The 72089-nt window shown below is 32.7% G+C and overlaps 2 protein-coding genes across 5 annotated transcripts; both read right to left on the reverse strand.

Moving 5' to 3' along the window:
- Positions 1 to 11864: 11864 nt before the first annotated feature.
- LOC113872500 (ethylene-responsive transcription factor ERF104-like) lies at positions 11865 to 13198 on the reverse strand. The gene has a single exon (XM_027510097.1). It carries the CDS (start codon positions 13096 to 13098, stop codon positions 12238 to 12240), a length of 861 nt encoding a protein of 286 aa, XP_027365898.1. The 5' UTR covers positions 13099 to 13198; the 3' UTR covers positions 11865 to 12237.
- A 2168-nt stretch (positions 13199 to 15366) lies between these two features.
- Positions 15367 to 40380, reverse strand: LOC113870844 (polycomb group protein EMBRYONIC FLOWER 2). 4 transcript variants are annotated; one of them, XM_027507349.1, is made up of 23 exons: positions 40253 to 40380; positions 39301 to 39425; positions 39099 to 39222; positions 38827 to 38882; positions 38014 to 38119; positions 37711 to 37876; positions 37554 to 37631; positions 31037 to 31170; positions 30795 to 30857; positions 30537 to 30661; positions 28568 to 28600; positions 28292 to 28323; positions 27348 to 27400; positions 27206 to 27259; positions 27071 to 27130; positions 26394 to 26440; positions 26170 to 26294; positions 23715 to 23853; positions 20905 to 20953; positions 17599 to 17682; positions 16624 to 16703; positions 16337 to 16426; positions 15367 to 15737 (listed from the first exon to the last, which is right to left on the reverse strand). In XM_027507349.1, the coding sequence occupies exons 2-23, from the start codon at positions 39333 to 39335 to the stop codon at positions 15617 to 15619; spliced, it is 1854 nt and encodes a 617-aa protein (XP_027363150.1). In that variant the 5' UTR covers positions 39336 to 39425; positions 40253 to 40380; the 3' UTR covers positions 15367 to 15616. The 4 variants fall into 4 exon arrangements, 3 of the variants coding, with proteins under 3 accessions (XP_027363150.1, XP_027363152.1, XP_027363151.1); XM_027507351.1 differs by having other exon boundaries at positions 15369 to 15737; positions 20905 to 20950; positions 40191 to 40357; XM_027507350.1 differs by lacking the exon at positions 40253 to 40380 and adding an exon at positions 40104 to 40153 and having other exon boundaries at positions 15376 to 15737.
- Positions 40381 to 72089: the final 31709 nt, after the last annotated feature.

Below are 72089 nucleotides of genomic sequence, written 5' to 3' on the forward strand. Positions count from 1 at the left end.
TAGGGTGCCAGTCATTCTGCAACAGAATTCTTCAATGACTTTGTATAGATCTGCATCTAACTTCATGAATTGAGTATCTAACCAAGCTCCAAAATCAAGTAATCTTTTTCTCCAATATTTTGGAGAAACATCATCAAGAGTGAAATAAGGACCTCCATTAATTTTTGATCCTTTTTTCTCTTGTCTACTAGTTTCTTCTTCTTCATCAGGTGAATCATAAAAGGATCCTCTTTGATTACTGGATTGTGCTGTATTAACCATCAACATTTCAGTAATATTTGTGAATTCTTCATCAGAGGATTTGGTTTCTGGTAATTCTGATTCACTCTAGGGTTCTTCAGCTGTTGAAGATTCATAAGATTCTTCATGTGAATCCTTTCCAGTTGATAAGGATTCATGAAATTTTTCTTCAGTATCTGAATCATCAACTGATTCATCTTCTTCAAGTATTACACCTATAAAAGGTGTTTTTTCTTGACTTCCTTTTGATGACTTTTTGGGAGGAGATTTTTCTTTTTCAGAAGAGTCTAAGCTTTTGGTCTTGATAGTTTCTGAAGAGGAAATACTCATCTTTCCTTTGCCCTTAGAATCACGTGTGGAAGACCTAGGTTTTGGTCTATAAGCAGAGGGTAAGGAGTAAGATGGTGCTGTAAAAGTTCCTTGGTAAAAAGGAGATGGACTAAAAGGAGAATAGTAACTTGATGGTACAGGAGGTGGAACAAGAAAGGGATTAATTTCAGCTTCCCTATTCTGTTGTTTAGCATCCATTTCTTTTACTTGCTCTTTGAGTCTCCTGATTTCTCTATCTTTTTTGTGGTATTCTCCAGTAAAGACAGCTTTTTCTTCTGTCAATTTTGAGATATCTAACTCCAATTTAGCAATTTTCTTCTGAGATTCTTTATAACATCTTCAGAGTTTATCAGAAAGATATTGGAGCTTTTCTTCATTCTTTTGGACAGATTCAGCAATCTAGTCCACCTTTCCGTCCATTTTTTTCAAGAGTTTGTTTTGAGCCAAAAAATTTTCAGTCTGCCAATTGAGAACTTCTTCAGCTTGAGATGGAGCTTTAAGAGCTCCATCTGGTTGTACTTCTGCAGGTATTACTAAAAGCCTGGTGTTGACCTTAGTGACTGGATCTACCTTCTTTTCCAATGAAGAAAAATTTTCATCATACTTTGCAAACATCATACAAGGAATAGGAGCTGCAACTTTTTCTAAAGGTGTGCTGAAAGAATTGCACATTCCTGGAGGAGGAGGCCATGTGATCAGATCTGGATCACAAGGAGGTTTAGACAACAGGCCTTCTTTTCTTAAGATTCCAGGGTTCATCATAGATGGGCAAATGTTTTCTTTCATTCCTGATTCCCACCCATGGAGTAAATCCGGGGTCTCTTCTTCTGGGCTTAGGAGGTAGTTTGCAAGGTTTCTTTTTCTTCTTTCTCAGATTGTCTTCATCATCATCATTTGATTCTTCATCAGATGTATCACCAGTATGCATCCAGCAATCACAGTCAGGATCACACATGGAGGGATCAACATCCCATATGAAGTGTCCATCGAATTTGTCTGAGTAGATGGAAGATTCATCAGGTTTAAAGTTGTATACTGGGATTCTGTGTTCTTTTCCAACAGGAATTACCATAAGTGACTGGAAACAGTTGGAAGAAGGGCTTGGTTCATCTTCAGGCTTTTTGAATATGGTTCTGACACCACCATCAACAGATCTTCTGAAGGTAGCTTCAAAAGACTGAATTGGTTTGTTGTTTTGCCTGATCTTCTCATAGTTAGTTGTCCACTCAAGCGAAATCAACTTGAGAAGTTCTTCTTTGGAAATTTTCCTGGGAATTTAGATGATGGATGGAACAGCATCTTCACTTCTGTTGGCTATGACAAACAGATTATCGTTTACCATTCCTGGAAGAGGAAGGTCATGGGCATGGTTTTGTAACCTGTAGATCATTTGATGATGAAGTGTTACGGTGATGGCTTCTTCAATTTGTTCAGCTCCAGTGAGCTGGATCTGGACTTTCAATCTAGTTGGAAGAGTTTTATCTCTCAAAGAGACGTTGTAGTTTGGAAAAATAGTGAGGACCACGCTTCCAGCATGAAGAGTGGTTAGTAGTGTTGCTATAACAGCATGTTCATAATGAATGTAAGTGGAATCAAGAAGAGTGATTCTGGCAGTGACTGGAATATTTTTCCTACCATGTAAAGATAGGACTAATCTAATTGCTCCAAAGTGCAGAGTAGTGTATCCCTCAGTCTTCCAATGATCTATGAAAGTTTTAGAGATTTCAAGATTGCTGTATCTCTCTTCTTTTGTGATAGTTATCTCACACTGGTCCATTCTGGTGGATTGGACATATCCTTTTATGGGAGATTGTTTCCTGAAGATTAACAAGTTCACTTTGTTGGTCCAGGATTTTTTTTCTTTTGAAAACATTGTAGGGGCTCAACAGAGGAGCTATGGATTCCTGAATCTGAGCATCTTCAGGAACATAGGTGTATTCTATCAAGTTCTTTATTTTATCAAAAGTAGTTCTGATACAGTCTTTTGGTAATGAGATAGGAGAGTTTTGAAGAATAGGAGAGATTTCAGTAGAAGAGGTGTTTGTGGGTGTATTCATGATATTTGTGGAAACTCTTACTCACTTTATTTATAATGACTATCACACTTATCCCCTCCTTCAACAGAGACTTTAGGCTCTGAATAATACAGGAGTTCGTGGCATTGTTAAAGACAGGGGCGACTGTGGATACAGTCTCTCCAGTAGGTGCCTATCTGTTGTCCAACCGATAAATCCTAAGGATATGAGCATCAAATAATTTGAAGAAAAAAATCTTGGACCAACAAAGTGAACTTGTTGATCCTCAGGAAACAATCTCCCATAAAAGAATATGTCCAATCCACCAGAATGGACCAGTGTGAGATACCTGCTACAAAAGAAGAAAGATACATCAATCTTGAAATCCCTAAAACTTTCATAGATCATTGGGAGACTGATGGATACACTGCTCTGCACTTTGGAGCAATTAGATTAGTCCTATCTTTACATGGTAGGAAAAATCTTTCAGTCACTGCCAGAATCACTCTTCTTAACTTCACTTACATTCATTATGAACATGCTGTTATAGCAACACTACTAACCACTCTTCATGCTGGAAGCGTGGTCCTCACTATTTTTTCAAACTACGTCTCTTTGAGAGATAAAACTCTTCCAACCAGATTGAAAGTCCAGATCCAGCTCACTAGAGCTGAACAAATTGAAGAAGCCATCACCGCAACACTTCATCATCAAATGATCTACAGGTTACAAAACCATGCCCATGACCTTCCTCTTCCAGGAATGGTAAACGATAATCTGTTCGTCATAGCCAACAGAAGTGAAGATGATGTTCCATCCATCATCCAAATTCCCAGAGAAGAACTTCTCAAGTTGATTCCGCTTGAGTGGACAGCTAACTATGAGAAGATCAGGCAAAATAACAAACCAATCCAGTCTTTTGAAGCTACCTTCAGAAGATCTGTTGATGGTGGTGTCAGAACCATATTCAAAAAGCCTAAAGATGAACCAAGCCCTTCTTCCAACTGTTTCTAGTCACTTATGGTAATTCCTATTGGAAAACAACACATAATCCCAGTATACAGCTTTAAACCTGATGGATCTTCCATCTACTCAGACAAATTTAATGGACACTTCATGTGGGATGTTGATCCTTCCACGTGTGATCCTGACTGTGATTGCTGGATGCATACTGGTGATACATCTGATGAAGAATCGGATGATGATGATGAAGATAATCTGAGAAGGAAGAAAAAGAAGCCTTGCAAACCACCTCCTAAGCCCAGAAGAAGAGACCGTGGATTTACTCCATGGGTGGGAATCAAGAATGAAAGAAAACCTTTGCCCATCTATGATGAAGCCCTGGAGATCTTAAGAAAAGAAGGCCTGTTGTCCAAACCTCCTTGTGATCCAGATCTGATCACATGTCCTCCTCCTCCAGGACTGTGCAATTCTTTCAGCAGACCTTTAGAAAAAGTTGCAACTCCTATTTCCTGTATGATGTTTGCAAAGTATGATGAAGATTTTCCTTCATTGGAAAGGAAGGTAGATCCAGTCACTAAGGTCAACACCAGGCCTTTAGTGATACCTGCAGAAGTACAACCAGATGGAACTCTTAAAGCTTCATCTCAAGCTGAAGAAGTTCTCAATTGGAAGACTGAGAATTCTTTGGCTCAAAACAAACTCTTGAAAAAAATGGACAGAAAGGTGGACCAAATTGCTGAATCTGTCCAAAAGAATGAAGAAAAGCTCCAATATCTTTCTGATAAACTCCGAAGATGTTATAAAGAATCTCAGAAGAAAATTGCTAAATTGGAGTTAGATATCTCAAAATTGACAGAAGAAAAAGTTGTCTTTACTGGAGAATACCACAAAAAAGATAGAGAAATCAGGAGACTCAAAGAGCAAGTAAAAGAAATGGATGCTAAACAACAGAATAGGGAAGCTGAAATTAATCCCTTTCTTGTTCCACCTCCTGTACCATCAAGTTACTATTCTCCTTTTAGTCCATCTCCTTTTTACCAAGGAACTTTTACAGCACCATCTTGCTCCTTACCCTCTGCTTATAGACCAAAACCTAGGTCTTCCACACGTGATTCTAAGGGCAAAGGAAAGATGAGTATTTCCTCTTCAGAAACTATCAAGACCAAAAGCTTAGACTCTTCTGAAAAAGAAAAATCTCCTCCCAAAAAGTCATCAAAAGGAAGTCAAGAAAAAACACCTTTTATAGGTGTAATACTTGAAGAAGATGAACCAGTTGATGATTCAGATACTGAAGAAGAATCCCATGAATCCTTATCTACTGGAAAGGATTCACATGAAGAATCTTATGAATCTTCAACAGCTGAAGAACCCTAGAGTGAATCAGAATTACCAGAAACCAAATCCTCTGATGAAGAATTCATAAATATTACTGAAATGTTGATGGTTAATACAGCACAATCCAGTAATCAAAGAGGATCCTTTTATGATTCACCTGATGAAGAAGAAGAAACTAGCACTACTAGAAAAGCGCTTAATATAGACGGATTTTACAGACGGGGTAAAATCCGTCTGTATTACAGACGGATTTGTGAAATAATTTTTTTTTTATTTTCTGAAAAATCCGTCTGTAAAATCCGTCTGTATTTAGCCTGCCTTTTGGCGCCAAACGTTATAGACAGCAATTACAGACGGATTTTTCCGTCTGTAATTTGAAAATAGGACAAAATATTATAGCGGAAAATTACAGACAGATTTTCCCGTCTGTAAATGGGATTGACGCATTTACAGACGGAAAAATTCGTCTGTAATGGGTTTAATGAAACGGTACGTTTCAGGAGGCACATTAAAACCGCGTCTCCTCTTCCCCTCCCCCATTATCAGAACCCTCTCTCTCTCGCTCCCCCCCTCTCTCTCTCTCTAAGAGCTCAGTGTTTTGGCCATTGCGAGTTATTGGAGCAACCATTTGAAAGTTTTTTTGCATCATTGTATTCCTGGTACGATACTCTAACTTTTAATCGGTTTAGTTTTTTAATTTTTTATGTTTTTTAGAGACTTAAAATTTCTAAGATAGAGTTGTAGGATTGGAGATTGTATGACTGGGGGGAAGGGTGTAGATGTCCTTCTCCGAACCTGATTATTGTGTGCTGTGGGATTATTTGTGTTTGTGGAGTTTGTAGAATATGCATGTTGTGGAGTTACAAGGGGATGTGCTCTAGAACGGTTTAGGATTGTGATGTGTTTGTGTTTGATGTATCGAATAATTTATTGTTATATAATTTATTAGTTGATTTTAGGTGAAATTTTTATTTTTGTAAAAAAATAGTAAACAAATGTAAGGAAATTAACATGTATTAGGAGAGATTCTGCCAAAATTTATATTAAAATTTTCTGTAATGTATTTTAGAAGGTTGATACCACATTGTATATTTGTATTAGGTTTATATAGTTCTTGAGGAAGATGTTTCTCAAAAATCGTCAATGGATGTATGATAGGTTGCACTCAAGTCGGGGGGGAATAAAACCTGAATTCTTTGAGGGTGTGGAGGACATGGTTCGCACTCAGGTCCATGCCCTCAATGAAGAACTCCAGAAGCAGAATGAGGAGATGTGAAAGAGCAAAGAAAGTGCATGGAAGAAGAAGTGGGCAAAGAAAATGGAGAAGAAGATAGAGAAGAAGGTGGCGTCGAGAATGCAAAGGGAGGTCCAGCAGCAGATGATGCAGCAGAATATGCAAATGCAGCAGATGCATGCTTATTTTGAGCTCATGAGAGCAAGCAGCTTCACACCTCTTCCTCCTCCTCCTCCACCAGCTCCAGCACCACCGGTTTTCACCTCCATGCATCATTCCTCTACTGACTCCTCTTTTACTGATGATGATGCTCCTTCGGATTCTGACCATATAGATTATTCCTGATGAAGACTTGTATTTTATTTTTAAATGTATTTATTTAGATACTTTTTTTTCTTCCTTTGTAACAACATTTAAATTTTATATTTTATAAATCATTTTGGAATGTTTAGATGCCAAATCTATAGTTTCTATTTTGTTTATAAATTGTGATAATCAAGAACAGCAGGAAATAACTATCTATACAAATAAAAAAATATCAATTATAGTAAAATATATCACCGACGGATTACAGACGGATTTTTCCGTCTGTAATTTACAGACGGATTTTTCTGTCTATGATTTACAGACAGATTTTACCGTCTGTAACTTACAGACGGATTTTTCTGTCTGTAATTATTTACTGACGAGGATATTACAGACGGTTTATATCCGTCTGTAAATCCGTCTGTAATAGAAAAAACCGTCTGTAATGCTCTAAAAATCTGTCTGTATAAACAGACTTTTTAGTAGTGTAGTAGACAAGAGAAAAAAGGATCAAAAATTAATGGAGGTCCTTATTTCACTCTTGATGATGTTTCTCCAAAATATTGGAGAAAAAGATTACTTGATTTTGGAGCTTGGTTAGATACTCAATTCATGAAGTTAGATGCAGATCCATACAAAGTCATTGAAGAATTCTGTTGCAGAATGAATGGCACCCTAAAAGAATGGTATCACAACCTTGGCAGTGTCAAACAGGACCAGTTTCATCAACTGGAAAATACTCGCCAAGTTCTTGGAGCCATACACCAAGAATTTGTGGGTAACATGGATCTCTATGATAAGAAAATTAGACAAGACTATTTTGAGATAAGATGCTGTTCATTGAAGAAAAATGATTTAGAAAGACATCATAAAAGAATGGTAAAGATTTTCTACCTTCTTAATGGATACAATGATGTTAGTCTAAAAATTACTTATGTTGCTTCTCTTCCTCAAGAACTACAGCCAGAGATTCACAAACTCATTGCAGTCCAAGGACAAGATTTAACTAGTCTAAGCCTTGGCCAAATCCACCAAAAGACATTAGAATCTCTTGATAAACTGTGCAGGACACATTTATTCATCTCTGATGTGATGAATGAAATGTCAAAGTTTACTAAAGCCTGCAAGAAAAAATATCTTGAAATTAGATGCAAAGAAAAGAAGTGTGTTTTCTAATCCAAGAAAAAAGGAAAAATAAAAAAGTTTTCAAAGAAGAAAAAGAGGATGAAATATTTCAAGAAGAAGAACAAGAGAGGAAAAAACAAAAGAACCGGATGTTTTATCTGCGGGAAAAAAGAACACTTTGCTAAGAAATGTCCTAACAAAGATGCCAAAGCTCAAAATCTAGTAAATTCATTAGAACCTATTGAAGGGGATATTGAATCTGAATATTCTGAACAAGAAGAAGCAGACCAGGATACTGTCTTTGCTATTCAAGAATCGTCTGATGATTCTTCAGATTCATCAAGTAAAGAAGAAGAATACATTCCTCTTTATTTTACTCAAGAAGTAAATAGTGTCCTCCAGACTTCATCACAACCTTGTGTGGAGGTTCAAGTTCTCATCAATAAATATGCTACACCAATCAGAGTCATAGCCTATATGGATACTAGAGCACAAAGAACCATGATGAATCCAGATGTTCTTCCAAAAGAATGTTGGACTCAGTATACAACCAGTTTTGTAGCAGCTGATGGAAAGGTCTTCAATACGCACTTAATTTCCAGAATGCCCATTAAAATTAAGTTGTTCTCAGACTGCATAATTTGGATTAAGCCTATAGGAACTCATCTTCCTAACTAAGATATTCTGCTCGGAATGGATGCTTACTGCCTAACGGACAAACTCTAAATCCTGCCCAGAGAAATAAAATTCAAAAGAAATTTCAAACCCTACACAAATGTATTGAAACTTTATTCTCTTGAAGAAAGTCCAGCAGAATATTCTGAACTTAAGGAGAAGCTGAAAACCTTGTGTACAGATGGACATGAGAATTTCTCTCATCCCAATCCAATTTGGAATAATCCAGAATTCTTTATAAAGCTTCCCTTCAAGCTCAATGAAGACATCAACCCTACTAAAGCCACACATCCTGGAATGAGTCCAAGTGACCTTCAGATGGCTAGACAAGAATGCGCTGAGCTTCTTCGTCAAGGATTAATTGAACCAACCAAATCTAAATGGGCATGCCAGGCATTCTATGTTGAAAAAAGATCTGAAAGGATCAGAGGAAAGAAGAAGTTAGTAATTGATTACAAGCCTCTTAATCATTTTTTCAAAGATGATAAGTTTCCTATTCCAAAAACCTCCTCTCTTCATACACTTATTAAAGATGCCCTGATCTTTTCAAAGTTTGATCTAAAATCAGGTTTTTGGCAACTTGGTGTTGATCCCTTTGATCAATACAAAACTGCTTTCTGTATTCCAAATGCTCAATATCAATGAAAAGTTCTTCCATTCAGTCTAAAAGTAGCACCTTCTCTTTTCCAGAAAGCCATGACCTGAATCTTTGAACCCATTCTTGATAGTATACTCATCTATATAGATGATGTATTACTATTCTCAAAAGATACAGAATCTCATAAAGCCCTTTTAAACAAGTTTTTTAACCTTGCCAACACTTATGGGATTATGTTGTCAGAAAAAAAAGATTCAGTTAGCCCAAACCCAGATAGATTTTCTGGGAATGCATTTTTCTCAGGAGAATTATCAACCACAGCCTCACATTGTAGAAGAACTTCTGAATTTTCCTGATAAAAATTTTACAGTCAAACAAATCCAACAGTTTCTCGAAGTGCTGAATTATATTAAGGATTTTATTCCTAATGCAGCCAAATACACAAGTCCTCTGTCAAAGTTATTGAGAAAAAATCCTCGACCATGGAGCAATGAACAGACTGAAGCTGTTCATCATCTGAAAAAAAAAAAAAAAAAAAAAAAAGCCCAGAATCCTCCACCATTGAAGATTCCTGGTGATGGAAAAAGAATTTTGCAGACAGATACTAGTGATCATTATTGGGGAGTTGTTCTACTTGAAGAAATTAATGGAAAAAAGGCTTATTATGGACATGCCAGTGGACAATTCAAAGAATCAGAGAAGCATTATCACACAACCTATAAAGAAGCTCTAGCAGTCAAAAATGGTATCCAAAAATTTGACTTCTATCTCAGAGGTTATAATTTTGAGGTTCAAATGGACAACTCTGCTTTTCCTGCACTGCTTGATTTCAAGAACAAAATGCCACCTGATCCTCAGGTTCTCAGACTAAAAAATTGGTTCTCCAGGTATGATTTTACTGTAAAACATATCAAAAGAGAAAAAAATGTTGTTCCTGATCTTTTATCTAGATGAAAAAAGCCTGTTGCCATTGTTACTTCTCTGAACACATATCCATTAATCTTCCCACTCAATATTGCTGAAGCTAGTACTAGTACTAAACACAATCCTCTCTCAATGTTTCCTCCTGACATGAGAAATGATGGGGTAATTACAGTAGAATACATTAAAGATTTTGCCAGAAATCATATGTTCCATTATTTGGCTCTTTCCCTTCATAACCATGGTGCTAAACCAAAACCTACCTGGTTTCAACCTGATGCACCATACCTAAATATCTTTGCTTTATTAATAGATTTTCCCTTGATTGAAGAAGATGTATGGTATCTTTGGTGTGACACTCTTTTATTTCATTATCCCATAGTTTTTCCCACATTCAGTATGTTTGAGTTTCTCAGTGATCTTCGAAATCAGTCAACATTGATATGGAAGTTCCTATCTTGGTATCAACCTATTCATAACTGGAAAAAAGATATTCAGACTGAAATGGAAAGACTCAGTATATGGAAAGAAATTAATCTGCCTCCAACTGAGACTCCAAAGTATGTAACGATGGTAATCATTCATAGACCATATTTTGAACATCCCGTTACAAAATTACTTTATACTCAGAATCAAGTTAAGGTTTAGACTACTTATCCAAATCTTCATGAAATATCTCAACCAGACAGACCACCTTATAACCAGGCAGATTTAAATATTCACCTCCATGTTGAAAATGGAGCTCAAGAAGAAATGTTTAAAGTCAAATCTACATGTTCTAAGTTAAAAGCAATGGACATAATCTGCCTGTCTAATAATGATAATCTAACCATGTGGGGCAAAATTCAACAGGTAAATCTATCAGTAATTTGCTCCAATATTACTTTTAGAAATTGGGAAACAACTAGTCATGTCATAATCAGAGATGAAGGATCTTCGCATACCGATACATTCATGGACTCATAAGATCCAAATGATTCCTTCAGCTACAGCTCTAGTACTGATCCTAACATGTCACCAAGTCACAAGCCTATCTTCAAGGACTGAAGAATCTCAGATAAAGTACTTTTATATAATAAAGTGTCTGTATGTATTATGTTTTTTTGTATGACTCAGATGTACTTAAAGCTTTTCTTTTGTATGTTTGCGCAAAGTTACTTTGTAAAAGGATTGGAATCTTATCCAAACCTATCGAAAATAATTATTATGTCTACTGTTCATCCTTTATATAAGGAGGAGTCCTTGCTATTTGAAGGCAGATTGAACTGAAATAAAACTTGTGTGTTTCATATATCATGAGTTGTTTCTAAGTTTCTCGCTCTGAAAGCTTTGTTTATAATGACTATCCTCTAGTCCCTGACTAGAAAGAAGTATGCTCTGCACTTGTTATTTTAATGGATCCTGTGCATCAGAAAATTTCTAGGTAAAAGATCCTGTTGCTACGGTCCTCTTTATTATAATTTAGGAAGGATGATCAGCATAAGTATAAGAAAAATGTATATGAGTTTGCTCAAAATATTAAAAAGTGCTGATAGTTTCTTTCTGGGTTATGATATAAGAGGCTCCCAGCCAGTAATATGATTATTTATATTAAATTTTATATAATTTAAATATTTAAAATTATGTTAGTCAAAATTTAATATATCATTTGTTAAAATAAAGTAACTTAATAAAAATTGATTTTATTTTTTATAAAATTAATCTACTAACATAAACTGTCAAATTATTCTTATATTATATTTTATGAAAAGTTACTATAGAAGATTAACTTTTATATAATATAATATAATATAATATAATAAAGGGGTAACATAATAGTATACTGATGAATAATCTATTATTATACTTCCCAATAACTCTAATTCAATAGACAAAACGTGCCCACAGGATTGAATCTTACCCAGTTTATTTTTCCTAAATTTTAGCATGTTTCCTCTTCTTCTAATTTTTCAATACTATTTTCATTACTGAAAAGTATATCACTATAGATTTGATTATAATCTAGTTAGTACTCAAATAAATCTAAATTGTCAACGCTCTATTTAATTTCAATTTATCTGTAGGAAATTATTATAAACAGTAAAAATAAAAATACTATTGTTTTGAACATTTTCTGAATTTATCTTTAAAATTAAAAAAACAGAAAACATTTTATAAATTACACAAGCCTTAAATCCAACAAATAATGAACAACCCATCAATTTTCTCCAATAAACGAATAAATAAATTTTAATATTGATTCAAGTAGTACATTCTTTAACCAAATGAACACAAAAATAAGAGAAAACTTTTTATCTTCCCTATATTTACATTAAACAAACCCGCATCTATCATCATCACCCACAAAATAAAGTAATACTACTAGCATTTGATTGAGACAAACCAACCAACATGAGAGAGGATAATCACCAGCATCATCTCTCTCCTTAATCTTTTTCTCCATCTGCTATGGAGTTAAGACCTCAACATGATTGAAAGAGTTTTTGGCCATAATATCAAACAACCATTAGAGGAGACAAGGGTGACAAAGGAGGCACACTAAAGATGGTTCCCATAACATCAGTGTCCCAAAAGCCTTTCCAACATGAGGGAGTCAAAGGACACACCCCTTTGGGACTTGGGCAACACTCTTCTTTCTTCACATGCTTATTATTATGGTTATTGTTATTGTTATTATACTCCACATAGTTGCTTTTCCCTTCACTGTCTTCTTCTCTTCCTCTCTTTTCACCAACCTTGATGCAACTTGAAATTGGTTCTGAAGACTCTCCAACCTCCAAAGGGAAGTTCAAAATAGCTTTGCTACCTCTCATCTTGAAAGCAGCTTTGTCATAAGCCTTAGCAGCTTCTATGGCTGTGTCAAAGGTTCCAAGCCATACCCTTGAACCTTTTCTATTGGGATCACGTATCTCTGCGGCAAACTTTCCCCATGGTCTCCTTCTAACCCCTCTATAATGCTTCTCCTCTTTGTTGTTGTCATTATCTGAGGAAGAAGAAGAAGAACTTTGGTTGTTATTGTAGATGGTTGTTGTTTGCACCTGTTGTGACATGGCTGTTTTGAGACCGGAGGTTATGGAAGGGATTGTGATGTTTAAGGAGGGTTTGCGGTTGCTAAGATTTGATGACCTTGGAGGCTTGGAGAAAGAGGTGATTTGAGGCATTTGAAGGTGGGTATGGTTCATTGGTATGTTATTGTTGCCGATGGGAACTTGAACTTCTTGGGGTAGCAAGTAATCATTGACACTAATATCAGAGCTCATGTTTTGTGAAATTGAACTTAGCATTGGTTGTGATGACATTGAGGCTTTTAAGGTGTTTGAGGTGCAAAAACTGAAATTGGGTTCAAAGGTTTGCATAGTTTTCTAATTAAGGGGCTTTGGTGGAGAGAGAGAGTTGAGGGATTGAATAAACTTCTTAGAAGATTGCTAAAATTGGGATTTGGTTGAGTGGAAAATGGGGAGTGAGGTGCTTATAAATATGGGCTTCTATAGAAAATGAAGAATTAAATAAATGAAAAGTAAGAGATGTGGGCTTCTATAGAGATTCCAAGATGGAGAGAGGAAGCATCGTTTTGTTACTATCAATAATTGGTGTTGGAAGTAATGTCACGCCTCTTCTTTGTCGTTTTGGGGTGTTTTCAAATGTCACTTTGACTTGTGCTGCTGTGGGGAACCATTGGTCCTTGAAATGACCCTTCCAGGGTACTTCCTGCCTTAGGCTCCAACTTGATTCAATTTCAAAGTTGATTGTTAATTTAGTCATTCCTTTAATGGTTTATGACTCACTGGATCTGCATTAGATTCAAATTCATGATGGGTAGGTAGCTAGTTAAAGATTAGATAATGGTGGAAATAATTTTCTAACATTCAAGTTAAATGAACCAAAATTATATGGAATAAGGTTGTGTCTCTAATGATTTTATAAGAGTTTTATTTATGGGCATCTAAATGCAGATAAATCATGGTTAAATTATTTTATTCTAATTCAAGCAAATACATATTAATATCTAAATCACATGTATAATTATATAGTTTATACGAGAATGAAAGTTTTATGTTAAAAATTTGATAATATTTAAATCATACAATTTCACATGAATATAATAAATTAAAAAAATTTAAATCATAAGAATATATATATATATATATATATATATATATATATATAATGTATAATCAAATTAAATGAGCTGTAGTTATTATTAAAAAATAATTAATATATTTTTTATAAAATTATTAATGAAAATTGATATCCCAACAAAATATACAATTTTTAAATTCCGTTATTTCATTTGTTATGTAATTTATAAAAAAAATTAAATAATATTAAATAAATATTTATTATTTTATCAAATAAAGGATTTAACTTTCATGAATATATTTTTTTTTCAAGTGCTTTATGTTTTTCATACAAATGATTTCCTTCTATTATAAATTTTAATTTTGCTTGATTATTAATCTGCATTTTAATGAATATTATTATTATTATCATTATTACACCGTCATGCAATGCATTGACGTAGTGGGTTCTGAATATGTTTTGGACCCAAGTCAAGGTGGGCCATTTTGGGCCCTCTCTCTTACTGTCGTTATCCAGAACAAGTTTGCGGTGTAAATATGCAATCCAACATTAAATATATTATTTATCTGTGTGCGCCAAATTTCTCAGGCTTCCTGTTTGGAATGTATAGAAAAAAGTATATTTGAAGTATCTTATTAAATTTTTAATTTATTTTAAATTTATTAAATGATTTTTTTATAGAGTTTAATTTTGACACATTGTCAATCAATTGAAATATACATTAAATATGACTTTTAAATTAATGATAATAATAATCAAATTATATTAAGTTTCTGATCCACATTAAAAACTAATAAGATCTAATATTATTTAACCTAAATTTATATCCACATTTATACTCTTATTTATGAAATTATAAAGTCACTCATACTTGTGCAATTATTTATACATTTTCATTACTTTTTTTAAAATAATATTAACAAAAATAAAAATAAATAAAAGAGAAAATAAAAAACTAATGTAATTCAAGTTTGGTTGAGTTCATTAGATTTAAAATTATTATACGATACCTAATAATACCCAAATCAGTCTAAATTTTTAATTTATATTAAGTCGGGTTAGTCAGGTTTATTAATTGTAGTGAGGAAACTTAATTATTCACATGTAAGATGAACTTATTCACTAAGCAACTTTTTAGACCTAAATAAATTAAGGACAATTTGTTCATCTTTTATTTTATAATTATTAAATAAATTCCACTACAACACAACACTTTTATTTTACTTTATACAAGTTAAGCAACTCTCCTTTCTAATAGGGGCAACTTTAAAATGTTAAACAAATAAATCTCACTAATTATCCTGCATCAATGTGACTTTCATCTCATCATTTATTTTCATTTTAACCAAACAAGTCCTAAGATTGATCAAAAGGGCCTATTTTGATCACATAATATATACACAATTCTTGCAAGCATGAAACGATTTTGTTACTTGAGACACGGATCATAATTAAAATAAAATGAAAGAATAAAGTGAAACCCCGTTATAAACTTAATTTTGGCGTAAAAAATGAAATAGGGAAAGCAGAAGGCATGAAAAATCATGTAAATGCAATTCAATATAAAATTACTTAAAATTTTCCCCAGTTCTATGTCCGAGGGATGAAATTTTATCCCTTGACAAGTTTATGGTAACGAGCATCACAGTACCTCTGAGTAGAAGAACTCAATATTGAAACCCCAGAAGACATTGACTACAATTCGTACCTCTTAATGGGTAGAAAAAAGACCAAAAAAAGGCCCTTACTATTTGCCATCATTTTCTTCAATTTAGAGCCAAAAATGAGTTTCCTTTAGGTTTTGGGATCTGAATTCTGCCTATGGTATTTTTCAAGAATAATATTACATTCATTCATGGTCCGAGCATCTAGAAGACCATGATTGAATAATTTGAGCATAAATATTCTCCAACACCTGCCAAAATAATAAATGAATAATTATTCTCTTAGATCTATATACATAAATAATAAAATCTTAGTATCTTACTATTAACACAAAAGAAGCTCGGTATTCCTTTACAATGAACTTTAGATACAATACTATATTAACATTAAAGGTAAACTAATTTTACAGAAAATAATAAATGTTCTCCTTCACTGCAACAATCTTGAATTGCTGGTGATATACGCCAAAACAAACTTTAATAATTTAAGCATTAACCACCATAATGAGTAAAAATTTACAAAGAGAACAACAAAGACACTCCTTTTTTCACCAAGTCCATGAAAAACTTGTAGACTAGGATGGGAAATTTCAAACATCATTATAATTATCAAAAACTAGCCTTTCCTCCAGATAGTCCAGAATTTTGAACATTTCCACTACTATGTATTGTCGGTATATGTGGTTCATCATGGCAACATATTGTCGTGTTTTGTTTGCTATAGAAGACTGATGAATATCAGGTAAATTAAAAACTTATATTGATTAATTAGAAAACATCAACACAAGATGAGGGAAAAAACAAGCTGTAAACTTCAAACGTGAATTGAAACACGAGAGATGCTAGTTACCCAGCCAGTGAGCAGGATTGAACAAACTCAGCAGCATGCAATTTGGAGAAAGCCTCACATGCCCAAGGAATGTGACCATCTGCAATTACACTGCCACAAGCAGAAAAAAAATTGAAAAAGTAGAAATACGTCTGTCAGCACATCACATTAAGCTCAACTGAAAATATGTGACCATCTGTCAGCACATCGCCTTAAGCTCAAAGGTAAATTCAGCATAAAATATAAAATTTATTAGAAATCAACAAAGATACAACAAATAGAGTGACAAGCAGAAACAAAGAGCTTACCGATGCTTCCGAACAAATGAATTCCACATATGCATGAATTTCTTCTCTCTTTTGCTCACGTCAACAAAATTCTCTAGCATCTGCAATGTATCAGCGTCAATGAATGATTGCTCACAACATAATAAAAATTGCAACAGAAATTTCATAATCTGACATCATGCCTCAACCTAAACCTATGCAGAAAATTGAAATCCAATGCAAATGAATCAAGGTTACTTTTCAGGTTAGAAAAATGTAAAAACTTGGTTGAAACATCCACATGTCCAATTAAACTGCACTTGAAGTAAATGATTCCATATGGCAACTTTTATTAAGTGTGGTGCAATGTAATTAGGATACTCTTATGGACTAGTATTGTTGAATTACAATGCATCCAAAGTAAGGGTATTTGTGTCTATGTAAACTTTGTATTACATACAAACACAACAAGGTTTATTATTATCCCTTTACCTCTTTTCAAAACTATATTGTATTAAATGGTATCAAAGCAGTGTCATCCACCACCTTGAACCGTAACTTTAGAACAAATTCAAAAGTTAAGTAAAATAACAACCGAGTGACCTCCGAGGAAGTCAATCACCTTATTGCCCTTTAATTTCCATATAAGATTTAATCATTTTAACAAGTGAGTTTCAGAAAAGTCCAGGTTTTAAATTGTCATCTGGTTTTTGGCTCAACTCAAGTGCTCATTGTATGCATGCAGTGATGCTCATTATTTGATTGTGTACACTATGTATTGTTTAATTTTCTGCTTAAAAGTAAAAATCAAGTATTTCAATAATTTGGAATTACAATCTAAAACCCCAAATTGACTCCAATTATTAATCCATGCAGATAAGCTATTGAAAATTAATCCTAGAAATCACTCTTAAGCTCCTTGCCAGATAATAATCCATAGCTGTACCAGCAACAGTTACAGTAAGGATTCTGAAATTTTAGAATATGAAAACAAAAATCCAATATAGCTAAATGTACCCTTCGATCTTCAAAATCAGCAACATCATCATCAACTTCATCCTCGCTATCTTTGTCTGATAGAACATGTTCAATTGACATTGGCTTTAAGAAAAAGGAAAAGAAAAATGAATAACAAATATATTGGCCATATAATGGCAATAAAAACAAAAAATATTAATTATAATGAATTGAATAATGCTGGAAACGAAACTATGTTAAGAAACATGACAATCTTCAATAGCAGAAAATGTTGTTCAGTCTTCCAGAACTAATTAGTAATTACAACCAAACATAAAATAAAATAACAATCTAACAATAGTTATTTAATACTCAAAGCAAATAACTTCACAAACAGAATAGAGTTCACAATTTCACACTAATATGCCCCACTGTTATGTTGTAATAATATCAGAACAATGATCACTTTCATCAAACCAAAAACTAGCACGCAATTTGTGGTAGCTTTCTACATTTCACAAATTCAACTGCTACTGAAATTTAAGCTGCTCCATTCACCAAAAATAACAACCCTCAGTTTATAATTTAATAGATAATATCAAGTTGTGCTTTAGAAAATTAAACCAAGCTAACTGACTGTTAAGAAATTCAAATCTGACATCACATCTACTGCCAAGCTAATGTTAACTGTAAAAATTAACAAACACAATATGGGATAAGATTTTCTTTATGGCCTCTCCTTGTTTCCCTGCTCATGGTTGTTTCATGAGAACTTATTTCACTTTTATTCAAAAAAATTTGAAAGCTTCACTACATATTTAAGCCAACTTGATTATGATAAGCAGTCTTCTATTTTATTACGATCTGACAGAGGTGTAAAATGGGTAGTTGGGATGAATTTTGATTTGAATTATAATGGATGTGTTAAAAATATGTAATTATAATAATACTGTAAATAAGGAACGTTATATCTTTGAAATTGTGGTAATTAGATAACTGTACATTCTTATATTTAATCTGTGTATTAATGATTCATATTATAAATATATGCTCTATTGTGTAATTTAAACACATGGATTCATCTTCGTCTCTTGTTCCTCTTCCTTTTCAAAATGGCATCTAGAGCTTAGTGAGAGGCAACCCTAATCCATGATCACCCTGTGAGCCCACTGCTTGCTGGAGCTGCCCCGTATTAGTTATATAAGTGACATGCTTGGTGCCTATAATTTATATGCTCCAATTTGAGAGAGTATTAAACATATGTATTTATATCAACAGATTGAACTTACATATGGATGGATTGGTTGGATTATGGACACATGGATTATTTTGCCACTCGTACCATCTGATCTTGAAAGTAATAAATGTAAATTCCCCAACAAAAGTGAGCCCATGGAGAGTAGGGACAGCAATTGGACTTGGGACTCAATGGGTACCCATAAAATGATCCATGATGGGAAGAGGAGTTGCCCTCTAGGTCTAAGTATAGATATTTACCCACAAAAAAATACAAGAATGGTTGCGGGAGCAGGTATGGGTGCTTTAGTACCCATCCCACCCCTTGCCCACAAATTATTAAAAATATTAAATTTAAAATAGAAAACTCTAACAACACTTATCATTTTCATAATGTACACACACAACTCACGAATTGAATCTTTATGGTTAATTCTCTCATCTCAAAATTGAAAATCCTAAATGGGCCATGTTGTTGTGCAAGTAATGGGACTGTGTCCGAGTTCCTAGGTACTCTCCTAGGATACATGGATGGAACTAAAGTTGCTACTTGAACAAGTACAAGTCCTAGGATAGATATTTTTTATAACTCAAGTTTAGGTAGAGTAATAAAAACTAAAATTTCATAATATAAGAGTAAACTCTTTTCATCCTCTAAAGGTACAATCATCTATTGAATTTAGAGGGGGAGATTTACAATGGATTCTGAATGGAATAGATTATTATGCAGTATACGATAGATATAAGCAGGACCTATTTCCTAGGCTAAGGAGTGAATGCACTTTTACCATGTGATACATGATCCGCACCATATTCTAACTGAGTCATCACTTTAGTCCTTGAAAAAATTGTCATTATATTGTCTTTCAATTATACAAAAATGTCATCAAATTTGGGACCAATTTGATGATATCTTCATGGTTAAGGATCTAGGTGAGGATGCTTGTATCTTTGGAGAACGAAAATAGGGATTTAATATGAATGTAATGAAATCATACAATGTGGCAAATCTAATCACCAGAGAAACAAGTATTAATTAGAGATTAGTCACACTCCAACAAACAGATTAGGATCATGATTGAAAGAACTGATTGGATAGAACAATTAAACTGTAAACCAGACCACTGGATGGTCTACTCAACCTTTTAAACATGTAAACAGAATCAGTCATGGAACCACTAAACCAATTAAAAACTATCCAAGCCACCAAGAAGACAAACAGTTCAATGGTGACCCCAATGCTTTTTTATACGAAAAGAAAAATAAAATCAAAGGTACTTTTGCAGTTTCTGCTGGACAAGAGTTCTCCATCATTGATCCATTAGTCATGTTTCCATATACCATCTTATCATAACTATATTTAATACTCCCTATGGTCCTTTTTATAAAAATCAAATAACTAATTCCTCACAACCAAAGTAGTTCCATGTTATAAATTTATACTGTATTCCAGAAATGCTCATAGTATTAAATGGTTAAATGGGTACCTTATATATTAAACGAATGAATATAACCACTTATGTGTAATGGATGAGTGTCTCATTAATACAAATCTCACAATAAATAAGGATATAAAAATAATTTATCAATTAATTCATTTAAAAATGGATCTTTGTTTCTTATTAGAGCCACAAAAAAACCGGTAGTCATTTCTTATAAAAGAACCAGAGGAAATATTTATACTAAATATATTTAATACTTATAAAAAAGTATAAAATATGTCAAATTTAACTATAAAAGGTATTTCAAAACTATAATTGATAATTTTGTTTAACTTGATATAATCATCTAAACATTTAATTTTTTATTAATAAATTTATGAAGAGTTGAGGTAATATTTTACTATTTTTTATTTAAATATAAAATAATGATCATGATATAATAAATAACATGACATGCACAAATATTGATGTGAATCCTATAGGTATGAGCTGCCTGCACTTGAACAAATTCATTAAAAGAGACAACCAATTTCAAAACATTGAGGCACCGAACTGAAGAGAAGAGTAAGATTGTAAACTCCATCTTCTAAACGAAATCCAATGTTTTGCAGCAATTAACAGCAAAAGAAATTATCAAAGAAAAATAAAAATACAAAAACAAAATATAAAAATGGTGGCTATGCATTACCTGGGCTTTGTGAGAATGAAAAAATTGTCGCTTCCTCAAGAGAGCACTGCTGAAAGGTTTTAAAAATAACTTTGTCAGAGCAGAATCCATTAAGATTATATATAGAAAGAATGATAATCACAACTAGGAAAAGTTATTTGATAATTTACTTCATCACTACTCATGCAAGGAAAGTCTATAAACTCCAATCACACTCACCACTAAACCAGTAAGGGAATCAAATGTGAAGAACAATTTGACACAACACTAACATGATGACTTAATAGACCTTGCTAATTAACAAAAATACATAACAAGTATATCTAAATAAACAAATCAATAGCCAAATATAATAAGAATCCCAAATTTAACATTATTAGAGATAGCTTAACATAGTAGCTGTTGAGGCTGTTAGTTGATAATTGTTTAAGTTCTGTTGATAGCTGTACCAACAGCCAACCATGCACAGAAAGCTTTTCCTCTTATAAATACTGATCATCATTGTAAAGTCATCAAGAAATTCATTTTTAATAGGAAATCCAGTCTCAAATCTGATCATGTTGAAGCGATCCTTGGAGGACTTCCAAATGAATATAATGCTTTCATTACTATTCTTACTAGCTGCTTGGAGCCTCTTGCAGAGACTAAAATTGAGTCTCTTCTAGCACAAGAGGCAGGCACACATTGAAAAGTAAGCAAAATACTCTTCAAGAACAACATAGCTTTACACAATCACAATAGTACTCATCTCCAACTGATTCCTCTGGTCCTAATCAGTCAACAACAAATGCTAATGGTTTTCCCGTGGTTGATTCCAACATAGCACCTGAATTCCAATCATAGTGGTGGCAGCTTTGGTTCCAAAAGCTGAATACAGTGTCAAATTTGTCACCAAATCTGACCATGATGTGACTGTGTTTTCACTGAACCAGATGTTCAAACTGAGCCGACATTAAGTAGCATCCGTTTCCACATTCAATGCTTTATACTCGCTAATGAAAATAAATCATATTTTATAACCATTTAAAGAAAAAATGATTTTTAATAAAATGTTTTATGCTAATCATACAAAAATAAAAATAGAAGACTTTAAAAAAATTGTTATATTAAAAACTATAAAGAAGGTTAGCCAAAAAAAAAAAAAAACCTTAAAAGAGAACAATTTATATCCTTGACTTAACTACACAAGCTATATGAAAATATTTAGAAAACCCATAATAGTCAATAGCAGTTATAGAGCCCACTATCACAGAGGAGCAAAGTGGAGCGGATCCCTGTCATGATTCCAGGCTCATTGCATCGCAGTTTCATGTAACAGCTGTAGCGTCACAAATAGCAGCTGCTATATCACATAGCAAAAAGTCAATTTTGCCCCCCCTTTTGACCATTGGAATGCTTTCAAGGGGCACAATCTTGGGATTCCCTCCCTCCCTCCCCCCCCCCCCCAATTTATATTGCTGTTTTATGTGTTTCTCCTCCGCCTTTGACAAATCAAAATCAATCCTGTGTATTAACTCACTTTGTCCTCCATCTCTAACATCGGTTTTTGGTGCAAGTCATTCTAGCCAAGTTCCAATCTTCTTCATCTTCGGCGAAACCCTAGCTATTTCCAACGTGACAGAAACATTTTTTGGTCATCTTCATTCCGGTGAAACCCAAGCTATTTCTGACATGACCCAGATGTTTTCTAGCAAAACCATCGGCATTAGAGCTTTCTCCGGTGACTGACCACTCTATTTTCTATTTTCCTTCTTGGTTGTGATTTTCTTCTTTCTTCTATTCTATTTTTCTTCTCTGAACCCCTCTCTGTCTTTAATTTGGGTATTAATTTTGTATTTTCCAGCATATATATATATATAACATAATTTATATTAGGTGTATTTCAAAATTCAGAAAAGTAGTCATCCCACTATCCGCTATCTTGCTATAGCATTTTTGGAGTAAGATGCTCTGCCCCGCTATCCAGGATTGAGTACTATGAGAAAACCATTATCATGATAAAAGAATTGTCATTTAAAGGAGACTTTGATGATTAGAATCACACAACCAACTAGATTTTGTACTCGCACAATAGAATTTGTTAGTTAACTCTCACATAGATGAAAATGTGACTCATTAAATGCAATGTGACATGCTAATGAAGTGTTCTTTTAGTCACATTGTGTACTTAATGTGTCATGTTTCCATCCTTGGGAGAGTTTACTAATAAACTCTAGATGAGATACTAAAATGAATAATAGACCACACATTCAAGGATTATTTTTAATATTTTCTTCTTTTAGGAACTAAAATGAATGATAGACCACACATTCAAGGACTAATTTTAACATTTTCTTCTTCCAAAGACTACATATCTTTTAAAGACCAAATTGATGTTCTAGTCCTTAAAATACTAATCACCATTGTAAAGTCATCAACAAATTAGTTCTTTTTTCAATAAGCTCTCTCTCTCTCTCTCTCTCTCTCTCTCTCTCTCAAAAGCTTAGTTGTTCTCAGTTTCCCACTCTCCAAACAATATGGCAATTCTTAACAAATATTTGACAAGCTAAAACAACCCATAAATTTGATATATATTCGACCATTGAGGCATCACTGATCTATCAGGTTTACAGCTGTTCATCACACTAATATGTTAGTGAAACATTGCTTTGAAAATATCATTAAAATTTGCAATATTATATATTTTGGTTTGGAAGGCTTGCATTTCTTGAAGATTTTAGCACTCTAGTTATGAGAGATTTCTTCCTTGTAATAATGTATAAAAAAATTCCCTAAAATTTAAAACCTGTTTTTGTTTTCCAAGGATAGAGAAACAAGCCTGTAGGACATACTTTCGTGAGTCAGAACGCTCAATTGACAGCTTTCTTGTCTTTGCAAACTGAAGCATTGTTGAGGTCCCATGATCACAGTCAGATATTGATTGGACAGAGTCAGGGTCAGGGTGTGATCGAATAATTGAGGTAGAAATCCCTGCAATGTCATAGCAGCATGTAACATATTCCTAACACTCTGGCAGCAATAATGCAGCCATTTGAAGCAGGAAGTCCAGCTAAAAACAAATACAAACAATGACACCATGATCGTATATGGAAAAGCAATTAATAACCCTTTTGATGAAAATAGGAAAAACAGAACCTTATTGCAAAAGTTTGAGTCAAGATTAGCTACAGAAGATATTTTAGGCCATGCATTAAACAGTTAATTTTTAATTTAATGTATTCATTAAATTTGGAACTTATTAAATAAATATTTTAAATGAAAAAGTTTGAATTAAATTATTTATGTTTAAAAAAATTATAATGAAAAATATTCTAAAAACAATCTTTTAATAGAAAAGTTATTTAAATACAAAATAAATGAATACAAATATACTTCATTTTATCAAAATTTAAGAATTAAATAAATTATAATATTTTTTTGTATTTTTCATTTAAGTTTATAAACATAATTTAATACTTGCAAGTGAATTGTGTAAATAAAGTAACTAATAATAATAATGTCTTTTAAATTAATTTTAGCATATTGTGACAACACTTTTTATGATACAAAAATTTATATAATTTTTATTCCATGTCCTTTTTATGATTTTATTAATAATTTTAATTAATCTTAGTTATACTTTCATAACTTTTATTAACATTTAATAATATATAATTACAAGAAATTGCATTCATACACTAAATTGAATTATATCTCTTTCCTGTAATCATATTAATTAAGGAAAATTAAATAAAATTATTAATGATAACCAATTGTTTTACTATCAATAATACAAAAGCTAAATATAATCATATTACTTGTGCAATGTACAGATATTTTTAATTAAATAATTTTTAAAATAAAAACTAAATATATATTGCATGATTATTTTAAATTTTAAAAAATTTATAGAATAAATATTTTTATTATTGACATTAAATATTTATTATATAAAATAAAAGTAAATAAAAAATAAAATTTTAAAATTTATAGAAAAATTAAAATTCAAATTAATATTAAATTAAAAAATATATATGCTGAATGCAGAGGATCATACGGCATAATGAGAAAGAGAATAATTTCTAAAAATGTTTTCATTTAAAATAGCACAATTAAACGTTCTTGTTTCATGAGTGTCCACATATTATCAATGCAGATTTAACTAAAATTGTAATATTTAATTCAAATTTAAAATTTATGCTGTACTTTCATAAAAAAAAAATTTCTTAACTTGATTATAATTTTATTATATCTTTAAATATATAAATAAAAATAATTTTCAATTTTGTAATATGGTTAAGTAATTAATTCTAATACTAATATCTAAAAAATTAGAATCAAAATAAAATCATTTTTTATAGATAATTATAGAATGGTTTTTCTTTATAAAAAATCACACAGAATTTAATGTCAATATTATATGTTCATTGTAATTTTCAAAAGTTTATAACATATAATCTATAACATATATATACAGGACTATATTATGAGTTTTTTAGACATTATAAGAATATTATTAAATTAAAATAGTTTTTAAAATAAAAATATAAGAAGCATAGTGCATGACCTTTTGTAATTATATAACTTTATAAAATAGTAATTATTTTATTATTAGTAATAAATATTTTATTATATTAAATGATACTAAATTAAAGAAATAAGATTCATTTTTGAAAATAAACTATATCGATAACAGAACATGAAAGACTAATAAATGTAAATACTCTCACCTTGAAAAGTGAGAAATACTCTTAATGTAAGATATTTCACCCAAAAATAGTAATGTCACATTACGTGAGAGAGAATGAATTCACAAAGATTATATGAATTGAAAATTTTGTAATAATAATTGACACTTTTAAATTTTATCATTATATCTCTAATTATTAGTAATTTAAAATGACTATTTTAATGAACTTTTAGTACTATAGATCTATATAATGATATAAAGGCTTAAATAAGATTTTGGTCCTCCAAAGGTTTCAAATTCTCTCATTTAGTCCCTTAATTTTTTCCAATTCTAGTCTCCTAAAAATTGTGTTTCATTGCCATCTAGTTTCTCTATTAGTCATCTATTAACTTGCTTTCATTATTTGTTTCATTATATCATTGATATCTCAAATGAAATACATACATACATATATACAAAGTTGTGATTTTGGAGGGAAAGCACACTGCAGGTATTGTATACAGACTTAGAGAGAGAGAGAGAGAGAGAGAGAGAGAGATTTTCCCTTTCTACACGTTTTCAAGAGAATTAATGGATCACTGACTTAAATAGCTGATATAGTGGCAAAAGATACGTACCATCATCCTTCTCCAGCATATCAGTGTCTCCTGCAAGAAAGTCAGAGTCTAAGACCATTGGTTGTACATCCTTTGCATTTTTCAAAGATAGGTTCTTTTGTGTTCTACGTCTAAGGGGCTTAGCACTGCATATAGACATGATATGAGTATGACAACTGAACTTCATAAAATGTTAAAAAACTATTTAGAGCCAACAAAATTCAAGGAGAAATACAATAGCTTACCAAAAGAAAAATGTTTGTTCTCTTGGATCCACACCATCTGCAACAATCTGGAAGAAAAACTAAAGTTTATGATTGTAAAGTTCCTCTTAATCTGAAAGAAAAATTGAAGCTTACAGGCATAGCAATAAGACTGGCAATGCACTATGGTAGATGCATCAATGGAAATGCAAGATAAATTCAGCAATAAATGTATCTAGGAGAAAGTTGGTCTAGGCGTCTAGCAAATTCTCAAGGGATGACACAAACTCATCTAAATTGGTTTTGTCATTGAAGGAAAACCAAAAGTAATCCCAGTGCAGAATAATGAATCAAATGGATATAGACCAGTTAAAACAGGTAGAGGAAGACTGAACAAGACTAGCAGAAACCATTTAAAAAGACCTTATTCCAAAAGAATTAATTCTAATTTAGTATTTTTTATTGAGCCCAATGATGCTGTTGATCTAAGTTGCTAAACCCACCTAGTGGGACAAGACTAGGTTGTTATTGTATGAAAAATATGCACATGAATAAACAAAGTGAAGGAGATATAAAGGCCCAAAATCATATCATCTAACGAAGTCCAGGAACCAATTAGAAGCATCAATTTGTAAATAGACAAAGTATGAAAATTAGATATTAATTAAAAATAATAAAATAGATTTACAAAAGAAAAATCTGAGCAAAACTATCCTGACCTCAGATCTCCAGATATCATTTTTCACAGACACATTTACAGCCTGACATTCATCTGATACCTGCAAAATTATTTGTACTTAATTACTGATGGTTCAATACCGCTCAACCAATAGAGAGATTTGAAGGTTACTGACCCAAAATTCAAAGTTGAAGAGATCATGTGACGAGGATAAGTGATATCTTAGACCCTAAGAAAGGTGGTGTCAAAAGCATTAGAAACAGGTTTCAACATCATATTGAAAAACTATAGATTTATAAGGAGGAAGTAGTGTTAACCTTAAAACAAGCACATTTAACCAAACAGAACGGACAGGTGAAATCTTCAGTGACTGCAATCAAAACTTTCTGTTGTTAGATATGTTGCCAGGAAACATTATATTAACAATAAGGAAAGAAAGAGATAACAATATAAGATACAATAATCATAGATATTCAAGACTAGGCATGCATCAATAGGTAGGAACCACAATCAGTTGCATTCCACCAATAGACATAATATGATACAAAACCATAACCTTGAACTGCTATTTAAGATTCACTCAATCTGAAAGTTTGACCACTTTTTGCTACGACTAGAATGCCCATCCCACTTGAAATTAAATCAGGGGGTTTGATCCTCTCAAGCATGAAAACATGGACAAAACGGGTTACCCTACATTAAAAAATGGGGGTTGAAACAAGACAAAAATCTGCATGGGCAAACAGACACTGTACACCTTTTCAAATAACTAGTCAACTTAAAAGCCTATGCATTTAGGTGAGGAAAGCAAGTAATGGCTTTTAATCTTTTGCCTTCAATGGTGAAGCACTTAACTTTCACTCTAAACATACAACAAAAAATTAGTGTCCTAAAATTTTATGAAATTCAACTAGTGTCTCTACCATCTAGAGATACAATCAAAAGCTACTTTAATGAAGTTGAGAGGAGGGGTTGAAAACATGAATATGTATAGTAAACAGAAAATCTACCATCATGTTTTTGTCCAGTCCAATGGTACCAAACAGTATGTTCTTCACATACTTGAAAGTGACCCCTAAATTTTTTACAACAGAACTGTAATATATTTAAAAATTAAAACTCAAAAGAAACACAGACATATCTTTTACAGGATCTAGCCATCATTGTCAAATTTGTTTAAAAAGTACATAAATTACTCCATAAAGAAAAGGAAAGCAATCACATATATAAACAAGAGAGACAGAGAGCAAATTTACATTACCTTCTGTTCTCTGCAACTTATTATTGTAATACCTGTAACAATTTTTATAATACAAAGATTTATTAAGAGAGAAAAAGAATACAATGAAAGGTGCAATTTTCTAACAGCAAAGAAAACATGGGGTGCAGAACAAAAATAGAAATCATCAGAACTAAAGAGCTCTCAAATCCCTCTGCATATCTGACAAAGACAACCCCCTGTGGAAGTCCATGACCATAAACTCATATAAGTCAAAGAAGAGCATGACAAATTATACAAGAAGTTAAAATGTAATACCTGTAATTAAACATGACATTTCCTTCCCTCATCCTGGACCATGCAAGTAGCTTGTAGTTAAAACGTACCCCACAATTTATTTAATAGAAATTAAATAACTGTGCCATTACTTTTATTTTCTTTTCAGTTAAAAAGAATAACAAAAGAGAGATGTTTTGTAAATGACCGTAACATATGCTCCACAGATAACAATAAGGGCGAACAGAGATCAAATAATAATAATAATCTAAAAGAGCCATCCAACTCTCAGCATGTCTACCAATGTATGTGAAATATAATTTTGAAGGTGAAGAACAAAGACAGTCAATTTAAAGGATCTTATCTTAAAGCAAGTCACATATAACACAGAGAATTTCAATTTGATAAAGTCACCAAGGGACAGCAGAATTGATGCACTGCCATAAAGCATTAGCATCCTTACTCCTTCCAAAACTTATAAAACTAATCAAAACAATTGCTCCAAGATTGGGCCTCAGAATGCACACTCAAAATTCACTAAAAACCAAATAGCCTATTTCAAATATGTAGCTTGTTGCTTAAAAAAGCATAAACAAATATGCATCTGTTCCAAATTAGAGGGAAACATCATCAGCAAATTATTTATCATTAATTAGCATTTAACCCTACTTACAGAATGGATTTTTAACAAGGAATTCATTTCTATTCAGAGAATGGATAAGATACTGAGAGAAAAAAAATATCAAATCATAGGCTTTGCAAATATAATTGTTGAAGTCCAACATAAACTACAAATATGGATTTATAAGAACTTATAAAGACTAAAGCAATCCTCACATTACAAGCTAGTTTTTTATAGTTGAGTTAGGCTTCAACCCAAATTTAAGATAATATCGAAACTTCTCGTAAATCCAATATTGGACCACCCTCAATTATAAGAAAAACCTAGCCCCACAGATTTTTCAAGTAAAACTAACCTAGCCATGGTTTTCCAATGCAACCTACCCAATCCTGCATCTTTTCCAATGCTACCTACCTGGCCCCATGACTTTCTCAGTACAATGTTAAAAAAATAAAAAACAATCCTACAATTTCCACACTCCAGATCATAGTAGTCAATAACAGCCATAGAGACCGCTATTGAGGCATAGCCGAGCGGCTCCCTACCACTATTCCAAGTGCATAGCGTCACAGTTTATGGTAGCAGCTAGAGCGGGGGGAATTGCGGAAAATTGTGGCTGTCGCAGCCACTATTTGATGCATGACAGAAATGTCAAATTTACCCTTGTTTTTTTAATATTAGAAGGCTTTTAACGAGGGCAATTTTAGGATTTCGCTTCCCCTTTAGATTGTCAATTTCTACATGTCATTGTATCATTCAAACTCAGTATTCTTGAACCCTAAGTGCTCCCATTCACCATCTTCGGCAACTTCTGCTTCGTCCAACAAGCTTCACAGTAGCCGGTGTCCTTTTCCGGCCAAATTCCAGTTATCTTCTTTATCTCCGGCAAGACCTACTCATTTCTAACGTGACCCATTTGCGGTAAGGGCTACATTCCAATCAAAATATGACTTTGTTCACTGTATCCAGCCAAGTTATAGTCATCTTCATTTTCAACAAGACCCACTCTGTTTTGTTCTATTTTTTTTTTCTCTGTTCTGTTATGACTTCTGAGAACCCCTCCAAACAATTGAAATTTGAAATTTGCAACATATATATGTAGCATAATCTATACTTGGTGTATTTTAAATTTCCAGGATAGCGATCTTGGGGTCGGCTGCTCCGCGCCGCTATCTGAGATTGGCTACTATGCTCTGGATATTCAATCTTAAACATGAAGGGGTGTTGAGATCCCACATTAACTATAGATATGACCTAATAATAAGAGCTTACAAAGGCTAAAGCAATCTTTACCTTACAAGCTAGCTTTTGGAGTTTAGTTAAGCTTAAGTATAAATTTAAGAATATAATTGAATGGCCAATATATGCTCAAGATAAAATAAAATTTACCTAATGATATGAGATAATGATGAGGAAGGTACTTCACTGCGTGCATATGAAAGGTAGGGAAATTTTTCTTTGGCCCCAAACTCTTCTGCAGAAATTGTGATTTGTACTTGCTTTGATGTTGTTTTCTTTGGCCGCAAAAAACAGAAAAGAAACAAGCAGCAGTTAATACAAATCCACCATTCAATATCAATGTCTATTTTGGGGTTTAGGTGCAGGATTTTCTTGCCCAGTGGGAAATGACTTGAAGCCAGAACTAACCACATTATCTAAATTACAGGGAACTTGAATGGAGACTCTTGTATCCTCATTGTGAAAATCGGACTGCAACACAAAGCAAGTTGTGAAGAATAGATAATAGTGTGAAATTGATCCTTCCCCCAAAATTATAGTACCCCCACATAGAATATACTTTAAACAGGACAAAAGGAAGCAGGTAATGACTGTTTTCTACCCCTAAAAAAATAATTGTTGTAATCATTATTCCTATAAAGATATCATACCTTCAGAATACATGGAAGCAAATCCACAGTTGACATAATCTCAGCACGCTGTCCCAAACGAAAATTCGGGAAACAATCCCAAGCCATATAAAGTGATTCTAAAGATACTTTCCCGCAAAGGCAGTATTCTCTAGCTGTCAAGCACAGAATGAAAAAAATTGAAGGAATTGCAACATGCATTAAAAAAATCAAAATACTCAGGAAAAGTGAATACATGACTAGTGAAAATCTTCAAAATATTTCATATATCTTTATTGTGAATTTGAATATTTAAGAATATCTTATATGATTTGTGGAAAATATTATGGAATCTATCAGTTCACTAATTTAGGAAGCAATCCTAGGAGTTATTAATGTATCCTGATTTTTGTTTACTTATTTAGTCAGAGTGTTAATATTATTGTTGCGTTAGTGGGCTTCATCTTGTCATGGCAATACTACCCTAGTACTTGGCCTAATTATTAGTATAAATAAGAACATCAGTTTAGTATTCTGTATCACATTATCAACACACCATATCAATCTAATAATTTATTTTTCAGAGTCTTCCTTATCTCTTTCCCTCCTTCTCAGTTGACCACCTAAATCCAATAATTTCAACAAGATATCAGTGCAGTACCATCTTCCATGACATCATTGAGTTCACTGGAATAAGAAATTTCACTACAACAATGCCTTTATCTCCATAATTCTTGTCAAAATGTTCCATGTTCCACATAGGCTAGGAACAAGGCCAAAATAACCCTTATAAGACTTTGGTAGTCTTTCGCCATCAAGTTAATTTTGAAATTGGGTTAGGTCCACTTCATTTCAAATAGTTCTTTTCTTCCCATTGGTTATGCGCCAAATATAAAGCAATTCAAATTCAGGTTCTTCCTTCATCCTGCTATTGTTTCAATGAATTTCGCTCTAATCTCTCTTCTTCTTTTCTTAGTATGCTCTTGTTAAATCTTCGTGTTTGCTGAATATCTTCCCTTTTATGTTATTATTGTTCTTTTTCCAATGGATGGGGAGCCTTGTTACAATGGTAAGGTTGTTAACTTATGACTTGCAGATAAAGAATTCAAATCCCAGAAGCAGCCTCTCTGCTTGTGCGGCTTGGGGGAGGGGGATAGGTTGCATACACCTACTCTCCTTAGGATCCTGGCACGCTGAATTTCCTTTTTTATTATTCGTTTTCAATGCTGGCATAGCATTAAGAGGGAGAGTGAAAATAATGACCTTTACCCAATTTATGCTTCTTACCCCATAAATGAATCATAGCAATTGTGTTAGATTGAAGTTGCCCGACAGGTATATAAACTGATCTCAAGTAATTGAAACCAGACATGTGGGACTTTCTAACACCCCCTCCACAGATGTGTGCTAGACCAGACAATACACATTGGAAAACATTGAAAACAACAGAGATCTGCTCTACAAGCCACAAAAGCAACAGAAATGAGTATAGGCTCTAATACCATGTTAAATTCCATCTTAAGATCAGTTGGCATTAAGTGAATTTGCCCAACAGGCATAGTAACCAATCTCATATAGCAGCGCATAACTGCCAACACAAAAAATGCTACTGCAGGATAGTACATAGTAGGATAACCGCTAGTGTAGAAATTTTATGTACAAATTAAATAGTTAATACTATATATATAAATGCTAAAAAATAATTTTAAAAAAGTCAAAATTTATGACATGTTCGTAATTAAGATTATAAGGTCAAAGGTCTTAAGCAAAACATACATGTAAATAACGAAAAAACTCAAAAATCCAACAGAACAGTGCCTCTTTAAGTGCAAAACGAGTTTATTCCAATCAAGTTCACTGTCTCTATACGGTCATTGCCAACCTTTTTTCCATCAAGAAACAGGACATGAATACGCAAACTTACTTAGGTAACCTTGACAGCTTGATAGCTGAATTTAATGCTCTTATGCCATTTACTAGTGATGCTGAAAAACATGCCCAACTGCGAAGCGAATTCTTCATGGTGCTTGCTCTTCACGGCCTTCCTCCAGAACTTGACTCTGTTCGCAATCAGGTTCTTTTTAGCCCCACAGTGCTATCATTTGATTCTATCTCTAAGCAGCTACTACACATGTCCACTCCTCAATCATTTGCAGCAACCCCACTTCCCACATCTCCTCTTGATTCCACTGCACTCTTGCTGAACTCCTTTCCTCCTGGCGGTCATGGAAGGGGACGTAGTAACACCTATTCTCGTCCGTGTCCTCGTTGTGCCTACTGCAAACATTTTGGCCATCTTGAGGCTCAGTGTCTCACCAAGGCCAGAGGCCAGAATCCTAGTGTGAATCTTGCTCACATGTCATCTCCAGCCCCTACCATACCCTCTCATATTCCTATGCCTACATTGGAATACCACGACTATCTCTGATACAGAGCTGCCATATAGTCAGATCCACCTACCAATTTCATTCAGGTACCTCATTCCATTTTTGTTTCTTACCCAACCTCTTTACTCTCTTCTTCCTTGGGTTTTTGAGTGTACCTGCTTTGTCCATGACCTTTCTCCAAGACGTGACAAACTCACTGCCAAATCACTAAAATGCCTCTTCCTAAGATACTCTCGTCTTCAGAAAGGTTATAGATGCTATTCTCCCAACTTCCGCCATTACCTAGTCTCTGCCGATGTCAGTTTCTTCGAAAGTTATCCCTTCTTCTCCGCCTCCTCTAACACTACCTCTCACTTAGACATCGTTTCGTTAGGTACTACTTCTTTTCCTCTACCTGTTCCTGCCCCAATACTCTTTCCTCCCCTAATTCTAACCTACCATAGAAGGCCTCACCCGATTCCTGAACAATTGCAATCGAAGCACATTCCTCCTTATTCATCTACTACTTCAACCGCCTCTCCGCCTCTGACTCCTGCACAAGAACTCCCTATTGCTTTGCGCAAAGGTGTTAGGTCATCTCGTAATCCTAATCATATTTATTCTTGTCATTTGAATTATAATCGTATATCTCCTTCCTACTCTGCTTTTGTGTCCTCCTTGGATTCTGTGTCTATCCCACAGACTATAGTTGAGGCATTGTCTAATGCTGGCTGGTGAAATGCAATGAGAGATGAGATAGCTGCCTTACACTCCACTGGCACATGGGACCTTGTTCCTCTCCCTCCAGGCAAGACACCGTTGGCTGTCATTGAATTTATGCTGTTAAGGTTGGCTCTGATGGAACTATTGACCGCTTAAAGGCCAGATTAGTAGCCAAGGGCTACACCCAAATCTTTGGACTCGACTATGGCGATACCTTTTCACCAGTAGCCAAGATTGCCTCTGTCCATCTCTTCCTCGCTCTTGCTGCCATACATCAGTGGCCCCTACATCATCTCGACATCAAAAATGCCTTTCTCCATGGTGAATTACAGGAAGAAGTTTATATGGACTAGCCTCCTGGCTTTAATACCCTTGGTTTGTCGTCTTCAGCGCTCTTTGTAAAGCTTAAAGCAATTCCCGCGTGCTTGGTTCAGCTGCTTTAGTACTGTCTTACAACAGTTTGGCATCACTCGATGTGAGGCTGATCATTCTGTTTTCTTTCTCCACTCTTCCACACATACCTGTATCTATTTGGTGGTATATGTGGATGATATTGTTATCACTGGCATTGATCGCATGGGCATCTAGCGCCTCAAACATCACTTGTTCCTACATTCAGACCAAGGATATCGGTCCTCTCAAATATTTTCTCGGCATTGAAGTTGCCCAATCCAGCCATGGGATTTCTCTCAATCAGCGCAAATACGCCCTTGATATTCTTACTGAAACCGGCATGCTTGACTGTCGTCTAACTGATTCCCCTATGGAGCCCAATATCAAGCTTCTTCTGGGTCAGGGGGAGCCTTTGAAAGACCCATAAAGGTATCAACGCTTGGTTGGTAAACTCAACTATCTCACCATTACTAGACCAGACATTACCTTTGCTGTAAGTGTAGTCAGCCAGTACTTAAACACTCTCTGTACCAGCCATTGGGATGCTGTTGTTTGCATTCTCAGATACATCAAACATGCACCAGGCAAAGGGCTGCTTTATCAGAATAAGAGAAACTCTGCTATTGTTAGCTACTTTGATGCTAATTGGACTGGATCACCATCAGATAGACGGTCTACTTTGGGATACTGTATTTTTATTGGGAGGAACTTAATCTCATGGAAAAGCAAGAAGTAGCACATTTTTGCTAGATCCAGTGCAGAAGCAAAATATCGTGCTATAGTTGTGACCACGTGTGAACTTACCTGGCTAAAACAATTACTCCTACAACTTAAAGTAGGAGAGGTCGATAAGATGAAATTAATTTGTGACAATCAGGTTGCACTACACATAGCATCTAATTCGGTTTTTCATGAACGAATCAAGCACATAGAAATTGATTGCCATTTTATTATAGAAAAGATTCTCGGAGGAGAAATCGAGACAATCTTTGTTGGCTCCAACGATCAGTCGGCAAACTTTTTTACAAAATCCTTAAGAGGGCTTCAAGTGGAATATATTTGTAACAAGCTTGGTGCATATGATTTGTATGCCCCAGCTTGAGGGGAAGTGTTGATATGTAAATATAGTAATTAGCCATGATGTGTAATTATAGTAATTAGGCCAGTAAAATAGCGTAATTACAGTAGGATATCAGGATTACCTTTATTAAGGTAATAATATGTAAGAAATATAGATTCTCTTGTACATGTATAAATTCAGACCCTTGGGTCATATGCAAGAGACAAAAAACACATTCAAGTTTCATACTCTATACTAGTAATTGAGGCATGCAGTGTGGGACTTCCCAACAAATTGTGACTTCTCTTCCCACCAACAATCATTGCAATGGTAACTTATGTTGGCTATGACTCACACCAGCGCAAACTTAAATTCTAAGTTTTTGTGTTTCACTTGTTTCTTTGTGGTTTGAAGCAAGTGGAGTAGTTTTATTTCTTGTTCAATATAATCACTAGGCAAGAAATTTCCAACCAGCTCTTCACAATGATTATCATTTTATCTGTCTTTCTAAGTTATCTTTTCAACAATGCTCATCTCTTCAACATTTCCAGCATCACTAAGCAGTTTTTCCAGGCTGGTTTTATGGAGCCCACTCGATATGCTATTTTCTTTAAGTGTTTGTTTGTAACAATCATAAAGCTTAAGCTTGACGGGGAGTGTAATATCTATAAATCATCTCATAATATTTTTATTGTATGCTTGAATATTTTAGATTTTAGACTACCTTATATGATATTTTCAGTTTAGTTAACCTAAGCTCTTAAAGCTGATTATAAGCATCCAAGAGTAGTAAGTTGTTTTTGGAAAAGAAATCATTTAATACACTTTTGTATCTTCAATGTAATAAATGTTTTCTTTTCCAACAAAATCTTACTATTTTTAATTGCTTAAACATAGTCCGGGCGGAAGTTAACATTTTCCTTTACAATATACTGTGGAATGAATTATCCATCAAATTGAGGAACCAATCCTAGGATCTATTTCATATTCACTGTGTTTCCGAAGATATTTAGACAAGAAATCATTCCATTGGGTCACAAAAAATCAGGCTTGATTCTAATAAATATTGCTGAGAACCATCGCATCCTTGCTTAGGCAGTCTGGTGCAGGTCAGTAATAATTTGTGCCTCTAACAAGCCCATTATATCTTGCGCCAAAATTATAATTTAACTACGAATGAGGTGGCAAGGATCGGACTAGGTAGCTCAAATTGGCTACAATACAATGTGTGCATTTTTTGGAAGTGTACAATACAGAGACACCATAAAAAGGCTGTAGGTTAAAGCACACATTGCCTCCCCAACTTGCATTTACTAAAGGAAGTATCTAATTGTATAGATGTCAATCAATCACCTATAGTCAGTCCTCAATGAATCAAAACAGTCAAGAATTCTTCCATAACATTCTTTCCAAAATAGTTTACTGGTATTTTACATGTTTAGGAAACCATGGACTTACTCTGTTATGATTCACAATTCATGATTCAAAATTAGAATAAACAATCTTGATATGATTCCCAATTTGACAGCTGTGGATTGGGTAGCAGTAGCACTAGATACTAATATTCAAGCAAATTAAAGAGAATTTTGTTTCTCTTTTTTTGTTATGTATGGATAATATATGCCATGAACTCATTATGAGAGGAAGGATAAATATAGAAGAATCAACAATCCAACAACAACATGATGGCCAAGCAAAATTTTTATGTTTAAAAAAAGAGAAAAACATACAAAAAAAAGTAAACTAAGAGTGGCTTGAGAAACCATGAGGAGTGGCTCAGCACACAAAGCTCCACATAAGGACTTTACTAGGTTTGACACCCATTAGAAGTACCTTGTGAACAAAGTCAAGCCACACGCCCTAATGAGGATTATTCCACACCCTTCAGGTATGGAGTCCCCTCATGGTACATTAATTTTTAAAAAAAAATAAAAAAAAAAGTGGCTTAAATAACAAGGTTGTAATGTGGTCATACATGTTTTTTGTCTGACAAATTAGCAATTTAAACACATCTCACATTCAAAAGAAGAAAGATGACTCAGATCTGAAGGCATCGAGTTTGCGTTGACTCCAGATGATAAATTTGAGTTTTCCACTGCAAGCAAATAGTCATAAAATGATAAGAAGGAACTTACTCACAATAGAATCATGTAAGTAGCTAAGTATATGCATACCAGTGGCAGTGCTGACAAACAAGATATCAAGTGAACAAGATCTAGCTTCCTCAGCTAACTTATTGACTTCAGGGAGTGTAAAATTTGCTTGGACTTGAGTATTCAAATCAATTCCAGGGGAATTTCGAAAGATGAAAATCCGACCAATTCGATACACAGCAGAATGCTGTTTTTTAGTAAGTTAAAACAAAAGGTATTGTACAGGTAGGAAAAAAATATTAGATACAGGCTCTTTATACTAAGAAGTAAGGAACTGATTAGTATAAGGAATAACATTTGATTCAGCTTAAGAAGTATTCCTACCTCTGAAGCTCCAACATCAGCAACACGCCTTGCAAGACAGATATACATTGGAAACACATTCTGGCTTTCAGTAATTGTCCTTGTAAGAGAAACTGTCATTTGTATTCTAAATATGCAAATAACAGAAATCATTAGCATATTCAAATCAATATTTATATATACTAAATTATAAAGCAGACGGAACACATAGTCTCATGAAATTGCTAGAAATTTTAATAAATTCAAGCTTATCTGAAAGAATAAACAAACACCACCATATCAATAAAAACAACAAGAAAAGGAATTGCGAGGTTTACATAAAGAAACCTAATTTTCATTTCAAAATTAGAACAAGATTTTTTTTCCTTTTCTTCTTTAAAAAAAACAAAGTAAGAAATTTATCAAGCCAAAGGGAATGAAATTACTAGATACTTTGTTGGGGACCAATTTGATATGTCCACAAGAACTATTATATTTGACAATCCTAATCCTAATTCATTTTAGAACCACAAAAGGAAATACACACATTTAAACTTGTTCATTAAACTAAGTCAACACCTCTTCCTCATATCAAAGACCTAAGTTGCCGCTAATTTTATGACAATAGCAAATACACACATTTATTCTGTTTACCCATATGATATTGAATACATGCATCTATCTGAATCATAAAAAGTTCATTTCAACAGTCAAAGCACAGAGATATGACCAAAAAATTCTTTTTATTTAAACTTAATTTCGCATAATAAACTCATGGAGATATGGCACATAACTGATGTAAATCTGTTAAAGAAATCAATCTGGAGAAGGAAGCCATTATATTGTAACTTTTACCTCTTCTTGTGCTTTGCCTTTATCCTGTAGTGCAAACATCTCTGAAGGAATAATGGCTACATAACAGAGACATATTCAATTAGCAAGAGAACATGTCATAATAGTTTATAGAGGCCCAATATCTTCGATGACCAGAAAATTTATGAGAAAACTATAATGTCACCAAGAATATAGTCAGCCCGATGCCTTACACACAGTCTAAAACAAATGATAAATAATCACATAAAATATTATTTACAAGGCAGATAATTTTAGCAAATCAGATAGAGTACATTTCTTATAGCACGTCGTTGAAGAATGTTGTAGAGCTCTACAGGCTTGCAATAAATTGAAAGACTCTCTTCTGCTGCAAGCTCTTCTTCCGCAGATAAATGTTCGCAAGCATCAGGATGGCTTCTGCAGTGCAAAACAGACATAATCACTGGTTATGTTACAAAATGCTTTTGTCAAAAGCATTTTTATTTCTTAACATACGAGGTTGCACGAGCCGCAACAGGAATGCCTGGCATTCTTATTTCTTGTTACAGAAGTCTCAGCTATATATTATACTTCTGATATTCTGAATCTTTAAGAATGTGACATTTTCTCCAGCAACAAACCTACAATTGAAAATGGTGAAAAAAATCATCAAAACCTGAACGAAACAAATACTAAAGATGTGGTATTCATAAATGGATTGAACATCGATCTCTACATCAAAGCCTAAACATCAACGTGTGACCAACCTAAAACACTCATTTTTTTTCATCATGTTGGAAAACCACTGACCCTAGTTGTAAATGAAAGCATGCTCCAAAATTACAGACACTGCATGTGACATAATATAAAGGAAATAATTATGCAGGGTTCCCTTATGTCCTAATGGATGCTAATGTTTCTAGGCTCATTAAGACTCTGAAAGGTGCCCTTTGTCCTTACGAATGCTAACGAAAAATTTAATAAATTGTTTCACAAGAAGATATCAAAGTTCTCAAATTTTTTGTTCTTGACATATCACAAATGTAGAGAATGCCAATCACAAGCCAAGTCCTGGTTTCCTCCAACCGTAGGAAACAGAAGCTTCACTTGTTTCTCCACCTCATATGTATCTAGGTGCATGGAATAACAAAGTAGTTTTCTAAAATTTAAAAACTAAAAAGCTCAAAACAAATTAAGGGTTCAAAAAACCAAAACGCACAGAAAGAGAGAATACCCGTATATTATTTTCTGTAAAAAGAAAATAATATAGGCAGCGAAAAAGCAAATGAGTAGGAGAAAAAAGGCTAAAAGGTTCTGACTTGGGCATGAACAGAACACAAGTAGAAGGTGTCAAGTATGAAAGAGAGAGAATGAAGAAGTAAGGAAATGGCAGCAATTGAATAAAACTGAGCTTCAATTGAAGAGGGAAGTGTGAATGTGTGATCATTCATTCATGTCGTAATCGTACCTCAAAGAATTGAATCCAATGTAAACGAAGACACGCGAAATTGAAATTTTATTATCCTCCAAATGATTATAAGATGAGTGTTGCTGTTGCTCTCTCTCTCTCTCCCTCTCTAAACTCTTATTAACTATAAAAAAAACGCGCACACTCTTGTGTTGTTCTCAGTTTGGGGAAGTAAAACACACGCAAGAGTAACAAAGAAACACAAACACCCTGACAAACAAGAACAACTGAAAATAAAATATAGTTAATTTATACGGTTTTTTCCCTTATATTTTAACTTACATATATTAAATTTTTTATATTTTTTTATAAATTTGTATAGGTCAATTAAAAATAATATATTTGATTATTTTTCTGGTTATTAAATAAAAATTAGGATGAAAATTTAATTTGAATAATTAAAAAATTAAATATGAATGATTAAAACTAAAAAATAAAAATCTCACATAAATTAAATTTAAATTATTTTAAACAAAAATAATTGTAAATGTTAGTTTCTTTTTCATTTTTAAAATTAATTTACGTTTATAATTATAGTTTAATTTCCTTTATAATTTATCTTTTACATTTAAAAATTTTGTTTCTTTAATTTAATTATACTTAACCTAATAAGATATTAATTATTGATGATAAAAAAAATTATTTTAAATTTATCAATATTTAAATATAATAATAATTAGACCATAAATAAAAATTGTACTATTACTATTATTATTATTATTATTATTATTATTATTATTAAAATGATTTCTAATGTCAATAGCAAGGAAATATCAACCTAAACATTAACATATTAAGGGACAATATGCTTCAATTTTCATTTAAATCTAAACATAAAAATAGTCTATTTGTTGTTACGATATCTTGACAATTAAATATTATGTATAATTATTATGTATTTTAATTATATATAAAACTTCTCTATCAATTTTATATTCTCTTCAATTGTTATTTTTATAAATATAAATATTAGATATGGATAAATTTTGGATTGGTATATTACATAACACGCTACAGTGTGTTAATGAGGTGAATCAATTCATTTATTTTGTACAAATGCAGAAGTCTATTGAAGGAAGAATTATTTGTCCTTTTATTACTCGTAAGTTTAAATATTTCTTGTTTAGGGACTAAGTGTATAAACATTTACTTTAGAATGGATTTCCGTTTGGGTATGTTCATTGGGTGAAGTACGGAGAGAGTTATACATGGGACTTCCTTAAATCCAATTTTATAAGATACTTCACATGATCATCATTTGTAATGTCTTTGGGTTCAATAAATATTGTGGAAACTAACAAAGATGACTTTATAAGGCATCTTAAAGATGTAGAAGCATGAAAACAATTTGATTCAATGTACTCTAGTTTTGCTCGTAATCATGAAAACAATTTGATTCAATGTACTCTAGTTTTGCTCGTAATCAAGAAATGTTCGACTTGGTAAGCTACCAATGGGTTTAACCCTTTTAGATCTCTTAATACTAAGTAAAGTATTTGGCTAGTTGTTTTAACCCCATAAAACAAGTCTCCTTGGTAATGTACAAATATCATTTATTTTTACTATGATCATTCTAGGCAAGTGAATGTCATGCAATAACATAGGCACTTATTTGCAACCTCTAATAAAAGAATTGAGAGAATTATAGAATGAAGGTGTTGACACTTTGATGTCTCAAAGAAATGTTTTGTAATGTCCTGAATTTTGGTAATATTTAATTGTTGTTATTTATATAAATTTAAATGCATATATATATATATATATATATATACACACATATACGTGTGCTGATTTGCTTGATAATAATGTTTATGTGTATTAAGTATATGGATGTGTGTATTGTGTGTATGCATGACTGGATATGGCTGAAATGGGCTAAGTGCCTAAGTGCAGGGCGTGATACTGGGCTGTTCTCATTGTAGCAAGAGGATTTTCGCTGTAACAAGAGGATTTTCGCTGTAGCAAGAGGGCCTAGGAGGAAGGACTGAAACTGTCACCTTCTCACTGTAGCGAGAGACGTCTCGCTGTAGCAGGAGAGCGACAGTTTGGGTGCATTTCTGGGTGTAGTCTCGCTATAGTGAGAGGGTTTCGTTGTAGTGAGATTCTGCAGAAACCAGAGTGTAGTTTTATCTGGTTTTTTCGCTGTAGCGAGAGGGCGTGTCGCTGCAGCGAGAGTGTCGCGACTAGAAAAGGATTTAAAGGGGGTTAGGGTTCGGGGAGAGTTATTTTCTCCCTCTCCCTTCGATCCTCTCATACCCAAAGTCCTATTCCACCAATTAATTGCCTCCAAAGCCGTTCGGGAGCTTGATTGAAGGTTGAATCCGTATGGGGAACGCTTGGAGGTGAGTTTTAATGGTTAGGGTTCCGTTTCTCATCCTCTTTTCTCTGTTTTTGGGTTTCCTTTGGTTCTCATGGAATTCTTCCATGTGTTTTAGGACAAAATCCGTGAGGAGAAACACTTTTTGGTGGATTTAACGTGTGGGACGTCAATCCAAGGTAAGGGGGGACTCTATCATACTCTTTTGTGCATGAATTGTTGTTATTTTGCTGAATATTGTGTTATAGCTGAGTTAGTGGGTAGAAAATTGTTGAGGAATGTAATGTGGGCCATGTGTCGTGATATGTGGACATTGTGTGTATTGACTCGAAGTTGATGGATGTGAATTGTATGTAAATGTTGTATGATAGAATGAGGGCATGTATGCCGAGTGTTGTGAATGGGTATGGGCACTTGTGTCATATATTTGAATGAATATTTTGAAAATGTGGGCCCAAGGGCCGTGTAATATGAACGATAATTGTAGGTTGTGTGCCATGTGTAAGCATGATTACTGCATGCGTGAATGGAATATGAGAGAATGGGCATGTTAGCACCGTTGTAAAGTGCTATGAATGGTTCAGCGATACACTGGGGGTATGGGAGATGAGGACGATAGAAATACCTTGGGAAAGAAGGAGTGGTGGTGACACCGACTGTGGAACAGGCGCACCACAGGCCACACACTCTCTTCCTGACTAGATCGCTGACCATTACCTTTACTGAGCGACCCATGACTGCCCACGTAGTATCCGTGAGGCGAGGTAACCGGCGACCATTCATGGTGTAAATCTGTGATCACAGTACCACAGTGGGTGTGGCTGGTGTGCATATGCATGGGTTTATGAATTGTACTTATGAATGTGAAATGCTGCTTGTGATTGTGTTTATTTAATGTATTGAAAATGTTCTGGAGGTTAGACTCTATGTTGATTGTGTGTTTTTGGGTAGTGTAGAGTACTCACTCTTGCATTCATTTTTCAGGTAATCAAAACGATCAGCACCGGACTTAATGAAGGGATGGATGGATTGCTATAGGACTTAGCTTTTATTTTGAAAATTGTTGAAACTGAAATAGGTCTTGTAGCAGTCATTTGATATTAATTTGTAACCCTTCCCTTATTTTAAAGTATTTTGTGAAAATTGGTTATTTTAATTTGTGAAATTATTACTAAATGGAAATAAAGTTTAAGGTGTTACATGTTTAAGATGCATGCAACTCTTACATGAACAATTAGTGTTTTAGTTGGAAACTTGTCTCAATGGAATATCTATATTGGTTTAGGTTGTCCTTTCATGTAATTTTGATTTTTAATCACATCAACTAGATAAAAAAAATCATAAATTCATATTAAATCAAATTCATTTTCATGGTAAGAGATAAGAGATCTCATCCCCAGCATTGTCATGATAAAAAATTAGGGAACACATGTATGTTATTAATGTTACCTTAGGTAAAAAGCTTTGAAAAAATAGTAATAAAAAATGAATAACAATATTGGAGAAAGAAAAGTACATTTTTTAAACTTTCGTATTAGGAGTTTAATTTGTTACATTATAATCTTGATGTAATGCATATTAAAAAAAAATGTTTGTGATAATATTTTGTACACATTGTTGAATTAAGTTAGGAAATTCACAAATATTAAATGCTTAAAAAAACTTGCAAAAAATGGACATAAAAAATTATTTATGGATATATGATAGAGAGAAATATTGTTGTTATATATACAATGTCAAACCCTAAGAAAGATGCATTCACTAAGACTTTGAAGAATGTGACTATGCTAGATGGATATTCCAATAATATTTCTAAATGGATTGATCTTTTCAAATGTAAGATTTTTGAACTGAAAAGCCGTGATTTTCATGTTTTTATTGAATAATTATTACCTTTCGCAATAAGTAATTTACTTTCCAAATATATGGTGCTAATAGTTGAATTGTACTTATTTTTTAAAGAAAATTATGCCATATTATTAAATATGTTGAATTTAAATAAGCTTCAACAAATCATAAATGCATTATGTCATATGGAGATGTTTTTGTCTTCTTTTTTCACAATTATGATTCATTTAACTATTTATTTAGTTAATGAAGCCAAATATGATGGGTCAGTACATTATAGATAGATGTATCGTATTAAAAAGTAAATAATTTATTATATTTATGTAAATAATTTTACTAATATTTCATTATCTCTTTAAGTACTTAGGACATATGAAGTCTTATATACGCAATAAGACATAACTAGAGGGTTCTAAGTTACATAGCTAAAGAAATGTTAACTTTTTACTCGAGATATTTTTATGACTTTTAAGATAAAGTTTATTCATCCATAGTTTGTTGATGATATTTTGAATAATAATCTTATAACTCTTAGAGTTTCTAACATTTTTCGACAAGTAGGTAAAAATGAGACTTCCACCCTTATATCCTTAGAAAGATTACAATTACATTGATATTTTTTAGTAAATTATAAATTAGTTGACAAATATATTGAGCAAGTTAGATGATGTGGAGTATGTACGTATAATGTGACACACAGGCGCTAGGCGAGGGTAGAGAGTGATCGTCAGTGCAATGTGGCACAAACAAGAAGTAGCTACCTGACAGGCTTTCGGCAGTAAGGGACACATGAATTAATCGAACTTACATCAGAATAAGAGGGGGATCCAGAGACTGTGTATACAATTAAGGATAGCTTAAAGGAATTGATTAGGACTACCTATACCAGCAAAATGCATTTACTTTTTGGTGGCCTATCACTTAAGAACTCCAAAGTTAAACGTGCTTAACTTAGAGCAATTATGTGATTGGTGACCTTCTGTGAAGTTCCCGAGAAGTGTGCGAGTGAAGACAAAGCACATTAAAAAGTCTCGTGTTGATTTGTGGGGACAGTCGTTAGTCCCGAATAAGTTGTCGGGCTGTTACATATAACACTTAATTAAAAATGTTTTTACTTAACATAACTTTACATATTGATCTTTACATATAATTTGTAAATACAAATTTTAAAAAATAAATATTATATTATATAAAATAAAATAAAGAGATGAATTTAAAAATATTAAAAAATCACAATTTAATTTAATATTAAATTAAAAAATACTTAATGTTTAAAAAAATTACTTAATAATAAAAATCAAAACTAACTTATAAATTATATATAGAGATTAGTACGAAGATATTAAAAATTTAATTTAAATATTAAATTCAAAAAATAAATATTTAATCTACACAAAATATTACTTTGAATGATGAAAATCAAAATTAATTTCTAAAAATGCACTCATTAAGAAAATAGCCAAAAAAAATTTATTAAAGAATAAATACTTATAAATTATATATAGATGCAGATAAATTATAATAAATTAAAAAACAAAAATCTTAGCATGATAAGAATGAGAAGAACACATAAAAATACTTTTTCAGATAAGTCCTATAATTATTTTTATTTTAAAATTTATACTCAAATTATATGTAGAGGTTGATAAATATTTTATTGTATTGAATATAATTAAATAAATAAATTAATTAAAAATTATAAAAAAATAAAATTATATCAATTTAAAAATAAAAGTCCTATATATAAAAGAAAAAAAAACTACTTTGTATGATATAAAAGAGAATAAACTTTCATTCAATAAAAATTTTAAAAATATTATGATTTAAGAATTTATATTCACAAATTATATAAAGGTGAGGACAAATTTTATTTCTAAATTATTAGACATTACAACATACAAGTATATAAAATATAATGATAATAATAACAATAATACATGTTGAACAATGTTTTTCTATTGTAAAAATTAAGTTTAAATTCATAATATATATATATATATATATATATATATATATATATGTGACATGAAGTATATTGAACTTAAATAAATAGCAAATTATGTTCTTTATAATATTACAGAGTTATTTGAACAATTCTTAATTTTTACCTTAAATAACTAGAGTAGTGAGATAATAAATGAGATAAAAAAATTATCGTATAAAAAATGGTAGCGATTAAGATTTACTTAAAACATATGAAAAATAAAATTAAACAAATACATTTAAAAAAAAAGTGATATTACAATTATTTTTCAGTCAAGTTTTTGCAAATGATCGATAAAATTGATTGTACAAGTAAAATAGATCCATGTCAAAATTTTGCAATAATAATCTCATTCCTTTTTAAAAACATCTTCTTGTAGCACATATAGCTGTTCATGTATTTTAAAAAATATCTAGAAAGTTATAATTAAACATAAAATAGAATCTATTTTTGAAACATATTAATTATCATTGAAAAAATAATTATGAAAAAAAGTACAAATCAAGTTATTATAAAAGTAAACTTGAGACTCTTATTAGAATTACTTTGCTTAATATCCCGTTTTAAAAATTAAATTTTACCAATCTAACTGTTGAATAAAATTATATATTTATGTTAAACTTGCATATTAAGTTTTAGATATTGTAAATATGTTATAGTTCATTTATTTTTTTTATGAATATTAAATTTCATTAGTCTAATTCTTAAATAAGATTATTTGTTTATGCTAAACGTGCATATCAAGTTTTATCTAATGTTAATATGTAATTTTGTAATCGATATTTACTTATATTTTAAAAATATATAATAAACTATTAGTTAATTTTTTATTTGTATGATTTTTGCATACCTTAAATTTTTAAAAACATTTAATTTAATGATTAGATTGATAAAATTCAACATTTATAAAAAATTATTAAATAAAATAAGTTTGTTAGAGTAACTTAATTTCTCACCCTTAAAAAAATATTTGTTAAGATTTAACAAGTTAAATATTTAAAAAAACATATTTTTATTATTATATAAACAAACATAAATATTGATTTGTAGGATTTTAATAAATTTAATATAAAAATAAGATCAAATATAAAATTACTAAAAAATATTTAAAATATTATAGTATATATCATAATAAGTAATATAAGATGCAAACTATATGTATGGCAAAAAAAAAAAAGAACAAAATCTCTTTTCTATTTCTAGGCTTAAAATTATGCTTTGTGCTCCATATAAAAATGGGTGAGAAAAAAAATGAAGAAACCACATCTAAGAGGTTGAAAATAATTTTGAAATAATTGTTATTGATATATTGTTTGCACCATTGCCTTATATTCTACATTTTTTATTAGTAAGCTCAAATTGTGTTCTTATTTCTTCCCTTCTCATTAAATGAATACTTGTTGATGAGTGCTTTCTCTCTCTATTAAAGGCTCAAATGTGTGATTGAAATTATTTGTAGTTGAGCCAAGAAAAGTAAATGGTATGGATAAAGGTGGATAATTGTTAGGTGCATCTTGCATCTTATGGCGTACCATATTTTAATATAATATTATAAGCAAATTATTTGGAATTGTGAGTGATGGTTGTTGAGGTTGAGTTTCTTTTTCACTTGTGTCCTTTCTCTTTGTACCAAAGTTTTTGCCTTAATTTTAACCTTTGTTTTCCTTTATTGTAGGTACTTTCTCCTTAAGCAGTAGTATTAGTCTGTTGGGAAATATAACTCAATTGTGCTTTCATCTATCTTCTAAGACACATGTGTTTGAAAACATACCTTACCTATGTAGTGCATTGTCTTACAATTTCATCACTTAAAATTGTTTTTCTCTAAATTTCACAAGAAAAGAAAGGGGTCCTAAAAAGAGAAAAATTTGTTATTCTAGTTATATTTTAGAAAATTATAATCCTTAAAAATTTAAGAAAATAAATAATGAAAACTACAAAACAATGGAATAAAATTTGAGTTGTCCCATTTAAGACACATTTATCACTAAGTGTCATCATGTTGTTATAGATAAGTCAAGAAGGTTGTCACCATTCTCTTCCCAATAGACTCTTCATTAACATAATATTTTTGCACTTGTAACAATTCAAACTCCCTATACTTTAGCTTTCCAAGAAATAGCTTTAGCCTAAAGACAATATCGAAAGTCTTCCCTCTAGTTTCTAACAGAAGAGTTATTTTTCATACCATTGCTTATTCCATTCTTTATAAGTTATAGCATCTTTATTCTTGTCATGTTAGGGTGAAACATGCAAAATTACTTCTAACAAACAAGCATTTTTAAACACTTTATCATTAAATCATCTTTCAAAATATCATTAATCAAATCCCACTTAGTGGATCATTAACATAACACAAGTATTTCTTGTTTCACTATTTTGTATAATGGATCAATCTTGCATCACAAATCATTAACAAGAGTTCTACTAGAATTAGATAAATCAAATTCAACTTCATCGTCACTAATTATTAAAGAAAGCTTAGTATTTTTAACATCAATAATATCCCCTACAATGACCAAAATTGGTCTTCTAAGAATTAATTATAGGAACTTTAGAATCTTCCTTTGTTTCTAAGACCACAAAGTTAATAGGAATGAAAAACTTTCTTACTTTGATGGGAACATCTTCCCAAATATTTGTGGGATATTTGAAAAAATAGACCATTAATTGTAAGAAAATTATAGTGGAATGTACACCTATATTCAACTTATTGTGTACAAAGAAATACATTAAGTTGACACTAGCTCTAAGGTCAGATAAAGCATTGTCAAAGCATGTATACCAATTAAGCATGTAATAGAAAAATCAATTAGATCCTCAAAATTAAGGAGTTGTTTACTTTAAAGTAATGCACTACACTTCTTAATAAGTTCTATTGTATCACACCTTTTACATTTTCATTTGTTGAATAAGTTGTTCTTTAAGAACTTGGGATAGGTGAGCATTTATTTCAATACTTCAAGGAACAATAAATTGATGTGGAGCTTCTCAAGCATATATAAAACTTACCAAAACACATATCTTTGTTAGCCTAGTTCAACCTTTGAACAAATGACATTGAAGACTTGTATGCTTTTAGTAGAGTGTAATTAGGATTGGACACACGTACACTAGGAAACATGCCAAGTGGTTAGAAAGATGAGCTACCTTGGTTTGTTATTTAGGTCTCTAGCATTATATTATGTGTAAATAGAGAATTCATCTTAGATGTTAATTGATTAATGACTTCACTTAAAACATGTTTTAATTGCTCAAACTTCTTATTTTGCTTTATCTAAGAAGAAAGTCTAAAGACAAACGTTTTTAGCATAGTTTCTAATTTAAACTTTAGAGGTTGTTGGGATTGTAGAAGTAGTTTAAAATTTTCTACCCACCTTGGTTTTGCAAGCATTTATGAGAGACAATAGGTTGATTCACATAACCTAAATTGAAACCACTAAAAACTGCATTCAATCACTTCCCTAATTTTAATGTTGACATTGTTCCTTTACTTTTCCATTCTTCCTTCATTGTTGCATAAGTTGTGGATCTTAATAGCTATAAACAAAACATAAGGTGATGATGGAATCTTGTTATTAATTAGTATAGCCAAGCACAATGTACTTATAAGGAGATATTAGCACTTTAATCTTGTCCTAAAGTATATTATAAAAATAAATTATTATTATTATTTTGATCCTTATTTCTTCAATTTCCTTTAGTGTTCACTTATCTTTAATAAAATATTATTTTCTTATATAAGGATGTTACCAAGGACAAAGACTCCTTTTAAATAGAAAATTTCTAATTAGTTTTTTTATAGGAACACCTTAAATGGTTATGAAATACTTCAATCAAGAAAGCAACGATGTATTTAGTAAGTCAAATATTGAGAATGTGAGTATAATGGCTATTTAAGTGAGAATTGTAACACCCTCAATTTATTACTCTTAGATAGGAAAAATAGAAATTTGGATAAAGGATATTTCGCTCAAGCGAGATAGATCTCGCTCAAGCAACGTAGGATTTCCTAAAATAAAACGTTCTAGAACCCCTCGCTCAAGCAAGAATGAGATAAAGTTGGCCCAATTGTCCTCTCGCCCAAGCGAGAAAGGGATCTCGCTTAGGTTAGGAGCAGCTTGCCCAAGCGAGATAGACCTCATTCAGGCGAGGAGTCATAAGGAAGACAGGTGCTTTCTGAACTTAATCTCACTCAAGCGAGATGGATCTCGCTCAGGCGAGATTGTATCTCGCTCAGGCGAGATTGTATCTCGCTCAAACGAGAGTATTCTCAAGCTAGAATATAAAAAAAAAATTGGATAGTTTTATTATCTGGTTGTTTTGTTTAGGCGAGGAAGGGCCTAGGTGAGAATTGTATCGCTCAAGCGAGATCGCGCGAGTTTAGAAGGATATTTAAAGGATCTCAGCCTAAAAAACGTTCATTTCTCACTAAACAATCTTCTCTCTAAATTTTCTCTGTTTTCTCTCCTTCCTCTCTCTAAAGAAAACTCTCTCGGACTTCAAATCTCTTCCAGATTCGAGCTTAAACATTGATTTCACCTAGATCTAAGTAAGTTCTCGAAACTCAGATCTCTATTTATTCCTTTTTTTCAATTTTCTTCTCATATTAAGATATCCATCTTGAAACACTTAGGAAACCTCATCTTTTGAAAGGTACCTCTGTTGATATCGTGGAATCTCTCTGAGAACTAGTTTTGAGGAATTGTTACCATGTAAGAGGAGTATTTTCTAGCTTTAATTATATATATATATATATATATATATATGAAAAAATATATATAAATATATATAGATCTAGTGGTTCTACGAGAAATATGAGTAACACACTTAGTAAAGATCTGTAAATTTTGATAGTATCATATGATAAAAGTGTATTTTTTAGATAAAGAAAGGTTTTGTGTTTATTTGAAATTAATGAAACTGGATGCTTAAAGAAAACTATGGGTTAGAACAACATTATGAAATTTTAAGACTAAGTTACTTATAATGTATATATGTTAATTAATAAAAAACACAAAGTGTTGAACTTTAGGATAAAACATATTGAGATTGTACGATTGGGACTGAGTCTGAAGGTGTCTGACCTTCGACATATTATTTGATTGTATGCTGTGAGATTTGTGATAATTTATGTGTTAGATTGATATATTATACTGATTGTATAATGTGATATTATGTAATAGTTTCTGTGCTATGATTGATATACTATATTGATTACATGGTATGATATTAATGGTAGTTTCTATGTTAGATTGGCCTATTGTACTGATTGCATGGTGTGGTATTATTTGATAACTTTCTATGTTATACTGGTATGATGCAATAAGTGTAGACATGATATTGATGGCTGAAATGCATTTAAATGGAGTAAATTCACATGAATGATTGAAGTATTAATTGATATTGAAAGTATATGATGTATGATAGAGAAAGAATGAGCCACATAATTATGATGCGTGGGTCAAAATAACTTGAAAAGGGTAATTACGATACATATTGTAGTACATTGAAGAATGTGTTATAATATCTATTGTGATCCATGAATTTATATAAATTGTAACCCACGTATTATGACATGCTGATTGATAGAATGGATATGGAAATGAGAATGTTGAAAAAGAGAAAGAGAATCAGTATAGATAGTACAACGATACACTGGGGGTATAGAGTTCGGAGAAGATTTGGAAAATCTTGGGGAAATGAAGATGGTGAATGTTAACAATAAATGGGTGCATAATAATTTATTGAAAAATGGACATTCACAAGTCACACTTTCATTTTCTGATGAAACTCCTGACTATACCTTTGCTAAAAAGGGCTGGGGCGGCACACGTGTATTCGTGATGTTGCGGCCAACCAGTAATTATCTATGCTAGGAAGTCCTCAAGGGATTCCAGGGGCAATTGTTATGAAAATATTATAGATATGTAATGGTATATAATTTGTATGATTATAATATATATATCGTAACAGATCAATTTATGTTGTTATGATATGGGTGTTGTAATACATCGATGGGCGTGACTGGAAAACATGTATCATGATAGATGAATTGAGACGATATGATATATATATATATATATATATATATATATATATATATATATATATAATAACATACATGTCAACATAGAAATGTATGTATAATGAATGAAGTGTTGTATATGCTTTGATTGATGGTTGTATTATTGTATGTATTTGGATGGAATGAGTGCAATATTGATAGTAAATTAGAGTAGAGTATTAGACAATAACTTTAATTGCTTTTATGATAATTCATAATAAAAGAAATTTAATGGGGCGGGAAAATACTCACCCCTACTGAAATATTTCAGATAATGAAAGAGAAAAATTAGAGATGAATGATCTGTTCTAGGGTCATACTCGTCAAGGGTTGTGGGAACAGAACTGCTCAAATATAATTGATGTAATGTAATAGATGTATAAATTCATTCATGTATTTTTATTTATTAACAGTGAAATCTTTTATTGAGAGATTTTGTAAATTTGCCAAATTTCTATTAATTTGTTTTCACATATTGTATTCATCTATTCAAACCTGTACTATTTCTTATAAAATTTCTTATTTATATTTTTTTAATAATATAAATACTTAAAGAAAATTATTTAAAAAAAGAGAAGAATGTTACAAGAATTATCATAAGGAACATTTGAAATATAAAGGATGGAAGGATGAATTTATTCAATTGACCAAGCTTGCATGTTCTTATCTTTATATAAAAGTGTACATTTGAAGATAAACGGAGCAACATAAAATAAGATAACATAAGTTGAATAAAGTAACAACTAATAACAAACCATAACATGTAACAAAGAATAATGAATCAATTTGTTTAAGATATTATTAATAGAACTAGATAAAGATGAGTATGATAGTACTTCTACTCACCCTTGTAAGATGGATTTGACTCAAACAGTTCCAATCTTGGAATTAAAAAAATTGTGATGTGATGATAACTTGAAGGCACATGTAAAACCTTTAACTTGTTTTGAGATATAAGGTCTTGCACAAAATGATATTTAATGGCTAGATGTTTATTCAAGTGTGAAAAACTAGATTTGCACAAAGGTATGTTGCACTAATGTTGTATGAGTAAATTATAGGAGCAGAAGTAGGGATGCCAAGTTATTACAACCATTATAACCATGTAGTGATGAAGGCAGTAGTTTGGTACTTCGTCTCAATGGATGAACGTGTAACATTAGACTATTTCTTGCAGGACCAAAAGATAACATTCAGGCCTATGTATACAATAAAGGTGTCAATAGATTTGAAATCAACTAGGTCATCTCCCCAATCGGCATCACAAAATGCAATTAGCACCAATTCAGAGGATTTAGTGAAGTGCATGATAAATCCACATTTTACCATAATTTTTAGTATAATTTTGTTAATAAATAAGTAGTAAAGTACTAAGTAAACCTGGAAATATCATAAAAATTGCATCAATATTCATAATTATGTAAATAGTTTAGTATTTTAGATTTTTAGTCCAATTCTGAATAATTTGACTTAAAATGACTTAATCCTTATACAAAAGCTTGAGTTGAGAATTTGAGTTGAAGAAAGTAGAGGAATTGAGCTTAAAAGATGAAGAATCAAGTGTTATGTGTAGGGTGTAACCACTTTGAGTACATAAAGTTAACACTTTGAAGAAGAAAATCCAAGAAGACCAAGAGAAAAGCAACTTAAGCATTCAGAGTAGCTACGCCCAAAGCCAATTCACTTATGCACAGTAAGCGCGTAGCCACTTCAAGCGTTTAGAGTAGCTATGCAATAAGCGCGTAGCCACTCCAAGCACTAAGAGTAGCTACGCGTGAGGCGTTTCCCATATAGAAATGAGGTGGATGAGTTTGGTATAATGGATAAAAATGAGGTGGACATAAGTATAAAGCCTAACTTTGAGTCAACCATATTGACTTACTAAAAAATATCATGAATATAGTGTTATGTGAGAAATATACCCAAAGTAGTTCATTATAGAGTCATGCTTGCAAATAAAGAGAGAGACGTCAATTCTAGAATTGGTGCACCCTTGTTAAACTAGAAAAGCCTTAAGCACGTGATGCTCTTTTGAGACCATAAAGTGCTTTATGAAGCTTGCAAACTTAATTGGGAAGAGGTAGATGCGCAAAGCAAATAGGCTGAGACATATAGACTTCCTAAAAAATCATGTCGTGCAAAAAGACATTGTTGATGTCCATTTAGCATAGAGACCAACCAAGAGACATGGTTAGATAAAGGACTAGTTTGATCATCTAAGGTTTAATAATGGGTTAAAAGTGTTTGTGAAGTCCAATCTTCGATGTTGGTGAGAGCTTTTTGCAATGAGCCGACCTTATACTAAGTAATAAATCCATCTATGTTGTGTTTTAATCTGAACACCTACTTGTTGCACAATGGCTTATGATAACAAAGTGCAGGTGGTGGAGACAAAGGGGAGTGAAACACTTTCAGTGGGGTTAGGTAGACGAGAGTCAAGTTGACCAACATGTAAAGAGAACTTATATGAAGAGGGTAAAGGGAACAAGGGAGTGATTAAGGAAACTTTTGAATATTTATGAGAATGGATTATGGTTAGAGGACATGGATTTTGTAACACCTTAAATTTAATTTCAATTAAATAATAATTTTGTAACAGCATAGGAGATATTGAGTTTAAAATAATTGGGATGTTGATTAAAGAGAGTAAAAATGGGGAGTTCATGTTGATACTCTTAGTTGGAGGTCTATTTATGAGATAAACATTAGTTTGAATAGCATAAGTCTAAAATATTAGAGGTAATGACGTTTAGTGTAGGGGATATATAGCAAGTTCAAGTAAATGACAATGCTTACGCTTAGAAAAACTATTGTTTTTGAGAGTGTATCGTGGTGTTGTGAAATGACATATGTCATTATTTTAGAGAAATAGTTAGAAGAACAATTTTGCAATTGAATTGCTTTTCAACAAGATTTTAAAAGATTGAAAGTACGAGTCAAACATCATATTAGTATTTCATTAGATAAACCTAAATATTTTTAAAGAAATGATCAAAGAAAATAACATAATAATAGAAAATACTAATAGAACTAATCAGAGTAAGGCCTCAAACATTATATATAATTTGTAAAGGTTTAGAGCTAGCGAGAGATGATTTATTGAAAAGTATCCTATAATTTTGTTGGTGAGGCATTGAGAACATTTGTGGGAAGCATTAGAAAGATGATGTTAGAATTTTTTTTCTTTAAATTATTGTGGATTACAATCAATTGTGATTTTTTGTTTTAAGATCCATTTAAGGTTACTTAAGTCCTCTAATAATATGATTAATTGCTTATGGACTTTAGATACTTAATAATGAGCTATGTGAAAGTGTGAGCCTAACTTTTAGACTCATAATAGAAGGGACCTAAGGATAATAAATAGTTTATAAGGATAAAACCTGTTGCACTATGGCTTAATAACCAAAAGTTGCAATTGCGGAGAATTGAACCAAATACCTTAATTTTGTTGGACCAACCATTTAACAAATATGACATTACTAATATTTGTTATATGTCTTGCGACAAATTATATATATCACTTTGTTTTGCATGAGATTATATCTACATGATTATATAAGCTTTATTATGATAGCTTATGTTATTTATCGTTGTTATATGTTAATATTTAGAATAACAATTATTTCGTGATTACATATAATTGGTAAGATTGTAATTATTATTATTATTAATTTTAATTTTTATTGCTATAAATTTATTGTTGAAATTTAGTTATTATTGTTTAAGTGTAAAACATATTGAGAATGCAATTAATAGTTGAAGAGTAATGAGTAAGGATGCTTTTTTCAATGCATTTTTCCTAACTGAATCATGATTTTGATAAGAGAAAATTGATTCTTGTGCAAATTTTTTTTATAGATTACTACAAATTGTTAACATAAAAAATGAGATCATTAGTATTGGTTCATAAAAGTTTTATTTGTAATTTGAGGAATGTTCTTGATCTTTACATGTGATTGCTTGCCTAAAGAGGGTGATTGTGTGTATATGTTGATAGTTCAAAATGAATGGAGTTACTAGAGAATGCATTGAGTTAAGAAATTTGTCTACCCAAAAGAAACAATTTTTTAAGCATAGTGTGTGCTCATGGATTAACTCACGTGAGGTGTTGACCTTGATCTGTACATTTTGCCCAAAATGATGTTTTCTTCGTCAGTTTTAGGAAAACTTTAATTTCTATTTCTTACTTAGATAAACTTGATTTTAATTTTACTTTTGGATGAAAATAAGTTTGATGTTAAACTCTCAAATCATTGGTTATGTATTTTTAGCTAATTGTTTCTATGAATTATCTTTAGCTTTTGGCAATAATTATTTATCTTTAGCCGTTCAGAACTTTATTGCTAAAAGATCTAAGGTTAAGAAAAAAATCTTAATTTTGTAATATTGATGAATCCACATTTTATCATATTTTTACTTGTCTTTTTAGTTTTCCTTAATAGAAAAATTAGACTTATATAGTGTAAATAGTACAAAAATTACATTTTGAGTAAAAATCATAGGTTTATTAATTTTTAGTTAATTTGCATTTAATTACATAGATATAGATTGCAATTTTAATTTTCTTAATCATTTTGCAGAGTCCCCAAGTTAATTTTTGAGAAATCTTGGCCCTTGGATGAAGGTTGGCTTCAAAGTAGCCACTTTCAAGAGCAAAAGTGACAACTACAGCAAGTTTGGAAATTGAAGGACCCAAAGTAGCCACTATTGCCTCTCATAGTGACCACTCCAAAGAGCTCTAAGACGCCGTTTGGGAAGCATTTTTGCGCGTGGACACTCTTTTCGCCCAAAGTTGACACTTTCAAAGCAAAAAGTGGACACTTTGCTGACATGACATCCAATATAAATAGGTTTTAGGAATTACGGTACGGGACTTTTAACATTTTTACACATTTTTCCTTTGCCAAATTGAGACAATTTCCTAGAACATTGGAGTCTTGGGTGACAGCCAAGGGTCCTCTATAGGTTTTAATTTCCAATTTCCCTTTTGATTTTTGTTGAATTTACATTGATGCTGCTTACGTTCTTACATTTCTTTCTTTCATTTGTGAAGCCCATCCACATGGAGGGCTAAACTCCCTTGTAATTCCTAGTCAATGCACATGAATCTCGAATTCTTGGGATTAATTGCAATACAAATCTTTCTTTCCTTGAATTTATTGACCCCAATCTCTGAATGAAATGGAATTTGCATGAAGGGAACATTGCTTAATGAACCCTAAATTACCCAACAAAATTCTAATTCAAAATTGCTTAATTTTGATTAATCTTTGAGGTTGCTTAATCTTAGGGATAGAGATTGGAGCCCATTAAGATGCTTAATTTTAATTGGGATGTTAAAGTTAATTTTTGCTTGTTAGATTAACTTAATTCAAGGGAAAGAAAGAGGATTTTTGAATCATTTGAAAGAATAAGGATAGAACTCATTGATTGACTAGGGATTACTCATTTTAATTGATTGAATTTCATTAATTCACATTTCGTTCTTGATTTAAATTTGAAAATTAACAAAAATTCCCCCCATTTTACTTGCTTTAAAATCCATGTTTACACTTGTTCGATGTATGTTCCCAACTAAAAATTCCCTGGAGAAAACCTAGGATAACACTGTAACGCCCCGATCCTCCTGATTTAGCTAGCGACCCTTGAATCGTACTTACTTGCTTATTCTGGTTCTTTAGTATCGGAATAATTAGATAAAGGTTAAATTATTTTATTTTGATAGAATATTGATTTATTTCTAAGTTCGGCATTTTAGGATAACTGCATGCAGTATATAGTTTCAATATCGTCCAAGGGTTTCTTTGAGTATGTTCAGCTGTACTGTCCGCAATGCCCCTGATAATTTTTATCCAGAAAAGTTAAATTTTATCTTATTTAAATTGTCAAATCAAAATTATCTGCCTTGAAAAACGTGAGATTTTGTAATCATTGCTAAGATTTTGCAATCATTCCTTAGCCGTCGAAATTCTGCACGGAATCTCATGAAATCTAGTAATCATTACTATAAAGATTTCCAAATCTAGTATCGGCTACTAGAATTTCATGCAAAAGATTCTTGCCTCCCGATTTGTAGACATAATTATTTCGGAACTTTCTTGTCTTGTCTTCTAAAAGGCCGACATCATGATTACTTTAATTAAATGCTTTTCTTGAAATTTGCACCATGTCAAATGTCCCTTCAAAAGTCAATCTCGTCACATCAAATTCCTCGTCGGCCAATCGCATTGCATGCATTTGCTGCCTAGAATCTAGCTTTTGGAATTTTGTGCAATTCTTGGAATGTTCTACTCCAAAACCGTGTGCATGTAGCCTCCACATTCCTCCATGCATTTTGCTTGCCAAATTGTATTTACTTAACTTGCAAGTTTGCAAAAAGAATTCACTATTCATACACAAAAAACCGTGGCACCCTTATTATTCAAATTTCTCACCAAAATTCACTACCAAATTGCTTCAAATCAATTTTGTGCAGTTTTGGCATTTGAATCTTGTCCCACAAGCCCAAACCGTGAGCATTAAGTTACATTTGGCAAAGGAAAATTGAACACTTCATATAAATAGGTCAAGCTACCTTATTTCCTCCCTTTTTTTTTCACTCTAAAAACCGTGAGCCTCCCACTCTTTCTCTCAAAATTATTTCAAGTCCCATTCTCTCCATTTTCTTCAAAGAAACCGAGAACCTCTCTCCCTAAATCCCTTCAAAATTTCTCATCTTCTCAACCTTTCAAGACAAGCCAAGGAACTCCAAGCTTTCACCTTTGCATTCCCTTGCTTGATTCTTCAAAATCGTGACCATTCCTTCAAGGAGGTAAGTTTTCTCACCCTTTTTCCTTCTTTGATTTGAAGACCCTTGGAAGCCTAACACCAAAAGCTCCTAAAACTTCCTTTCTCACTTTGATCTTAACCATTTTGAAGCTTTTCCCCTTTTTCTCTTCAAAGAACCGAGGAAGACAATCTAGCCAAGAGGAGAAAGATTGAAGTTTGAAACTCATCCTCTCGGTCTAGCACCTTTCTTTTGAGGAACCAGTCAAGATCAACTCTTTTTACTCACAAATTTTCGACACCTTCAAGGCAAGGGGGAGTTCTCACCATTGATGTGTTTGCATGTCCATTTCTTGGCAGTTTTTGCTCATTTTCCCTTTGAAAAATAGTGTATATTGGACTGCATGTTTGAAGAACTTCAAATCTGAACTTGCATGTTAAATTTTATCCAAAAAGTGTGTGGATTTCTTGTTTGCATGCCTCGGTTACATCCTAAAGAGTTTGATTCCACTTTTAATCAACTTTGTTCCCTAAAAGCTTGAAACTTTGATGTGTGGATGTGGATTTTCCCTTGTGCATGTTCGATTTTTATGGCTCCTTGGATAAATCCTTGAATTAATGATATTTCTTCCTTGAAACCATGAACCGTGAACTTGATTAACATATCCTTTCACTTGCATGTTGAATTTTAACCATGGAATGCTTTGGATCCCTTTGTGCATGCCTCGGTTTCACTTTTGTTTGGCTGGATTCTTTGTTTAAAATGTTGATTTATCCTTGTAATCAATAAACCTTGGATTGCATGTGAAATGGAAGCCATTGCATGTTGATTTCAGCCCCTAAGTGTCTCGGTTTTCCCTTGGAAGTTTGAATGTCACTTGGAAATGTTGCCCCTACACTTGGATGATGAAACTATGTCATTGCATGTTAATTTCCTTTGTGTTACCTATTTTTAACTTGACGAAAATCTAGTGGAAAGGCTGGACAGATTTGACCTTTCATGAAAAAGACTAGCATATTGAACTACACTTTAGAAATTGAAAATCGTGCTAGACTTTGTGTGATTTGCATGAAAATGGTTGCTTGCTAGTTTGGATGATAGATGATTGAATTGATTGTGATGTATGTTTCCACTTGGTTTAAAAAGTTTCATGCATGTGGTGTTTTGGGAATTTGTGGTGGACAAGAAAGTGAAAACTATTCACTCTCAGTTTTGATGATAAGGAATCCTAAAAGTTGTACTTGAAATTGTGTTAATTTTGATGAAATATGAGTGATAAGGGTTGTATAATGATAGGGTGTGTTGCTGTTTGCACCTGGATTCGTGGGTATTAAGATAAATCATGCATCATGCTCATCGCATTAGATAAGGAGTAAAATGGGAAAAAAATCAAGTGCAGCCCTTTTTGATGGAAAGTTTGCCCAAACTAAAAATATGGTAATTAAAGATATGGAGATGTTAATTAAGGGTCTGGACATAGTAGTTAATTGATAAAAGTCATTCTTGGAAAGATCTCATTATTAGGTACTTAATAGAACCCATTGCGTGAGGACTTAATATTAATAAACCTAAAGAGAGCTAGAACTAAACTAAGTAACCTTGAATTGAATAGGTAATCGGGAATCAATACAAGTAATTAGAAAATAACTAAATGGAAAAACCAGAGGGAAAGAGGAAAATGGAAACACGTTATATCTAAATAGGAAGTAGTATAGTTAATAGCGAGGGAAATGATAAAATGACCAATGGTGATATAGTAAATTATTATAATGGAATTAGATGGGGAAAATCTGAGTGGGTTATGTCAAATCACTGAAACCTATGTGTTGTGAAGTAGTGGATGTGTATTGATGGGATTGGAAGCTTGTATGAAACTCCTAAACCTTGTCGTTTAATAAAATTTTGTTGGGCGAGAAAGTGAATAATGATTAAGTAGGCCTTGTGAGGGCTTTAATTCTGTGCTTGAATTCCTTGTGATCCAAGATTGAGAAAACATTGGGGAGAGAAAAGAAAATCATGCTCCATGCATCATAACATTTCATTGGAACAACTTGATGGCATAACAGAGGCACAGCTGTAGGTATTGGAGGTTCAGACCCGAGTAGACCTACGGGGGTGGCGAAAAGGGGAACAATCAACCTAGATGGCGCAGTAGAGCTCTCTGTGGCCGGGTCGTGACCCTACTTGCAAGCCTTAGCCAAGCCCGACAAGAACTCCACATCCTAGGGTCATTGAGGTCCATTCCCGAAGAGACCCAGTTTGGGGCCAGCACCAGTTTGGGTGTTTTTGAATAAATGGTACAAATTCTTTTCTGTGCAATTGTGATGCAGAGAATGGAGTCCTTCGATCGCCACACGACTTGGATATGAAATTGTTAACTCTACACTAAATGCTGGGCAAGTCGCTGGCAGTAGAGTAAGGGATCCCCATGCATACCATATGCATTAAAACAAAAATTTGAGGGATGGATAGCGAGGAAAGAAACTTGCATTCATGCATCATGTGCATTATTAGTTTGATGAACCTAGGATTTTCTATGAGAAGTATGAACTGACTTATATTGTACCAATGTTTGTTTTGAGATTGGATAATGATGTTGTTTGGGTGATGGTGTGAAAAGCCACCTTCCTTGGGGTACGACTATTGGATGTTTGTTTGTGTTTGGAGAACTCACCCTTGTTTGTGTGTGTTGTTGTACTTTGTATATGCCTTATACAGATGACCAGCTTCTGAGTGAAGGTATGGATCCTGCCATCTGAGGAGGACGTTTGGGTGTTCGACGCGGCAGCACAGCAAAGCATCTTCCATGAAATGGCACGAGTGATTCATGGACAGGATGTCGGACACTCATGGACCACCCACTTTATGGTTGATACCCCCATCGAGCTTGTTTTCTCCACCCCACCTGGAGATTCTCACCTACCTTATCCTGCCCTTGCAGCTACTCCTTCTCCCACGTCTGTTGATCCTCGTACTCCCAATTCTAGACCAGTACCTGCACTTGTACCATTCCTTACTGAGGATCCTACTCCACCCCCTGTGGCCGCTGAGAGAGATGTCCATATGGCAAAACCCTCAGTGAGGAATGATGATGTACTGCCCCCACATGCTCCTTACCTACCCAAACACCTATTCGCCTTTCATTACAGACCGTTCGCCACCTCACACTGCTGGATGGATTGAAGAGGACACTGAGGACGCTGCTTCTTCTAGCTCTACTTCCCTGACATCTTCTGAGGAGTCTGATCCTATTGAGGATTATTCACCTTATGAGTGATGTTTGTTGTTTGTTTTTGTCCTAGTGGGACTGCTCTTAGGGTGTTTAGTTTACTTATGTTGTTATTCTGTTTGATGGATTGGATTAATGTTTGTTGCTCTCGACACTATCTGAATATTTTAATATTTCTGCCAAACTGATGTTTAAATACCTTGAGGTACCTTTATGTCATGAGTTATGTTTATCCTTATCTCACTATGTGGTTGAAATTGGGAAGTGAAATGATGATTGTCTATGGAATACGGAATATTAATTGTGTGATTAAAACTCTCTATGAAGAGAGAGCTTATGTTCGTACAAAAAAAAAATCTTGCTATTTTTAGGCGTCACAAACACTCTAGTATTGCATTCATTTCTTGCATATTTGATGAGGATTAACGACAATCTTTTGCATGACGAGTAGCTAAATTTGTTTCATCAAATATAAACGCCTAATGATGTCAACTAAGGTAAAAATTTATAATCCTTCGTAGAGAAAGATAGACCCCAAAATAAGTTGTTGCTTTTTCATTGGATATTAGGATCGCGCTAAAAGATACATCTTCTTCTGCTTTGGTAAGTAGAGTCTATAAATGCCAAATTTTTTAAGCTTGATGTAGAAAATCCTATAATATCATTTAAAGAGCTAATGTTTTATCACTTAAGATTGTTTCCTTGCCACTATTTGTTCTTGCTATTAGTGCCCTGACAATTGTCCAAATGAGATTGAGGTTCAAAATGTTCTAGTTAAGAATGAAAACCCAATTGAAGACATAACTATCCCCTAAGTTAGTCATATATCCTTCTATCATGGTGGAGATTCTACAACCTATCTAGCTAATTAGATAGATTCCTTTAAGAAGGTCAACTAGAAAAACACAACTTACTATTAGTTATGACTTCATAGTCTATCTTAGTGAGAATGCATATGATATTGGAGACATTGTTAATCTAAAGAGCTATCAAGAAGGTGTATCTTTATCACAATCTACAATGTGAAAGCATGTGATGAATGAAGAAATGCAGTCCATGTCAATAATGGTAAATGAGAGCTTGTTGAGTTGCGTAAAAATTGTAAGGAAATTAAGATATTTAAAGTAAGACTAGTGGCAAAGGGTTTTACACAAAAGGAGGGAAATAACTTTAAAGAGACTTTTATACTCATGTCAAGTGAGGATTCTTTTAAGATCATCATCGTATTGGCTACTCACTTTGATTTAGAGTTGCATCAAATATATGTGAAAATTGCTATTTTGAATTGTGAATTGAGTGAGATAATATACATGCAACAACCTGAGTGTTTCTATATTGATGATAGTAAGAATTTGATCTGTAGACTCAAAAGGTCAGTTTATGGCTTGAAACCATCTTCTAAATAGTGGTACTAAAATTTGAGAAGAATAAAGTTGATCAATGTACATACCTCAAGGTCAGTGGGAGAAAATTTATCTTTCTTGTACTCTATATGAATGATATATTGTTGGTTTGTAATGATCTTGGCATGTTGTATGAGACAAAATAGATGTTGACTTAGTCTTTTGACATGAAGAATCTTAGATAAGATTCTTCAGTGTTACGAATTGAGATTCACAAAGATAGATCATAGTATACACTTTGGTTATCTGAGAAAGCTTACATTAACAGAGTCTTAGGAAAATTCAATATATAGAATTGTAAACTCGAAGAAGTTCTAATTGTTAAAGGTGATAGGTTTAACAAGGATCAATGTCCTAAGAATGAGATTAAGCAAGCATAAATGAATAATAAACCTTTTGCGAGTGCATTAAAAAGTCTCATGTATGCTTAGGTATGCATAGACCTAACATCACTTTGATAGTCAGTGTTCTAGGTAGATACTAATCAAATCCTAAGAATGATCATGATAGAGATACTAAGAAAGTCATGAGATACTTATAGAAGACCAAAGAGTATATACTTGTGTACAGGAGAGTTGACAACCCAAAGATTGTGGTGTACATAAATTTAGATCTTAGTGAGTGCTTTGATAACAAGAAATTAATTTTAGGATACATCTTTATGATAGCTGAAGGTGTGGTATCTTGAAAGAGTAAGAAATAAACTCTTGTTGCCTCTTCTATTACACAAGAAAAGTTCATTACTTGCTTTGATGCTGCTACTCATGTTATTTGGTTGAGGAATCTAGTGACAGAACTTTATATTGTGGACTCCATTGGTAGGCTACTCAGGGTAGTATGGTTGTTCGATCACATTGGCATGTCATTTTGTTGCTACACTTCACATTGATGACTAGTCAATAATATTAGTGGTAATTGTAATTATGGAAGGAATTATATTAATAAGGGATGTAGTTGTCGCCATAAATTGATATTGCATGATTTTGTTGGATGGAATCTTAATTATTTTATTTTGAGGTCATATGTTACTGGTCACAACATGTTATTAGCCCGAGAGTCATTATTTCAAATTTTTAGAAGTTATGAATTACACAATTGATTTTGTTCGAGTAGAAGAATGGTAGAATTTTTTTATAAATTATTATAGGCTACAATCAAATGTGATTTTTTGTTTTTATAAAAAAAGAGCTAATATTATTATTATCAATTTAATGATACTTAGTCTCTCTAATAATATGATTAATTGTTTATGGGCTTTAGGCACTTAATACTGATTCCATGGAAAAAATGATGTGGGCCTAATCTCTAGGCCCATGATGAGAAATGCCTAAGGTTAATAAATAATGTGACAATTTCCCTTTGCTATCACATAAACACATTTTATTGTTCTCTAAGTTTACCCCATTGAGAACCTCGTATTAGGAGAGTGTGATCAGGCATAAGGAAGTGATTTTTATTGGTATTCTAAATTCATGTAAAAGATCTAATATAAAATTTGTTCTTACAGATGAATGTTGGAAGAGTGAAGAGCGTGTAACAGGACATGAGAGGAAGGGTAACCTAGTTGTTGATGCCAAAGATGGAAGGAAGGAGTGGAGTTGACTGCAAATGATCAAGGGAAAGAGGTGGAAACTTTCTATACATTGCCTTCATTCATGCCACATAGTAGAGTTGTCCTCGTGCTCAAATCCTTTACCTCCAAATGCTAAGGAAAGATTCAATAGACACTTGGTTATAATTGAGAAACAAAAACTAAGTTTTGTGTGACAATAGTAACTAGGCACACATAAAACATTAGATAGTTGCAAGAGCTTAGGGGAGTTAAAGATAGTAGTGTAACCTAAATGAGTTATGAGTAAAGTTGTATCATTATCTATATGTAGGTTGTCATTGTCATTGTATTCAAAGTTGAGTGATAAATGATTCAAGTCATTGGTGATTTGGTGTGTGGCACTAAAATCAAAGAGCCATGAAAGATGTGAAACATTAGTGGGGTCAGGGTCAATTGCATGAGAAAAAAAGGATCTTCCTTGTAATTTTTTTTTGTTTAAAACACTATTATGCAATATGAAATTTCTTGTCACATATTTGGCATGTAACTCTTGGGTTGAGGAAATTATTGCGATGACTATTGTATATGTCTCAGCTAGAATGCATAGAGAGGTGTTGAGTGAAGTGTGTCATTTTGGACATATTGTTCACGTTGGATAACTATTTCAACGTCTAATAACTTTTCATATAGTTCATCAAAAGAAATGGGAGTATCCGAAGTTCTAATAGAGCTTTTGAACTTGGAGAAGGATGGTTCAAGACTGTTAGGGTGTGGATGACAAGATCAATGTCACCAATAAGATACCCTATCAAAGTGAGTTTATCTACAATAGACCAAATATATTGGAGATAGTTAGCAATAGATGCAGAGCCTTTTCAAAGACATAACGCAACATTTGGATCGATTGGAAAAAGCATGTTGAAGTGCTAGTCATGTGTCATGAGAGGTGTTAGTCGAAGCAATGATTGACCGTGCTTCTGCATCACCACGAACCAAAAAAAGAAATGTATAACAAGTTGTCCTTACATACCCAAAGTGTAACAACTTCATTGCTACAGGACCTATCAATACATCATAATTTTCAAAATAAACTTTTTAAGTCCTATAACAGTTTCATCCATCCTTTTCACTGAACTTGGTGCTGATCGTCTTGATCAACTAAATAATAAATGTAAGGATGAGTATTCTACACTATCACACACACACAAGCATAGAGACTTACCTTACTCATTTCACAAATTTACTAATATAATTCAAACTATTCATCAACAACATAATTTTATGCTTTCAAACATTCGACACATACGTGTGCTCACTGCACGTTAGCCACACCCACTATGACACTGTGATCACAAATTTCTGATACCCTCAACCTTAAGGACTTACTCAGTTTCACACAATGAATGGTCGCCGATTAGCCCTTACCTCACGGATACAACTTGTGCAGTCACAAGCCCCTTAGCAAAGATGTTAGTCAGAGGCCGAATCAGGAGGAGAGTGTGTGGCCTGTGATGTACTCACGCTCACCGTTGGTGTCACCACCACCCTCTCTTTTCCAATGTATTTCTATCGCCCCCATCTTCCACAACCTTAATGTAGCGCTGTAACCATTCATAGTTTCCAATCATTTCAAACACAATATCATTATGCCATTTTCCACACACTTTCCACCATTTCATATTATTCATCATCAACAAATGATATGTCCTCACATATTCGATCGTATTACACTCAAACACACAACATTTCCATCATAATCCCATATCAATCAATTCATCTCGTTACACACACTATTCAACATCAACTACATTATATTTCATACAATTTTTCTATCTCAATCTCGCTACAATCAAATCATTTTCATTAAAACAAACATTTTTCCTACTTTTTGATCATTCACATTCCAATATCTAACCATACAACCAAATTCTAAGTACAAAGAGATCAGATATAGTCCCCCCTTATGTCAGATTGAAGACTTAACACAAAATCAACAATGGAAATGCTCCCCACACAAATTTTCGTCCTAAACTCATGGGAACTCCATGAGAAACTGAGAAAATGAAATAAAGGGATGAAAACTGAAACCCTAACTTATAAAACTTACCTGCGAGCGTCGAAAACATGATATCAACCTTCAATCTTGCACCCAAACGACCTTAGAGACAATTTAATCGGTGAAATAGGTTGAGGAATCAAGAGAATCAAAAGAGGGTTCGAAAGGAGAAGTAGGAAATGAGTTTTCTAAACCCTAAACCCCTTAAATACGTTAGGATTCGCAACACTCTCGCTACATCGAGACATTTCTTGCTACAACGAGGCATCTATCGCTGTAGCCAAACCTTATCTCACTACAGCAAAAATATCAGAGAAAACTGTACCCTAGTTTCTGTATAATTTCGCTATAGCGAAACTGCACCCAGAAATGCACTCCCCTTTATTGCTCTCTCGCTGTAGCGAGGAGTCTCTCGTTACAGCGAGAATGCAACAGAATCATATCATTCGTCCAGGGCCTTCTTGCTACAGTGAGAATGTCCCCTCAACACACACTTAACCTATTTCTTTTTCAATCAGGTCAAACATATCCAATCTCTTAATATATAATCAACACATACAGACATTCATATATGTGTACACATACGCGTCTACATCATCACACATATACACATATATTCATATCATTTTATACATCAAATGCACATTCAATGAGAATTTTACAATTATATTAATAATCAAATAGATTACAAAACTTGGAGCATTACACAAAGGATTTGTAGTAGATGACTCACCATTAGTAATGGTGAAGGATGGACATGGTGTTATATCAGTCATATATTGTTCAAGGTATCTAGTAACCAACAAAGAGTGGGCCTCTTTATATCAAGTAGGGTAATTTGTTGAGTTTAGTTTGATAGACAATTGGGTGAAAGTATTGAATTCTACTAAGTCTCTGAAAGCATTTCTTAAACATGAGCGATTAGCATAAGAGGTGGCTAATGAAAATGCTATATGGATCAAAATTGGTTGTGAAGTTGAGGCAAGTCTAGTCTATTACTAGATAAGGGATTAAAGGGTGAATTTTTTCAATTTATCACACTTACATATTCTAATATTTATACAAGAGTGTACCCTCAAAGATACAAGAAGCAATAGAAAATAACATAACTTATAACAAACTATAACAACTAGCAAAAAAATAATAAATCAATTTATTTAAGATATTATCAAACAAAACTAGATAAGTCCATAATTAGGCCCTCTTCTATGACCTATATATTTATGTTTAGCCTTTATTTTAATTGGGTTTTACACTAATTTATATGTTAAATATGCAGTTTAGTATAAGACGCCACAAGTGAATTTTGGGTATATTTTGGGTCCAAATTGATGAAAGATCAGAGCTTTGCAGCAGTAAGTACACCCACACCTTTTCAACAAGGCCTTATACGAGCATGCTCATCTACGGAAAGTTCAATTATAAAGAGATTTTAGGATTTTCAAATCTTATAAAAGAGATACCTCAGACATCTTGTTGGACACACTGTTTAACATCTTATCTTTCACTCTTCAATACATCTTTCATCTTGTCTCTCTTACACGGATCATTGGTATACTCTTGGTGGGCTTGGAGCTTCGAGCGACCATACTTGAAGACTGAAAAATCATCTCTTTCTAGTTTGCTTTTCTCTATAGCTTTGTTTATGATTGTTTTAGTTTTCTTCTTTAGCATGAGTAATTAAGTTCATAGTTGGGGCTATGAGAACTATTGTTCATGAATTTATCAGATTTTAAAGTTTAAATCTATATTCGGTTCCTGTTTGTGATTCGCATAATTATAATCCTAATTAATTATATTATCAGATGATTGTACCTCGATTAGTTAATTGATCTATAGGATAAAATGAGATAAATGATTAGGTGGACCAAACTAATCTTTCTCTTTCAATTATTATTAAATTAACAAGTTCATAGTTGCTTTATGCTTTCTTTAACTTTCGTTAATTAATGTCATATATGATCATTGAAGATATTAATTTAGAGAAAAAAATTAGTATTGCATGATCATTGGGTATTAATAGTATTTGTATGAATGATTGGTGATCACAAAAAAATCAAATTTAGAGTTAAATAGAAAAATAACATAAAAAATTGAATGAAAAAATTCATATACTTTATGTTTCTCTCTTATAAGTTCAACCAAGACGTGTATTGTGTTATTTGCTTTTATTCATAATTAATTTTATAATTAAATTTTGATTCTTACTTAATTTCACATCTTTTAAGTTCAAACAATTGAATTAAAAAATTCTTAGTAATTAAAAATCAATCTTTGTGGGACGATATCTCAGAAACTTATTTTATAACCCTTTATTACTTCTCGATGGGTACACTTATCCTACAAATAGTTAAAATTTAAAGTTATGTTTTGATAACTTTTACTAGTGCAAAAATCACTTTTAATATTAGTTAACAGCAATATTTTATATTAGAAATCACTTTTAATATTAGTTAACAACAATATTTTATATCAGTTAAACAATCAATGTAGATACAACTGGTATAGTAATTAAGCTATTTTAAATTGATTAAATAATTAATGTATAAAATGTAACTTTCTACGTTGGTTATAAAACTAATTGATCTAGAAAGTGTTAAAGAGATAATGCTTCTCATGCTCACGTTCGTGTTCTTATGATAGTTTTTGAAGTTAAAGCTAAGCAGCTGAGAAGGAAAAAAAAAGGTTGCAATAAACTAGTAGACAAATTATAAAGTTATAAGTAATAATAAAAGCTACTTAGAGCACCTTTACCAGTGGTTCTTGAACCCAGAATTGGTTCTCCACAAGAACCATTAGTAATCACCAGCAAGAGTGCTTCACGCTAAAGGGGCAGTGCTTGACTAGGAACCAAGAAGAACCGCATTATTCCCCCCAAAAAAATAAATTTTTAAAGCATTCCTTTTCAATTAAAATTGGTGGGTGTCAATAGTAGTGGGGGAGAAAGAACATTTGAAACTGAGGCAAAGAAGAAGCAGTTCAAACTCATAATAACAACTCATTCAAAATCAAAATAATAAAATATACATAAAAGCAAATAAAAAAAATTCATCAACACCAGGAAGACAAAAGTTGACATTTTGGAACACAAATGGTCACAGCCATGAAAGAGGCATCTCTGTGTAGGGAAGAAATTGAACAGAAGAGAAAGAGAGAGGGGGATAGGTGGTACGAGGGGTTAGGTGCGACAGAGCAAGAGAAGAGAAACAGACGATGAGGTTAGGGGGTTATGGGCGACGATGAGAGGGATGAGAGACTGTGAGTGATTGGGGATGGGGGCGGTGGTTAGATGGAAGAGAGGGTGTGAGTGGTTGGGGGAGAGGGGCGAGTGGTGAGAGGGCTTGGAGATTGAGAGAGCCTGGGCTTTAACAAAGAAAAAGAAAAAATTAGGGGTAGGGGGCGAGTGAGAGTAAGGTTAGGGGGATTCTCATGTGAGATTGAGAAGACCATTGGGAAGGGGGTGTAGATAATGTATAGGTATAGGTTGTTTCTGTTTAGAATAGGTAGTTTATGTTAATTATTTTTCTATATATAAATTGAATTAGTGTATAGTAAATCATACAATGCCAAATCTCATTCGGAAATCACCAATGCTAATCTCATTCTTCTTGCTTTCTTGTTCTCATTTTTAAAAGCAATTATCAAAACCTAGCATTTTTATTCTTTCTCTTCCAAATGGATCCCAATCACTATTATTGGCAAGCTTATATAATTATTTGCAAGGTAATCAAATGTTTCCCTAACCTAAAAATACTCAAAATTTACCGCTTTTTTCCCTATATCCCCACCACAAGCATCATCCAAAAAATTGCAAAATGCACCTCCTTTTTTTCTTATGTTCCCACCATAACCATCACTCAGAAATTCCCATAATGTACGTCCATTTTTTTCTTTGTTTCTACCATAACCACCACAACCCTTGTCAATGAATTCTCAAAGCTCTTAATCATATTCTTCAATTCCAATAAACACTTCCACCATGTTACGTAAGCCTTCACCAAGTGCTAGTCATGCACCATCTCTTTTCATTGATGAAGTTCAAGGAGAGTTTCCACAATTTTTTACTCAAATTGGGCTAGAAACTATATTATAAGATGAAGGATGAGATCATTCAAAAAATAAAAAAGCAAAGGTCTACTTTACAAACAATGACGATCAACATCTTTATGCTTCATGGCTCAATATCTCTATGGATTTAGCTATCGATGATGGTCAATCAAGTCAATGATATTGGTATAGGGTGACAAAAAATTACAACAACTTATGAGACAATCTATGAGTCAAGACTGAGAGCCAACTCAAATCATGATGGGCAAAGATAAATGTTGCAGTGCAAAAATTCAAGGGTAATTACAAGCAAGCTGTCAATTTGAAGAGAAATGACACTACAAAAAATGATGTCATGGTCACTGCATATGCCATTTGGAAGGAAGACGAAGGATTTAATTTTGGTTTTGAACATGCATGGCGACTCGTCAAAGATCAACCAAAATGGCATGAATATTTCAAGATTTGGGTTCAAAGAGAACAAAGATTTCTAGTAGTGGGAATTACTCATCATTGTCTAATCTGGAGATCCAAAATGAAGCTTTAGAAAGTGGTCTATTAGAGA

This window comes from Abrus precatorius, unplaced genomic scaffold (genome assembly GCF_003935025.1).
Source record: "Abrus precatorius isolate BTA unplaced genomic scaffold, Abrus_2018 Scaffold7, whole genome shotgun sequence".
In the NCBI taxonomy this organism is placed as follows: Eukaryota; Viridiplantae; Streptophyta; class Magnoliopsida; order Fabales; family Fabaceae; genus Abrus; species Abrus precatorius.

Excerpts from the sequence above, each read along its gene's own strand:
- LOC113872500 (XM_027510097.1), bottom strand. The coding sequence starts at position 13,098 with ATGCAAACCTTTGAACCCAATTTCAGTTTTTGCACCTCAAACACCTTA.
- LOC113870844 (XM_027507349.1), bottom strand. The coding sequence starts at position 39,335 with ATGCCAGGCATTCCTGTTGCGGCTCGTGCAACCTC. Across the intron at positions 39,223-39,300 it reads GTTGCGGCTCGTGCAACCTC|AAGCCATCCTGATGCTTGCG; the intron begins GTATGTTAAGAA and ends TTTGCACTGCAG. Across the intron at positions 23,854-26,169 it reads TATGCTGGAGAAGGATGATG|GGATTTCTACCTCAATTATT; the intron begins GTACGTATCTTT and ends ATGACATTGCAG.